The sequence below is a fragment of the Protopterus annectens genome, chromosome 9.part0 (assembly GCF_019279795.1).
Source record: "Protopterus annectens isolate FY-2018-M chromosome 9.part0, PAN1.0, whole genome shotgun sequence".
Taxonomy (NCBI): domain Eukaryota; kingdom Metazoa; phylum Chordata; order Ceratodontiformes; family Protopteridae; genus Protopterus; species Protopterus annectens.
The window spans coordinates 172,493,472-172,565,560 of NC_056743.1; positions in this window are offsets into that span (position 1 = coordinate 172,493,472).

Consider the following 72,089-nt stretch of genomic DNA (forward strand, 5'->3'; position numbering starts at 1 on the left):
TCTCCTTTGATAATCACATCGCCACAGTAGTCAGGACATCCTTCTATGTAGTGCACCTCATCACAAAAGGTTTCTCATCCAGGAAAAAAGAGATCATTGTTCCCCCTCTACTCATCACTCATTAGACCCATTATAGAGTACAATGCCCCTTTTGGTATGTACCCCACAAGACATCTACAACAACTGGAAAGGCCACAGAAATACCTCACAAAGAGGATCACCAGCCTCAAACAGATGCCCTACGCAGACCGTCTCAAAAAACTCCAGCTTTACTCTGTCACATATCTCCTACTCAGAGGCGATCTCTGCCTAACATGCAAAGCTATGTCAAACCCAGAGCTGTTGGACATGCTCCACGTAAAGAAATCCCAATCCCTCCGAGCTACATGCTCTAGGGACCTAAACCTTGTCACCACAATAAACAGAACATGCTGGAGGGATAGATTCCTGTCTCAGAGACTTCCCATACTCTGGAACAAACTACCTATCAAACAAAGCTCCTCATTAGCACTCTTCAAGAAAAATCTTGATGATTGGATGGGAGATAGGAAATTCACCCCGGGGATCACTTCTGTGGCTCTGCTTGACAGGGGCACAGGAAAATAATCTTCTTGGGTGGCAAAAGCCAGGGTACCGTTTGGCTAGACTTATATAGGCCCTAGGGCCAATAGCCTAGTACCTACCTATGAACCTATGAACCTATGTATGGCAAGTTGACTCAGCTGTCTGTAACTCTGCAAAGCCATGAACAAGTGTCTGCAACACTGCACAAGCATCTGCAGCAATGAACAAGTGTCTGTGCACAAGTATCTGCAGCCATGAACAAGTGACTATAACTGTGTACGTGTGTGTAACTGTGTACATACATCTGCATCACTGAAGAAGAGTTTATAACTGTGCACAAGTGTCTGCAACAGTGCACGTGTCTGTAAATGTACATTAAGTGTCTCACTCTGCTCAAGCATCTGCAACTGTGTTCAGCTGATGATCACTTTACACTCTATATGACTCAGTTTAGCATATAGCGATAATGTCAAAGTAGCACTCCTCTTAGGGATTTTTACTGCCTTATATAAACAAATAAAAAATTAAGAAGTAAAAGAAATGTATGTTCCATGTTACTGGGCATGCTGGAGTAAATTAAAAGTGAAATAAAGATGATGAATTAGAATTTAGAGAAGCAAAAATGACAAAGTTAAATGCAAGTGTTCACCTAGGATTGAATGGTTATAAATACATTCTTATGCACAACAGGAAGCACAAAAGATGTAAACAATTATTATTGGTCAGTAAGACTTCTCATATGACTATGGTGCATGTATATTAAGTTCTCTGAATGGCTTTAAATGCTGTCTGAAGAATAAATCTGTGAAGTTCAAAACTGCTTAATGGCTTTTTTATTAATTTTTATTCATTAAAAAGTTCAAAAGTATATTTGAGCTCCTGAAATTCCTCCGCCTTTTCATGAAGCTTTACTTGTTTATATTAAATACTTTTGTCTCGTTAGCATAAAAAAGTTTCAGTCTAGCTAGGTAAAGAATATACACTTTAATGTTGTTGTTTTCTTTTTTTTTTTTTTAAGAATTTTTATCATAGGCCAACTTGCTTTCTTGTATTTTAACTACAAGGATGGGAGGGGCCACTAGGCATCAGGAATTACATCAGAATAATTGTGCCTTAACGTCCCTTACCCAAGTATGGAAATCAGGGGGTGGGGAAACAGTAAACTCCAGGGATACCTGTTAATTGCATGTCTTTTAATAACAGTAGAAAAGTCATTTTTAAACCTGATGTACTGACTGGTTTGACAGGAGGATTACACTTTTATTGGTATAATTTCATTGTTAGAGGAAGAAATAAATGTTAAAGTTATGAATCTCAGAGGTGTTTCTGGTTTTGTAAGTTTCAAGAGAAACCTATGAACTCTATTCCAAAGGAGAATTAAGAGGTTTGTCATACTGCTGCCCTCTGATCTATAAATCAAGTCTTGTGCAAATTTAGTTTACAACTCCTCTTTTAATCTGTAATCTGTATCAGAAATAACAGTCTCTAAATTTTCAATCTGAACTTGTTGAATCTTGAATTTAAGGAATTTTGTTTCCTTGTTACAGCCTCCCTGAAAAAGTTTCAGTTTAATGGTAAACTACTATACATTAAAAGGTAACTACTATATGGAAGTAATTATCTGTTGTCCTATTTTTGAAGACGTTATTTGGAGAGGATCCAGGCATACTCATTTTCAAGATTTGACATAAACTAGTAAACTGAAGGAAGTTAATAGCCACTAATATACTATTCTAATAAAAATTCAGTGAAATAACAAATATTGTAAAACCTTTTAGTTATGTTTATGCAACTTTCTTGTATAGGGTCTCAATTATCTGCAGTATCTTATGCGAGCTGCAACTCAGCGACAGTCTTCTGTGGTATTCTTTTTCTTACATGACAGGAAAGTTAAAATAGTAACATTTATATTTGATATATGTAAATGCATACATATGTGTATATCTATGTATGTATAACATGTAAATTAAGGTGGTTTGTGAGAAACCAAACAGCCATTGAAGTCAGCTTTGTGACTAAAAAAGTCAAATTTATTGATAAATAAATGAAGTTCAGAAAAGAAATACAGTTCTTATCAAACAAGTCAGTCTGCAATCCAAAATAAATTCACATTTCTGGCAGGCTTTTCCACAGTAGAGCAAGCTTTTATACTTAAATGCAGTGTCCCTTTCTAAACAGGACTCTGGCAGAATAGATGGCAAAAACAAAACATTACTCACCGAGACTCTAGACACTACAATAGTTGTCTTCTCAATTCCAGCAACATGGAACAACAAAACAACTCCTTTCAAGGTTCAAGTCCCTTCCATCATAGGAAGACCCTCCAGATTGCTTTCCTTCTTCCATCTGGTTTATTTAACTCCAACAGTAGTTCTCCCTAGACTCACGTCAGACCCAAAGGGCATGAATCTGCTGTGTACTAGGGCACCATGTTTCAAATATCTCTTTGTGCAGTTGTCTCTCATTACCTCTGACATCCTTGCTTATTTCTGCTTAATCTCCTTATAGAGACCATCCATCCCTAGAATAAATAACCCTTCTAGGTTAGCATATTTAAACAGACCAGTGTCCACTAAGCTAGATCATGTTTGTACATATATGCTATGCATATTTCTTCTCTTCCGCTATTTTGTTGTATCTTAGAAAAACATTTTAATTAGCTAATATCAAATTAATAGAACTTGTTGTGACATTCGGCTTTTCCCGGTTAGGGGTCACCACAGCGGAACTCCGGTCCGTTAATGATTGGCAGTTGATTTTTACGTACCGAGTTGCCAGCCCTGATGCACAACCTTCAACAAAGGTATGCCCATTCATGCATGTCTCCACGCAGAAGATGCTCTAACTGAGAGTTGAACTGGACAGCGTCTTACTGTGAGGCGACAATGCTACCACAGCACCACCACCGCAGCTTATCAAATTAATAGAACATTATTCTTTAATCATAGTTGTAGCATTTGCCTTCACTGACAACACTTTTTCTATTAAAACCTGATGCATTATACATATCATATGTTCACAGACAACCCCAGGAATTCATTAAAAGCCCTAGCGCAAGCCACATGGCTCATTCTTCAAAGACTCTGCTACCATGATGCAGTATTTTGTGATTCAGAGGCATGTTAGTCTCAATGAGGAAAGACCTCATTATCTGCTAATTTTCATTTCTCTGAATCACAATTAACTACCACGAAGTGCAGATCAACACTTCCTACTGTAGCTAACTATGGCAGCAGCATTTTGTAGGTAATGACATCCCTCCCCTCTGTCACTCCTGACACACACACACACACACACACACACACACACACACACACACACAAGCACACATTCAAACATAAACACATAAAATACATACACTCAAACCAAAGTCCCCATACCTATCCCTGAGTTGTCTGCATGTCCCCAGTATGTCCTTTTCCAGCCCTAGGCCATCATGTCAGGTTGCAGTCCCATGTCACATGACATATCCCTGGTGTCTACTGTTCCCTAACCCCCATTTCCATTCTGGTTTAAGTGCCATTAAGGTACAAGAGTAGTATCCTAGTGTTTAGTCTCCCCCACCCGCCATATTCCCTGGTGTATAGTGGCCCCTAATATTCCTGTAGTACAGTTATCCCTGGTGGCTATTTGTCTGCCACCCAATACTGTATACTATATCTGTTAGTCTAGGGGTGTACACAGGTATGACAGCCACCCAATCCCCCCACATACACACACCTATGTCACCTCCTCACTACCCCAGTAAGCTATTTCCAGGCAGACACACACACTCACACATAGAGTCCTTACATAACTCAATAACACACCTTCTGACCCTACCTTACCACTAAAATTCCCAGTAGTTACCTAATCCATGATGGCTGAACAGAGACTTTTGACTTTATTCACTACTGCAGTGTGGGAGGAGCAGCCATGCTAACCTATGAATTGCTTGCTGCATAGATGCCTTAGTGGAGGCGGCTCTAGGGGATAGAAAGCACATGGCTAATTAGCATATTATTCTCCCTTGGACTGCCTTATTTGCATGTAGTATGGCCATGGTGACACCCTAAAGCAGTGCTCTTTGTGCTAGAGCACCATGTTCAGATTGTCTCTAAATTCCAAAAGGTTACCATAAGATGTCCACCTCACTGCAAACTTTATGAATTCTCCCCAATGTGTTTAAGAAAGTATCATAAACTTTGCCAAGAATTTACATGATTGCTTATGGTACATCAGTAGTCTATAACAGATCATTTGATCTCCAATGTTCATGTATTCAGTCATATATTCTGAATGTTTATCATGACAGAATATTATGTATTTATTTTCCATTTACCCTTTTAAATATATGCAGATGTAATTTCTGAAGGGCTGACTTATCTGGAGATTTGTCTATTACAATAACTTTTGCTAATCATTACAATAATACAACATATTCAAAATAATTACCTTAACCTAGTTTTAGTTGGGTTTAGTCATGGGGCATTTGTTTTAACACAAGCATCTGTTTTGTTAAATTCAATTTTGTAACAGGTTGTTTATAAGGAAGGTGGTGGGTTAATTTAGTTTTTCTGATTAGACTAGGATATTTTGTGTCCAGGTGTAAGCTATTTTTATGTTTTGCAGTGTATACAGTTTATACTGTGAAAGTAGGTTTAAAGTATTGTATGACATTTTATCTCTTCCATCCCATTCTAGTCCATGTCATAATATATTCAACTTGATGCATCTAACTTTGTTAATAATGTTTTAGAATATCATATTTTAGCATAGTTGTTTTTATGTTATGCAATTTTATTTTTTTAAATATTAATTGACTTAATACTTCCCAAAAGAGAGGCAAGCTAACTGAATTTCGCCAACTAAATAAATCTAATATTGCTTTATTGATCCAGTGGATTTTCTTATTAGAGCAATATGTTTGCCAAACAAAATACTTCAAAGTAATTTCTTGCCTCATATCTGATTGCAGTGTCATTACATGGAAAACAGTAAACAATAAAGAGCCATCATTTGGTATATTCTCTCTTTTGTGGTTACAATAAGAGAATTTAAACACTGATTAATTATAGACATTAATTATTTAATTTCTAATAATGATACTGGTGAGATTAATGTGAATACTTTTCAGGATGCGTTAAAATCATACCTTTACTAAGTTCACTTAGCAGCTCCTACTCTTGAGTAATCTGATCAGCTAAAATAGGAGTGAGCAGTTGCCACTGGTTGCCCATCCTGGGAAGAAAGAGGTGGTTCTTGTTCACCACTTGGGTGATACCTATAGGACAGCCCTAGGTATAGGACACCATGTAGCATGGGTATATGAGCATGTCCTGTTGTTTTGCATAATCATGTAGCCATGTATGCATGCAGAGATATGCTCCTTTCTGCAGGTAGCATGTAACAGATTGCACTACCATAAGGGAGGGAGTGCTGCACAGGGGAGGGACTAAGTACTCCACAGGAACATCAACCTGACCCACTCCGTACCAGCAGACTCTCACTGCTGAAAAATATATGGGCCAACTGGGCAATTTGGGAAAGAATGAATTCCATGGGGGTCTTGCCTTGCTTGGGGATGCCTGGCTCTTACCCCATGAAATGAATGGACTGACTGGGGCAAACAGATGAGACACTGGATTGATCCTGTGGAAGGGAAAAAAAGGAAAAACTCATACCGCTACATGGAGTTTCTGCTTGTTGCAAGAATAAATAAAAAGAAAAATGGAAAATCAATTAATGAAAATACAAGAATATATAAATCCAGCTAATCTGAAAGCTCAGAAAAGGTGAAAAATTTTTTTAGATATGGTTATGCCCTTAAATAAAAATTATCAACAGATATTAAACCATAAAGCTGTTGATTTGGAGAAATATGAAATTATTTCCTATTCCTTGACCCCCCTCAAGGTCTACATAGATTGACCAGATGATAAAAACCGAAGAATAAACTTAATCAGATAAATGCTATCTTATAATCGGAATAATAATAAAGACAAAAATGAACACAAAAGAATAGTTACTGGGATCAGAATGAAACAGCAGACAAAAGTTCATGGAACTTCATCAGATTACAAAACCATTAAAAGTTGACCAATAAATAGAAAAGTTCATCCAATCAATTTAAAAAGTGCCTTAATGAATAGAATAATAACATAATCACCAGCAATAAAAATTGAAACCAATAATCCATTCTCTATCAAGAATAAGAAATAAAAAATAAAATAAAAAAATAGAAAATAAAAATAATAAAAATAAAAATATACACCTTGTAGTTGATAACAACCAGTAACTATTCTTTTGTGTTCTTTACTGCTATCTAAGAAATGTACAACTTTTTTTCTCAAAAAGTGATTCTTTTATTACATAAAGCCTAAACAATATGCATTTCACTACACTGCTTCTTCCAGGAAATATACCTTAACAACACTAATTCTCAAACAAGATAATAATCCAAATGCATGTAGTGCCTACAAATCCATATTCTTATCAAATATTGATCATAAAATCTTTATCAGTCATTAAGTTTAGGTTAGATTGTGTTTCCTACACTAATAAATCAAGATCACAATGGGTTTATTATAAAGAGGAGAATTCAAGACAATATTAAGTTATATCACTGAATGATTATACTGATTATAATAGTAAAACATGACAGTTAATAGTTTAAATGCAGGAAAGGCTTTTGATTTAAGTTGGCAATATCTTTTTAAAGTGCTTAAAGGTTTTAGTTTCCCAGCAGCATTTATGATTTGATTAAATCTTTATATTATAAATCTCTTACCTGTATCAAAATTGGTGCTTATTTATCACAAGTTATACAAGTAAAAATGTCTACTAATACAGACTTTTTTATCAACATCTGCTTGGACTAATCTGGAATATCTAACTGATTAGACATAATGGTAATATTAAAGTTTTTTGACACTGTGGAAGTTTTAGAATTGAAACTTTCATTATTTGCTGATGATTTTTTATTAACCACTAAGACTCTATAACTCATTCAGATTTATTTATTTTTATTTATTTATTTGACATTTGTTAACAGGGTTGGTCTGGCTGGGCAGATGCCCTTTTTCAGCAGAGACCCAAGGAGAAAAACTCCATTGCAGCAAAGAATTTTTTACAATCGATAAAGTATTTACACTTACAATCAATACAGCCTTTAAACATATAATCAAGAGGAGGAACGTACAATCAAGAGGAGTAAATAAAACAGAATAAATATTACATAAGGAACAGACTATTACCACTCTGTTCCCCGAGTGCAAACATTAATTTTGCCCAGGAACTGAACAGAATAAATATTACATAAGGAATAGAATACTACCACTCTGTTTCCCCAAGTGCTAATATTAATTCTGTGCATAAAATGAATATCCAGAAGAAGTAACGACACACACAAGGTACAGAAAATAATGGATGAGAAGCACTGAAGTATATTAAAAAAAAGAAATGTTTGGAGATAGTGGACTATGAGGAGATACAAACATGACCGAAGTAAGGGAGAATGTACAAGCATCCGTCAGTCTCATTCGTCACTTGAGCCAACAGCTGTAAGGGGCAAGCACTTTGGGCTACAGATTGCAATGTATGCCTTGATGGTAGTTACCTTATTAGGACTAAAGTTTGCAGGGCGCAGAGCAGCTATGAGATAATACTTCTACATTATATTAAAGATAAAACAAGAACTGAATATATAATTAAGTAAATGTTATAGGAATTCCTAAGTATAACATTAGCATAGTAACATACAAGAAAAAAACAATTCTACCCAGAAAATAAAGGTCCAGAAAGGGTAGTAACACACAAGAGGCATATAAAATAACCTGTTGCTCAGCAAAGTGTTGGCAAGAAGATCTGAGGTACATAATACTATGTTTTACTGTATTGGGCAATGTGCAGATGCAAACCAGTCTGAAGTAAGGCAAGACGTAGAAACTTCTGTTAGTCTTGTTTCTTGCTTAGGCTGCATTCGACTGTCTTGTGTGGTCAGAGTGGGCAACAGCTGATTATGTATGCCTGGTTGGTAGTTACCTGAAAGTAAAGTTTGCAGGGCACAGAATAAGTGTAGATAGTAAGATGATCTCCAGAGTTACCGGATTAAGATTAAACATGAGTATAAAAGCTCAGGTATGCAGATGCCATGAAATATTTCACATAGTAAAAGCCTTAAATTCATACTGAGAGACAAGATAAGAAAAGTACATTTCAAATGCTCACATATGGTATACGTATATATTAGATAATACAGTCTTACCCGATACACAGTTTAAAACTACAAGTGATCTGCATCTGAAGACCAGAAAAGGGAACCTACATGATGTGTGTATAATGCAGCACTGCATACCAATGCCCAGAACATCTTGGAGATAATATTCCTAAATTACACTATATGAGTAAATAGGGCGGCCACAGTGGTGCAGTGGTTAGCATTGCTGCCTCACAGCAACAGGTTCTCCGGTTCGATCCTCGGCTGGGGTGCCTTCTGTGCGGAGTCTGCATGTCCTCCCTGTGGTCGCGTGGGTTTCCTCCGGGTGCTCCAGTTTCCTCCCACATCCCAAAGACATGCTGCAGGTGGATTGGACACTCTAAATTGGCCCTAGGTGTGCGTGTGAGTGTGCCTTCTGTGGAAGGTTGGGCGCCGGGCTGGCAACTCGACACCATAAAACTCCACTGCCATTCAATGTGCGGACAAGGTGATCCGCTGTGGCGACCCCTAACAGGGAAAAAGCCGAAAGAAGAAGAAGACACTATATGAGTAAATAAAACAAAATAAATATTACATAAAGAACATAGTATTACCACCTTGATGCCCAAAACCAAAGATGTGAGGTGTAGAAAACAGAAGAAGTGAAGTGTAGAAAATAAACTAAATATTTGTTTTGCTACACTGAGCATGTGCAGGGCGACACCTAGCAAAAACAAGATCAATCTCAAAAAGCATCTGTCAGTGACATTATGCATTTGGGTGAATCTTCAGCAATCCACTCATTAATACACTGTGAAATGTAATCTCTTCTTTCAAAAGCAGCAGTCTACATATGTGGAAACCATGCATTATCTCAAAATGTACAAGTTTCAAGTAATTATTTTTCTAATTAGGTCTTCTTTTCTTTTGTAGGAAAACTTACTCATCTACCTTACCTACAGATCTCATTAAAATATAAGAAATGTATATACCAAATGTTTAATGACTCTAAGACCAACTCTTTATTAACAAATTAAAATGTGATCTATTTCTGGAAATAAAATTTAAATATAGCTGGACCTATAATCACATAAATTATTTAGGAGTTATTTTATAATTTTTTTTTAAATTTTAATTTAACATTTGTTTACTGGGAAAGTCCAACTTGGAACAAAGCCAATTTTTAGTGGAAGCCCGGAGAGAAATGCTCAAGATGCATGTTTTTGTAACATGGAAGGAAACCAGAGCACCAGGAAGAAACCTACATGAATGCAGGGAGGGCATGCAGACTCTGCACAGAAGGCACCCCAGGCCAGAATTGAACCAGAGAACTTCTTGTTGTGAGGCAACAATGCAACTGCTGCACCACTGTGTTATCCGAGTAGAGATTCTATTATACAAATGAGCAATAACTTATAGATTATATTTGATAAAAATATCACCAATATTTTATATATAATACATCCTGCTTCTTTGCCACCAAGTAAATGCCAAATAAAATAAAAAATACAGCACTTATTTATTTTTTATGTTCACAGCAAATGCTTAGAAATGACTTGATAAATCAGGAAGATTTTTGAAAAAATCGGGTATCAGTTTATATGATGATGGAACATGTGTAGTAGCTGCCATTTTTAAGGTTATAGCACACTAATTTTATTTAACAAACACGACTATATGGAAATATTTTATGTAGCCTTTTGTAAGCTATATATTTAAGAGTTACAAATCAATGTTTAATTGTAACCACTCATAGAATATTAGTTATAACTAATTATTTACAATATTCTATTAGATGCCCTTTGAATTCTAGGTATTTGAATAATATTCTAAAACATTTTATATTTTTAAAGTGTACTATAACATTTCTCTTACATCTGTATTTTATGGATCATTTTATTTCTGGATATATTCCTAATGTTAAAGTAGCAGCAGTGGTTTGAAAGCAAAGCAAAGATTATGACTACTTTTTTTTTGTTAACGTTTTAGTTTTATTGTTGAAACAATTTTTCCTTATAGCCACATCCACAAAATGATGTCAAGCTATATATTGGCAATAATTTACATAACTATGCAAAGCATTCTGGGTAACCAGGAGCTCCACATTTATTTAGAGGATCAGCTACTTATTTGAAAGTATGGTTTTAATAACAGAGCATGAAATGTGTTAAAATTTCAAGAATGGGTGTTCCACCTCTGAGATATAGTTGAGAATTTGTTTTACTAGAATATAAGACTCTCTTAGTGCAGTATCTGGCAGGGGAAAATGGCAGCTTATTCACTGATGTAGGTTGTGAGGGACTGTACGTACACTCTTTCTTGATGTCATATGAGGCACTTTCATTTTCAAGAAAACGTTCAAGGGGCACTGCTTATGAATTAAATTAGTTGTGAAAATAACACACTAAATGCCACAAACATTTAGATATAGTATATGATAAGGAGATTACTCCTATTACTAAAGGGTTGGTTATTTGTATTTGTTAAGGAAGGTATGTCAATACACTTTAATTTACAAACAACTAGAGCTAAAATACCGGTTTCTCCCTTAATGTACTGTATTGTGGGAGCCAATTTTCATCAAATGTTAAAGTGGTAAAGAGAATTTTGGTTTATGCCTCAAAAAATTATCTCTATTGTCTTTTAATAACATTGTATCAATGTTTAGCCAAAATGTTGAAGACTTGTCAAATGTTCAAATTATATACAACTTTACTTCACAAAAATGGCAATACATTTGTAATATTAAATCTCAGAATCATCCTAATCTTTTGAAATATATTGCCTGAATTTTTGATGAATTGTTCAATATCTAGATCTAATTTATCTAATTTATTTATGTATTTATTTATTTATTTACATTTGTTGACCGGGTGTGTCCGATTGGATGCAGGTCCATTTTCAGTGGAGGCCCGTGGAGAAAAGCTCCACAGTTAAAATATACAGACAGTAGTTACACTGGATTTACATAGCGATTAACATAGCAATTAATTACAAACATAGTTACAGATGAAGAACATAGTACATGAGTAGACAACTAGAATCTTTATCTGTGAAGTACATAACAGACATTAACAATTGTTACAATAAGAAGTTCCTGCTGTATAATAAGTAGTAGGCTTATGAGCATCTGAGCTTGCTATAATCAAGGTAGTTAGTGGGGTGGAAAGAAAGGTAGTGGTTGAATTGGGTGGGTGATATTAGAGTGGGAGTTGCAAGGGCATAGCCAGCATGTTTTTAGGTGTGCTTTTAGTAAAGTTTTGAAGTGGGTGCATGATGGTACGGTGTGGGTTTAATTGTGGGTGGGAGGGAAGTCACCAGCAGAGTTATTGGCTTTAGTGATCTGCAAGTGATTTTTGTTGCTGGATCTTAGTGGTCTGGTGGTGCGATAGGGTTGGAGTAGATTCTGGAGGGATGGGACATTTAGTGGATGGTTTACAAGTTTGTGGGCAAGTGAGAGTTGATACCATTGAAGGAGGTGAGGGAGTTCAAGCCAGCCCAGTTCAGCAAGTGAGAGACAGTGGTAACTATGGTAGGATGCCCCTGTGGTGAATTTGGTGATTTTGTTGTAGCAGGTCTCTAGCTTGTTTAGATCGCATTGCCTTAGGTTGGTATATATTGGAGAGGCATAAAGTAGGGTGGAGATAAGGTGGGAATTTGCTACTGAAATCTTTGCTGCTTATTTCTGTATAACGCTCCTAGTTTTTGTGGACTTTTTTATGGTCATGTCAAATTTTAGTTTATTGTCTATTTCCACTCCTGGCAATTTGGTGTGTTCTGTTGGGTATATAGTGGTGTCTTTTGCTGTGATGTTAAAGTGAGAGTTGTTTTGAGTATGTTTGGTGGGTTGGAAGATGAATAGTTTAGTTTTGTTTGGGTTGAGTATTAATTGGGCACCGGATAACCAAGTTTCAACAAAGGAAAAGGCTGCCTGTGTGACTTTTTGCAGTTTGGGTAGGGACTGGGTTGAGCAGATGATGGTTGAGTCATCTGCATATTGCATGAGTGTGCCATGTTTGGTGGTAGAGGCTAGATTATTGGTGAAAACAGAGAAGAGTAGGGGTCCAAGGAAGGATCCTTGGGGAACCCCTATAGAGACAGATAGTTGGGGAGATGTGTCATTCCACCATACAATGGATTGTTGGCGGTCACACAGTGAACTCTGAAACCAGTTGGTGACTGATTGAGAGAAGGATAGGTTATTGAGGACAGAGATGAGTTGTTTGTGTGGGACCATGTCAAATGCTTCAGATGGTCTAGGAAAGTAGCAGAGGAGAGATAGCCATTGTTTTTATGCTGAAGGATAGTTTTAGTAAAGGAGAGTAAGGCAGTGGTGGTGCTATGGTTTAGTCAGAAACCGTGCTGAGTACTGGAAAGGAGGTTGTTAGTAAGGAGGTAGTCTGAGACCTGAGAGTGAATGCATCTCTCTAGTATTTTGGAGAGTGGAGAGAGAATAGCTCTGAGGTGGCAATTGGTTAGTTCTATGGAGGGGCAGCCTTTGTGGAGGGGAATTATATGTGATACTTTCCATAGTGTGGGAACGTAACTTTCTGACAGAGATCGGTTAATCAAGATGGATACTGGGTAGGCCAGAGCATCAGCTGCGATTTGTAGGTATTCACTTGGGAGGTTGTCTGCTGCTAATTTGGTGGGCTTAAGTTTAGTTAAGAGTTTTATTATGTTGGAGGTAGGTACAGGAGAAAAAGAGAAGGCAGTGGGGAGATTACTAGTTGAAGGTGTGGGTTGGAGGGGAGGGGTTGTGTTGTTTAGCTAGTGATAGTATGGTTTGTGTGAAGTGTGTGTTGAATAAGGTAGCAATATTTTCGGAGGAGTGAGGGATGTTAGGAGGAGGGGTACTGACTTTACCTGGGTGGAGGATGGAGTTTATGGAGGACCAGAATTGTTTGGGGCTGTGTTGGGAGGAGTCTAGGGCAGACTGGTAGTATTGGAATTTGTCCTGTTTTATTAGCTTTTTGACTCTATTGCGTAGTTCTTGGAATTTCTGTCTAGTTGAGGGGGTCTTGGTTTTGCACCAGTGCTCCCAGGCTTTATCCCTGCTTTTCATTTCTGACTTACTGGTTTTCTGTAGCCATAGGGAGGGTTGTGCTTTGGTTCTGGAAAGTCTTATGGGGGCATGGTAATTAAGGATGCTCAGGAAGGTAGTATTAAAAAATTCAACTGCGTCATCAAGACTGAGGTACTTTAGAGGATGCCAGTGAGGGATGAGATGAATGTGAGTGGGTTAAAGTTTAGTTTTTTAAGTATTTGATGGTAGATGACAGGTTTAGCTTGGTATAGATATTTTTTGAGTAGGAATGTTGGGGAGTGATCACTGAGGCTATCTGATAAGCAGCCTGTTATATATGACTGGGGGCTCTTACTGACTATTATCCACTCCAAGGTAGTGTGCTTGCTGGAGTTTTTATTTATCCTGGTTGGCAACTGGACTAGTTGGGTGAAGCCATGAAGGTTTATATGATGGGTTGGATGGCTGCCAGAACAGAATTGCCAGTCAATATTGAAATCACCTAAAATTATAGTTTCTTGGGGAAGATGGTGGGTAGACCAGCTGAGGAGGTCTTCTAGTGGAGGGATGTTTTGGCCAGGTGGGAAGTAGCATCCAATTATGTTGATGGTTTTGTTTTGGTTTATTTTGAGGTTGGTATATATTATTTCTTCATTGCCTATTTGTGGAGCTGATGATTTTAAGATCTGGATGTTTAGATGCTGTTTAAATATTATTGCTACACTGCCTCCTTTCTTGTTTAGTCAGTCTACTCTTAGTATGCCGTAACCGGTAGGGAGGATTTGCTCACTGGTAATGTGAGGTTTTAGTCAGGTTTCTGTCAGGATGACTATATCTGGGGAGTACAAGTCTATGGTGGCATGGAGTTCATGGACTTTGTTGGATATACTTCTAACATTTAGGCTTAGTAGAAGGAAGTTATTTGGCTTTCTATTGGCTGTGATATGGGAGAAGTTGTGGTTTCTAGTCTGATTATGAGGATTGGGGTTGGAAATGGTAGGGCCAGGGTTGGGGTGGATGTCTCCACTTAGGGCTAGTTTTGATATGCATGAGGTTATTAGTTTTCTCAGTTTTTTGAATGTGTTTGTTTATTAGGGAAACTTTATGATTGTACTCTGTGGGTAATAGGTATGGTGGGAGGGTTACTATGTTAAATTGTATAGATGCTTTATGTTTGAGTAATATAGTTGGTAGAATATGCGGGGGATGCATAGGGATGGTTCTTGAGTTGGTGGGAGGGGAGCTGAGTGAGGGTGAGACATGAGTGGTGGTGTGAGTAGTAGTACAGTGGTAGTGGTTGAGTGGGGGAATGATGGAGTTTTGGTAGGATGTAAGATATGCAAGGAGAGTGCATGCAGTGAGCATAGGTAAGGTATGCTTGTACATGTTAGCTGAGGAGGAGTGATAGTAGTGGGAAGATGGAGGAGGTAGTGCTGGGCTTAGTGCCGTGTTTGGCTACTGGAAAGATGGAAGGGGTTTGTGAGTGTAATAAAGGTAGGACCACTGGGGGCGGGAGGTAATAGGGGGCAGGGTGGGGAGTGAAGCGGGTAAAGACCCTGTTAGTTGCTCTTATGAGGGGGCTGGAAACAATCAGGTAACAGAGTAAATTGATAAATGAACATATGATAGTGAATGTGGAGACTCAGGTAGGTACCCTGTATTTCCACAAACTATCAGTTAGCTGTGCCCCAGTTCAGGCAGTTTTAATAAGTTCTATGCCAGAGCCGAGCATGAGGTGCTCAAAGGGTGGTTGTAGTTTTAAAAATGGTGCCTACCACAGGTAATATTTATTAACTTTGGGATTGGCTTAAGGTAATAAAAAGGGAAGGGGGAGGAGGAGAACAATGGTGTGAGCAGGCAGTTCTTTTGTACTGTTGCTAATGAGCCAAAGCAAAGACAAGTTTGTGTTTAAGAAACAATTAGAATTGACCAAGGACTGCTCTGAAACTGTAAGTCATTTCTTAACCATTTCTCAGGTGGAAAAACAGGATAACCTTGTATCAGTAGGCTACTGTGGTCTCAGTTTAAATTAACAAACACACAGTATTTATCAGTTATGGATACTATTTGCTAACAGAAGGGAATAAGAGAGAAAATGGAAGATGAGTGTGTGTGTGGGGGCTGCTTACAAGCCAAAGCAGAGTGCTCTCCAGGGGAAAATGAATATTGGCTCAAACAGGTAGACACATACTCAAAGTTAACTTTAGCTGTTTGCAGACAGTTCAGACCCGGACTGCGTTTTTCTTATAAGAATGATAAAGATGGTACCGCAGTTGAATACTTAAGAGTGGTGTTAGGTCTAGAAAAGAAGATTACATAGAGGAGTAAGCACTTTTGAGATGGTAAAGATATATTATAAAGATTACAAAAAACAAACTGAGCAAATAGCTACTGCATACAGGAAAATATGTCTTGAACCAACTACTAGTATATGCAGATACTGAGCCAATTGGAAAAAACATCAGTTAGAAGGGACCTCAGCTGACAGTTATGCAGTCACAGATAAAAATATAGTGAGAGCAGCACTCTGTCCTGGGTCTCTAATGTGATTCGATCCACCAGTAACAGCACAATTATATAGAAATAATTAGACACCAGTATGACTGTCTACACACAACAGATATACATAAATAACATTAGTGAACAAGGTGCAGCTATGCAAATAGACCATACTATTATACTAAAAGAAACTTGGTGCAGAAAAACAAAATGCTAGCATGCCATGGTAACTTCCAGTAATAAAGCATAAATAATATTAGATGTCTAACAAAATAAAAACATAAATAAGCACATACAGTTGTAAAACACTTACTGGAGAGACACTGAGCTCCTCATGGGGCCTATAGCAGAGTGGATTGTAGTTTTAAAAATGGTGCCTTCCACAGGTAATATTTATTAACTTTGGGATTGGCTTAAGGTAATAAACAGGGAAGGGGGAGGAGGAGAACAACGGTGTGAGCAGGCAGTTCTTTTATACCGCTGCTAATGAGCCAAAGCAAAGACAAGTTTGTGTTTAAGAAACAATCAGAATTGACCAAGGACTGCTCTGAAACTGTAAGATATTTCTTAACCATTTCTCAGGTGGAAAAACAGGATAATCTTGTATCAGTAGGCTACTGTGGTCTCAGTTTATATTAACAAGCACACAGTATTTATCAGTTATAGATACTATTTGCTAACAGAAGGGAATAAGAGAGAAAATGGAAGATGAGTGTGTGTGTGTGTGTGTGTGTGTGTGTGTGTGTGTGTGTGTGTGTGTGTGTGTGTGTGTGTGTGTGTGTGTGTGGCGGGGGGTGCTTACAAGCCAAAGCAGAGTGCTCTCCAGGGGGAAATCAATATTGGCTCAAACAGGTAGACACATACTCAAAGTTAACTTTAGCTGTTTGCAGACAGTTCAGACCCGGACTGCGCTTTTCTTATAAGAATGATAAAGGTGGTACCGCAGTTGAATACTTAAGAGTGGTGTTAGGTTCAAAGTTAACTTTAGCTGTTTGCAGACAGTTCAGACCCAGACTGCACAATTTACAAAAGATATTACTAACTTTAAAAAAGCATTACTCAAAGGCACATTTATGGGTACATGGTTCAAAGCAGTTTCCTAACTTTGTGGACAAAATCAATCTTTAGCTTTGAAGTCTTCAGCTAGGACTACCTCAGCTCTTGTTCTGAGAATTTTTACACAGAAATTAATTCATAAAGCACTTCACACTCCTTAAATAACTGAAAACAAAATAAAAAAGGAAATAAGTGCTGGAAATGTAAAAATCTGAAAGTAGATTGGCAACTTATGTTTTAACAAAGTATTTAAAGAAAGGGATTTTGTTTGAAGGCTCAATCATTTTGTACAAGCTGATGATTTCAGGACAATAAAACATGGTTTTACTTAATCCATCAATCTATTAATGTATTTAAATTAACCATTTACATATTTTATGGTATGTATTGGCAATTCTAATCACAATAATAATGAGAAACCTGAAAGCTGGCTCCCTTTTTTATTAGAATGTATTAATATAACAACTATGCATTGTGATTAGGAAATCAGTACCATTCACATGATATCTAATAGATTTTTAGATTTAGAATATTTATAAAAATTGGCCAAGACCAGTAACACTAATGTAGAAATACGATAACAACATTCTACATGATAATCCTTCTAATTGTATCAGTTTGTTAAATGGGGGATGTGTTTCACAAATAACATTCAGAATATCAAATTAGTGTTCATGTTTTCTTTCCTAAGATCATACAATTCAATTTTAAAAATTTCTGTAGTTTATTCTTTTCTTTTCCATTTCTTTTCTGTCTTGATTTATTATATGGATGAGTTTAATTTTAGAAATGAGTACTACTCAGCCTGTATACATTTTATGTTTTTATTAATTAAATTACATATTTCATGTTTATATCTTACTGCATTGTTTCTAATGTGTATCAGGATTGGTTACTTCTTTTACCTTCTTATATATGTCTCAGCTAAAAAATTGTAATAAAAATACATGGATACAGTGAGGGAGGTGCATACAGTACCAAAACAACATGGCTGGGCAAAATCTTCTATTTATTAAGTAAAATAGAAAGCAATAAAAGGTGAGCGCTTTTGCGGTAACACTATCGCTTCTTCAGACTAATAAACAAGTAGAAAGACATGAGTTTAAAAAGAAAGCAAAACCAATCAGCTATCATATGCAAATCTGATAAAATAATTAAAAGGTATACACACAAAAGCAAGGCAACAATTGTTATAAATACAAGGGGAACAATACAAATAAAATCTAAGTTTAAAAACAACATTAATGTTTAAGCAGGCATGCTTTCAAGAAAGGTTTAAGGATAGAAACACCATTTAAACCGGGCAGTTTCTCTGCATTCAAGAGCAAGATCCATTTCTGCTCAGCCCTTCCTGTTTTATTAGATGTATCACTCCCTCTAATACTAACATACAAAACCTTGAGTACAAAGAACTAAAACGTGTGTTCTTCTGAGCCATGCAACCCAATGTGTTGTGCTAAGGCATTTGTGTCTTTCTGATTCCTAATGTCCCTATAGTGTTCGAGAACCGTATCCTTCAGTGGTCTGTTAGTTTTGCCTATATAGAAGGGATGACAGACCTGGCAACTTGCAAAATAAACAATATTTGGAGTTCTGCAGTCAGCATAAAAATCAAGTTCGATTTTAAAGTTAACGTGAGGATGTATGTAGGTTGAGCCCGTAAGTATATACTTACAAGCTGAACATGATCTACAGGAAAAAGTCCCATGCCTGGTAGACTGAACATAAACAATAAGTCCTTGAAGAAATATTTCTGCTATAAATCACAACTCTGTATCAAAAGGTCTCAGTCTACAGTCTTGAATGCAGAAAAACTGTCTGGTTTAAATGGTGTTTCTAGCCTTAAACCTTTCTTGAAAGCATGCCCGCTTAAACATTAATGTTGTTTTTAAACTTAGATTTTATTGGTATTGTTTCCCTTGTATTTATAACAATTGTTGCATTGCTTTTGTGTGTATACCTTTTAATTATTTTATCAGATTTGCATATGATAGCTGACTGGTTTTGCTTTCTTTTTAAACTCATGTCTTTCTACTTGTTTATTAGTCTGAAGAAGCGATAGTGTTAACGCGAAAGCGCTCACTTTTTATTACTTTCTACGTTAAGATGAAAATAAATTCAAAGAAAACTCCATTTCTGGTGGACACTGGAGCTACTAGGTCAGTGCTAAAAATTACTTCAGATAATCAAATATCAGTATCAGAAAAGAAAGTAAAGGCAGTTGGAGTAACAAATAATATGGTTACGTATCCTGTTTCAGAACCCATCCCCATTTCTTTAGGTCTGATTGTAGAAAAGCATTCTTTTCTTCTGAGTACTACTGCACCAGTAAACCTACTAGGAAGAGATTTGTTATGTAAGCTGGGTTGTACTATTTACTGTACCCCAGATGAATCGGAGGGGGAAGTTTTGGCAGTGTTAGCAGAAGCTGAGGAACACCATGGTGGAAGCATACAGACAGATGGAGAGTTACTACAGCAGGTACCTGCCAACTTGTGGGCTAAGCATGCAAATGAAGTAGGTATACTGAAATCAGCAGAACCAGTAAAAATAAAATTAAATCCATCAAAACCTCTCCCCAGAGTTCCACAATATCCACTAAAGCCAGAAGCAGAGCAGGGAATCAAACCTGTAATTCAGTCTCTAATACATCAAGGAATAATAATACTAGCTAAAAGCCCTTGTAATACTTCTATTTTTCCAGTGAAAAGGCCAGGAAAGGATACTTATATATTTGTCCAAGACTTAAGGGCTGTAAATAATGCAGTGCTACCTACTTTTCCTGTTGTTCCAAATCCAGCAACAATACTGAGTACAGCTAGTTACTTTTCTGTGATAGATTTATGTTCAGCATTCTTTCCTATACCTATTCACCCTGACAGTCAGTTTCTGTTTGCTTTCACTTATCAGGGACAGCAATATACAAGGACATGGTTGCCACAAGGATATACTGAATCTCCTACATTATTTTCTCAAATTCTAAAAAAAAGATTTGGAGAATGTGACATTTCCAGGTGGGTCTGTGTTAGTACAAAATGTAGATGATTTACTAATAGCATCAAACTCCTTTCAGCAATGTCAGCAGGATACCTTGCATCTTCTGACTATCCTTGCAGAAAAGGGACACAAAGTGTCTACAGAAAAACTACAATTGTGGTCATCTCAGGTACGTTATCTTGGTCATTTAATTTCCCAGGGTAGCAGGCAAGTGTTACCATCTCATATTGATGCAATATCTAAGGCCCCACGTCCACCTACTCAGAGACAGCTTAGGTCTTTCCTAGGTATGACAGGATACTGTAGACAGTGGATCCCTAACTATGCAGAAATTGCCAAAGCTTTGACAAATCTTTTAAAGCAGGATACACCACAGCCTCTCCTTTGGAATAGTGAAGAGGAAATCTCATTTCAGAACTTGAAGCAAGCTTTAGCTACTGCCCCAGCTTTAGGGTTACCAGACTATGATAAGACTTTTATTTTATTTTGTCATGAAAGAAATGGATTCGCACAAGGAATACTTGCCCAAAAACATGGGGGCAGCTATCGTCCATTGGCTTATTACAGCACAGCACTTGATTCTGTTGCCATTCTAGTTAATCTGGCACAATTGTTGGTGCTTGGGAATGATCTCACAGTAGCTGTCCCTCATTCTGTATCATCTCTTTTGCTTAAAATGAAAACTCAGCCACTCTCGACTGCACGTCTAACTAGATATGAACTTACACTTCTTTCTGATCCATCTATTTCTCTGATCCGTTGTCCTGCTCTAAATCCTGCATCTCTGTTGCCTACTGCTGAGGATGGTGAAGAGCATGATTTTGTGTGTGTAACTAACTATTTGCTTTCTCCTAGGGAGGACATAAAGGGCACTCCTATACCCAATACTGACATGCATCTGTTTGTCGATGGTTTCCTGTGGAAGAGATGAAACAGGAAAGTTGATCTCAGGAATAGTAGTCTGCACCAAGGAAACAATATTGTTGTAACAAAGATTAGACGGTGTTCACTCTGCTCAAATAGCTGAGCTAGTGGCTTTACAAAAAGCCTGTGAGTTAGCCAAAGACAAGGTGACCAATATTTTTACAGACAGCCATTATGCTTTCGGGGTGGTACATGACTTTGGGCAACTTTGGAGAGAGAGAGGGTTTTTAACCTCCTTAGGAAATCAAATTAAAAATTCAGGGTACATAAAATCATTGTTAGATGCACTTTTGTTACCTAAAAAGCTGTCTATAATCAAATGTTGTGCACATCAAAAGGTGATAAATGTTGTTACAAAAGGTAACAATTTAGCAGACCAAGCTGCTAAACAAGCAGTAGTGAATTGTTGTAAACATCTGTATGTTGACAGCAACAAACTACAACAGTAAGGATGTGTTTGATTTTGCAAAATTGTCAGCCTTTCAAGCTGAAGCATCACAGGGAAAAGTTCTGAGGTGGCTCAAGGATGGATGTAGAAAATCCTCTGATGGCATATGGTGACATCCGAACGGCCAACTGGTGGTGCCTGCCTCTTTGCTACCTTACCTAGTAAGGGCATATCATCTACCAGCCCATACAGGCAAGACAGTTTTATTTAATCAAATTACCCAAAGTTGGTATGCCCCTCACGTCTCCTCTTTGACACTTCAGTATGTACAAAATTGTAGTATTTGTTTGGAATATAACATAAGCAAACATGCCAACAGCAAATCTGCATGTTTACCTCCACCCTGGGGACCTTTTGTTAATATACAGCTGGATTTCATCCAGATGCCTAAGACTAATAATTTACAATTTATTTTGGTGGTAGTGTGTATGTTCTCAGCATGGGTGGAAGCTTACCCATGTCGCAAAGCTGATGCAGTCACAGTTATTAAAAAATTGTTATCTGATTATATACCGAGATTCCGTATAACCTGCATTGTTAACAGTAACAGGGAACTCATTTTAATAATAATCTGTTTAAAGAGTTATGTAAAGTTTTTAATACTAAGTTGAGTCTTCACTGTCCCAACCATCCCCAGTCATCTGGATTAGTGGAATGGGTAAACAGGACCCTTAAAAATAAAATGTCAAAGATTTGTGCTGAAACCCACTTAAAGTGGCCCAAAGCCCTTCCCTTAGCATTGATGAGTATGAGGGCCTCATTGAATGTCACCAGAAAATTGGGTCCATATGAGATATTAATGGGGAGACCCATGGCCCTTCCAGCTACCTCTCCAGTGGGAAATGCTGATTTAACTTTGTCAGATAATGTTATGTTTTCTTATTGTAGGAGACTCCTCAACATTTTGCAGCAATATCATCGAACAGTAAGGGCAGTGTTACCAAAGCCTCCTGACCAACCCTGCCACCAACTACAACCAGGTGATTGGGTTTACATTAAAACTTTTCAGAGGAAAAACTGCCTGAGCCCGAGGTGGAAGGGGACTTTCCATGTCCTACTCACCACTGTAACCGCAGTTTGCTGTGCAGGACTACCAACTTGGACCCATTCTTCTCATTGTAAGAAGATCTGTCTTGTAGGGACCCCAGACGAATCATCGCAGCCAAAAGAGGGAGATCGAGGTGTGACAGATAAATCATCTGCCCAGTGAGAAGATCAACTTCAGTAGCAGTCCATAATGAATCCAGTGACAACAGGTACTTTTGCTTTGTTTCTGCTGCTGTTCCCCTTCTATAAACTGGCAAAGAGAAAACAGTTTTTTGCTGGTCCTTCAGCAATATGCCAAAAATCTAAACAAAACAAACTGCTGGATATGTTCGCATATACCTCATCATTCCAAGGCAGGGATTCTCATGATTCCCATCCCTGCATCACAGGTGTCATTTGAAAAGGACCTTAATGACATCAGCTTAACCTGGCATAATGTAACTGATTTTTCAAAGGTTGTGTCTCTTCAACTTGCAATCACACAACATGGAGACACATGTTATGCTAGAAATGGGACTGTACCAGTAGGGAAAAGCAAATGTAACGACACCAGGCATGAAAGTTTGTTAGACTCTTTGCACTTAAAAAGCTATGACTGGGGGCATGGCATGAGCATAATAACTGACCGTTACTACATCTGTGGTAATCGTGCCTACCCCTGGCTGCCTACAGACTGGTCTGGATGTTGCTTTATAGGCTATATTACTCCTGCTATTCAACATTTCGAACACCCAACAGCAGGTAGACTGAAAAATAAGCAAGCAATTCACTGCACTGAGCAAGTATTTTCAATTTTTAATCCTGGGTATGGAGTACAAAGGACAATGCTTGAAATCACCATACTTGCCCAAATTCTACAGAAGGTGGCCAACGAAACTTCACATCACATCAGGATGGCAAATCGAGAAATGACTGAAATGCGAACTGTGGTGTTACAAAATCAAATGGCACTTGATATAATGCTTGCTGCAAAAGGGGGGTCATGTGCCCTCATAGGGAGCCGTTGCTGTTCATATATTAGTGACTATCATGATGAACGGGAAAAACTGGCAAACTTCATGGAACAAAGGGCTAAAGAGTTGGGCAGCACATCCAAAAGTTGGACACTTTTTGGATGGCTGGGCAGTATTTTTGGCAACCTGGGAACTAGCATAATCCAGGGTATTGTCATTGTACTTTTTATTATATTTGTAATCATTTTAGCATTTTCTATTCTAAAGGCTGTGATTACAAGATGTTTAGCCTCACCTGCACATGAAATGCCACTGCATGCACAGATCAATGACAGTTCTGACAAAAAATGATGACGATTACTATGACGCTGAGACATATTTTATCAAGTTAAGAAAATAAAAATATAATGGCTTGCTGGGGGGGGGGGGTGTGCCCTCTTAGGGGGAGCCGTTGCTGTTCATATATTATGACACAGTGTCAGAGGGAGAAAACTGTTATGGGAGAAGACCAGTTTATTAAAATGTATATTAATTTCAGTTTATTAATGATGCTATAATATGATTGTTAAAAAGCAAATATAATTTGTATGCAGGGCTAGGAAAAATACAGCTTCACAAGCCCACAAGTTTTGCTGTTTTATTTTACTGCGTTCTTTTAGAGAATAGTACGTGTTGCATGAAGTGAAGCATGTAGTTATACAAAAAGGAATTTGTTAGTCTGACTCCTCCAGGCTAAGAGTGCGTTGTTGCTAAAGCAGGTTTGAAACATCCAAGGTCAGAAACAAGACCCTTTGGAAGCAGGTGAATCATGTATATGAAGGAGTTCAAGTGAAGTTTAAAGCGAAAATCTCGAGGAATGAGAACATTTGCAAAGTTTCCTATAGGACAAAGTCATTATGTTGTTGTGTCTTTCAGCTTTTCCCAGTTAGGGGTCGCCACAGCGGAACTCCGATTGGCAGTAGATTTTTACATGTCGAGTTGCCAGCCCTGACGCACAACCTTCAACGAAGGTACGGACATTCACGTTTGTCTCCACACAGAAGACGCTCTGAGAATCAAACCAGACAACGTCTTACTGTGAGACGACAACGCTACCGTAGCATAACGTCATGAAATTGCATGAGCAGTTTGATAAGAAAATGTATAAAATTACAGTTTTTGTACGTAAAGTGAGAATGCTTCATCAAGAATTATGAAGAATAACTCCCAGTGCTGTAAGAATAAAATTTCTGTTTGCACATCCTGAAGTGTTGTTCCTGACTAAAGGCATATAAGGTAAATTCTTAATGTTATTTATTTATGACTTTAACAGGAGTGCATATGCCTGACAGGGCAAGAATATCTAACAATATGCAAATATCAAATGGGATAAGCAGGAGTGTGGGAGATGGTATAGGGGAATTATATACAACAAAGAGAGTAGAAGCATGGCTTGTTTTGTCAAAGATGGATCATGAGCAGATCAAAAACTTGTGGAATATAAATATGACAGCTATATCTACTAGCAATAAAAAACACACGCATAAAAAGTTTATATATATAGAGCAGCCTTCACCTTACCAAACACCAAGTTAGCAAAACCTACAAATAAGACAATTAGCATGTATTTTTCTAAATGTGTTAGATGATATAGCTGATGGCAATATCATATTTGTGTAAAACAAATTCAGTGATATTTTCAGTAATTGTGCAGCATGAATATCTGCATCTATTATTATCTGGGGTATTTTGTATTCTCTGCACATCTACCCTTCTGCAGCATCAGGATTACATAATAATATAATAAGTAGTAGCAGTAAATACTGTGCATAGCATACATTTCTAAACACACACACACACACACACACACACACACACACACACACACACACACACACACACACACACACACACACACACACACACACACGTGCCAATTAAATAAAAAAATATAGATTAGCCTAGCCCTAGCCATTACCTTATTGCCTAATGACACCTCTCTACCTTATTATGAAACACTACGTTTCCTGTATTATTTATAAATAGGATGACAGGAATGTGTTGTTGGGGAGTGGCTGTGCTGTTATTAAACTTTTTGAACTGCACTTATTTTATTTATACCTTATAGAACAGAATACAAACAAATACATATATCTAATGTAATAAGCCCCTTAACCATAAGCTGAGCTAAAAGCAGTATTAACTTATTTATAAAACTACTGCAATTCAAAACAACTATATACAATATTAAAACTGCTCAGCAGATAACTCACATGGTATATTTACTTATCAGACCAAAGACTTGGTGGACTTTATATCTTATATTGCTGTCTGATCTTTTTTAAGACTCTATAGCATCAAATAAAGTTTCTATTCCTGAGGTAGAGTGATCTGTTGCTCGGCTCCTTTGAAGGTGTACACAATATATTGCACATTTTTTAATCATACTATCAACCAGTGAATGTGAAACATCCATCTTTGCCTTCTACAGTTTAGCCTACAATAGTTTAATTACACTAGCCAGTGTCCAGTACACTCTTAGCTTATTTAGTAATTTGGATTTCCCAATTAGAAATATTCCAAATATCTAAGACTTCCTATCTAAACAAAAGTCTACCATGTAGACAGCATTCAGCCACTGACACAGATACTGCCAATATCCCTGAGCCCGTCTAGGTTCATAGGTTACTAAGCTTACGGCCAAAAGAGACCATCAGGAAGTTCAGCCACATCACCCAGCACTGGTGGGAAACTAGCGTTGATCCCATTTAAACAGACTTTCTCTACATATTCGTGTTAAAAGTTTGCTATCACATATGCAGTCATCCAGGCTGGTTAGAAAAGTTTCTATGGAGAAGCAATTGCTTTACAGGTAAAGGTATGTATTCCACAAATGGGGTATACATTGGGTTAGGTATGGTCTTTTTTTTTTACTCAAATGAATATGATCTGGTCTTGTTGATGTGATTGTGTAGGTTTAGGTCTCTAGAATGGGTGTTAGCTTTACCACTTGTTCGATTTAGGTGAAGGAGTTCAAAAAGTGCTGGGTTGTTCTTAGCATAGAAAGCTTAGCACAGATTCCCTCAAGAGTCTGTATGACTCTGAATAGAGTAACAGAGCTTTTTATCAGAGTAACTATTGGTATTAAGACATGAAATCTTTTTGATGGGTAAATATTCAGGTGTCTCAAGCTGGTTGAGTTGCTTGGTAAGGTACATGCTGAAGGGTGTATTAAATTCAATGATGGGTCTAAAAAGGCATAAATACAGTGGGACTATAACTTCACTGGACTTGGAGGCGATGCCACAAAGGACAAACTGCAAGGTTAAAAGATTTTCTGATCACAACAGGGACATGATGGTCAAAGGAGTATCTGTTCTCAAAATATGTGCCAAAGTCCATGATGACTGTGTCAAATTTAAGTGGAATGTTATCTATATAGTAAGCAGTAGTGATTCTAGATTTACCAAACAAAATTATGCTGCATTTCTTGGTGTTAAAGGTAAGCCAACGATTAACTCCAAGTATTTGTTTGGTCCAGCCCTTGCTGGAGAATTTAAGTATCAGAATGATAACCACCCCAATTTGTAATAATTAGCAAACTTGGTTAGCCAAAATCCCTTGTTACCAGCTTTTATGTCACAGAAATATATATCAAAAAGGATGTGACCCTGGACAGACACTTGGGAGACACCACTAGCCACATTTTTCTGTATAGAGTGAATACCCCTAACCTTAAAGTTATGGATTTCTGCCAGTCTTGACAGATAGTTCACTTGACTGATAAATAGCTATGTATGGATTGATGTTGAGTTGGGAGAGGATGCCAATAATCTCACCATGGGTGACAGTGTCAGAGGCCTTGGCAAGGGCTAGATAAGCAGTATGGAATGTATACCCCCTATCTCTGCCCTCTGTAACACTTTCAAAGAACTCATCCAGGTTAAGTAAACATGATCTGTCTCTTAAAAAGTCAAACTGATGTGTATCCAGGGATAAAGGGTCACCTATATCAGTGGTTACTTATTCAGCTAAACTACATTCCAAAACCTTGCAAATAGTACTAGTCAGATTAACAGGCCTGTAATTTCCAGGATCGGTAGATGGACCACCTTTATGCAAGGGGACCACAACCTTCATTCTCCTCTCCTCACAGACATAATCAGAGGAGAGATTTAGGTTGAAAAGTCAATGGAGGGGTTTTGCTAAGTGGGAATTTACAAATCTCAGCAGGCATCCAGGGGTAATGTCAGGATGCATGGAAGTAGTGTTTTTAATTTTGTAAAGTACCAACATGACTTAGTTCAAACTGCTCTCAGAGAGGGGGTAGTGTGTGGAATGAAGTTGGAAGAGAATCTGTCCACAAAAATATTATCAATGCCCTTCAGGTCACAGAAAGAGCTACCATTTGAGATACATTCAGTACAGAATTGTAGTTTAGATGCCCAAATTATATGGGGATTGTCAACTTCCTGCTGGCCATACTTCCAGCATTGGCTATTATATCTCATACCTACAGCTAATTGTCTTGCTGGTGTGAAATACAATCTAGAGATCAATCACAGCTGTTGTTCTCTTTATCAAAGCCATTTTAGCCTACCCAGAGCTGTCCACACCTGTTCCTAATACCTTCTTGCATTTTCCATCCTTCTGATAATATCTTCTTGCATTTTTCATCTGCCCATCATATGTTTTTCCACATTATTACCTGCTCTGTATATCATGCCTACCCTACCACGTCTTACACTGTGCCACTTCCTCCATGCAAACACCTGTCCGATTTTTTTCTGCTTGGTATATATATTTCCCCCATGTTTGGTTGAGCTGTGTGTATGTCAGCCATTCTTGTTCTTTAGCCAAAGATCATTCTCTGATGGTATGGAAATCTAGTAAAAAAGCTTTTTGGTTATCAAACATCTCTTCCCAAGTCCAAACACCTTGCCTTGTCCCTTAGTCCCTGCTAGACATCTATATGCTATGCAAGATCACTGGGACCTCCTCTTCTCCACGTCCTGTCACCCAGCTCTGTACATTCTTTGTACATCTCCTATATCCACTCCTGGGCACACACAAAGACTTTTTTCCCCACATTTTCCCCTTACTTTCCTTTATTCCTAACCATCTCAGACCCTGATTTACTTTGAAAGCTATGGCATATCTTGAGATATGTGGCAATGTCTGTTTCCCATATACTTTCGGAACATATGCTCATGTAGCCGTCATTGTCTTGCCTGTCTCTCCTAGCATGTAGTTATTAATAAGATCTTGTAAGTGTATCAGGTTCACTTGTCTTACTTGATGTGGGAAGACATCATAATAGATACATTATATGGGTAAGATCATTTTCTGCACTGCCTGAATTTTCCCAAACAATAAATAGAATGCATTCAGCTTAGGAAGGACAACCTGTAACTTGATTTAGATTATCCTCTATTGCATTCTCAAACATGTTGTGCACCCTTAAATCTAGGTATTTTGTTTGTGTTTGCTGTGGAATCTCTCCACTCTCCAACTGGTAACCCTGCATCCCACATTGTAATATAATTGTTTTAGCAAAAGTGTATTTCAGTCCTAAGGCCTTCACAAATTGGCTGAAAATGTCAAGTACCCCATCCAGAATTGCAGGCAGATCTGAGCTCATTAGTTTACAGCCATCTGCAAACATCTGGAAGAAGCCTCTCAGTTCTACTTATCCTGTACAGAAGTTCTCAGCCAATACTCTGTTACTGGTAAGAATTCCCCTGGTGACAGAGGGCATCCCTCCCTGGTGCCTCTCTCTATCTGTCCTACTTCTGATAATCCTCCATTCACAAACATCCTAAACATTGGTATAGAATAAAGTCCTCTGATACAACTGTCTTCACTCTCTCCAGTACTCTAAAAAGAATGTCCCAGTTCAGCGAATCAAACTTTTTCTTGATGTCAAAAAAAACAAGCCTCATCTTCCTTTGTAACTGTCTATCATTATAAAGGAAATCAGATAAAGTCCATCAATTATCTGAAATGTCTCTGCCCCTTACATAGCCATTTTGTCTTCTTTGTATTAATGTAACTGTGCTTCTAATCTATATGCCGATATTTTAGCAAAGATTGTTATATCCACATTGATAAGAGAGATTGGCCTAAAGTCTCCCTGTGAGGGAATCCCATCTCTGATTTTTAGGATAACCATTATGATGGCTTAATTTAAGTCCAGTAATGAGCAGTTCACAAAGTCATCTGAGTTAAATAATATCATGTGAGTCTGTCATAATTACATTTTACCCATCTCAGTAGAACTCCAAAGGTAATCTATCAATTCCTGGAGCCTTGTTAGGTTTTTAAATAATACTGCCCTCATTACCTCAGAATATAAGATAGGTCTACTAAGAGTCTCTTGCCCTTCTGTTCCTATCACTCTTACTAAGACCACATCATATTTCCAACAGAGGGTTGCTTTACTGTGTGATATATAAAATAGTCAAGGTGATTAACTTAGCGTTCTTCTCATTATTAATAATATAACTATCATTAGAGGTGATCACGAGCATATAAACCCTGCTCTTCCATTGATTATAGAACCAGCCTCTGCTTTACTTATTTCCAACATACTCAATTCCCAGGCTAATCTTTATTCTAGTTACTGGAGACGTTTAAAATTATCCCCTCCTATTAATCTTCTGTTCTATTACTATCTGCTTTGTCTTCTTCTTAATTTCTTCTACCTTCATGAGGTCTTTCCTTATTGCCAACTTGCAACCCTAGTACCAAATTCTGCTCAAGGAGATGTCTTTTGGGTCATTTCTGTCATAAACTATTATCACATGATCCAATTCATACTTAGCCCTCCTTGAATTCCAACAGAAATGTGCACATCTCCAATTTCTGACATTGAGTGGATCTATCTAAATTAAGAATGTGACTGGTACATTCGCCAATACATTTATCTCTTGTATTTTTTGGGTATGTACCTTATATTGAAAATTCTTCGGAATGAGAATAAGAACAGCTCTACTGTTCTGCCTTGCTTGGATTCCAAGAGAAAGTCAGTGTGACAGTGTCTGGATGGGTTGCCCTCCAAATGTCAATTCATGGATAGGTCTCCATCCAACTCCTAAGAACTCCCTGATATCTTTGTTATACTCTATCTTTCCCATATAGCCTGTCTAGGAAATCATTTAACACTAGACTGAAATCTCCTACTAATATTCCAAATTGGTCATGTACTATTTATGTCTACCATCTACCCAGGAACTCTTCAAACAAGTCACTATCATCCACATTTAATGCATATATATTCCTTATAATCCATTTCTCTCTATTTATAGACCCTTTCTGTATCAGGCATCTGCAATGCCCACTAACCTGTACGTTATACATTGGCATGTCCAAGGATCTATGGAGAAGCACCCCTCCCCCACCTTTTGTCTCTTCCTGGCTTAGGATCCATATGTGTGGTTGAAAATTACTTCACTCAACAATTGGATCCTCCCTGTTTTTAAGTTTTGTCTTTTGGAGGCAGATTATGTGCAACCCCTACCTTTTTACTCTCTGATGGACCATGACTCTTCTAATAGGGTGGGGACTGCACCCCATGTTATATGACATAGGTTTTATATTTTGATTTGGTACCATTTTCAATAATCATTTGGTATCAGGAGCTTCTATATTTGAGCTATCCTGCTCAGCCCACCATTTGATTCCAGGGGCATCCCCTGTGCTGAGGTAAATAAACTCCTTTGGGTGCCTCAGGCATTTATTCCCAGGAAAGGAGCCCTTGGTGGCGGTCTGAAACTTTAGATTGACCTTTTGTAATTAACAACATCCTCCCCATGTGGGCATACCTCACTAAGCATAACTGTATCCCCTTGACCTTCAGTACTCACATTATATCTATAACATTATCTTTGAAACAGCAAAACCATAGGTAATAATACTGTAAATTTCACAAAACAGTTTTAAGATATCGACTTCTTGATGTTGATTTCTTTTGTTTAAAATGTCAACACTCACATAAACAGTACAGTTTATTATAACATGAGAGCTTACCTTGACTCCAAGTTGGTGGGTCCTCCGCGACTTCCCTCATGTATTATAACCCTGTATAAAGACAGTCATTCATCAATGTCCTGATATAGAGAAACTGAGACAGGGGAAAGACCCACCACCATCACTGAAATTATATCACAACTTATACATTTGCTACTTGCATATTACATCAACAGATAGGTATAGCATTCTTTGTAATGTACAGCAAATGTGAAAAGCATACACACACAGAGACTCACTCTCCTGTTAATCTAAATGCAAAAGATGTTCTTAATCATCAGCAATCTGGGGATATATAATAGAGCACTATATTATGTCTACTCTATTGCAGGCTCTGTATCTTTATCCAAAAATTGGTCATCCTCATGCAACAAAATCCAGAATGTTTAGGATTTTTGCCTGGAAGTGCTGGCACAGATACCCCAAGCAGACTCCAAAGAATTTTTCCTCAGGTAGATGACATGTTTTGGAGGTGTAGTTGGGAAGAAAGAGGTACCTCAGATTATATATTCTCATAGCATTATGAGTTGGCAGACTTTTAAAAATTCCCTACAGAGTACTCTGTCAGGAATACTGGGCAAGCAAATAAGGTAATTAAGGAAATCACTTTTTTGAGCTGGGAGACAGAATCTGAATTACCTAGACATAGTAAGGCTTTATTAAGTTTAATTTTGCTGGTTGCCTGAAGAGCAATCACTAAAACATGGAAATCAAAGTCTAAACCAACCATGTTTGAAGTAGTGAATGTTCAAACAAAATAAAAAGGACAGGAAGTGGGATCTTTAGAAAATGGTAGGAATAAATTACACAGAAGAAATGGAAATTGTGGCAACAATACATGCAAAAAATGTTTTGGAGAAGGAATAAGGTTTAAGAGAAGACAGGAACTGAACAATTTATGTAATGAAAGTTTGATTATATTGTATAGGACAATATATGTGATATATAATGTTTGTACATTTGAAGCTTGTTAATATGGTTTAATTACTTTTATATAAATGTAAATTTGTCTATGTCACTGTCACAAATAATTCAACAAAGGTGTTTAAAAAAATCAGGCAATCTTCGTCTCTTTGTCAACCAACAGTGTTCATCTGCTGACTTGAAAGATCCAGGGTGTCTCACCAGACTTGCTCAGCTTTTCTGGTGCTGTATCAAACTCCAGTTGTCTAGACCTCTTTTGCAGACCTTGCCTCCCCAGTGCTTGTACTCCTCCTGATCCTGTTTTCCTCCTGTCACTTCTTTGTCAACCCTTTCTTCTCCATCTCCTGCCCTGGTGTTCTCCCTGGAGTCACCTATCCCTCTTCCAGCAGCATAACTCATTGGGGGGGGGGGGTTCCATTACTTCTATTTTTACTTTTACTACTGCTATGTGACTCTTCCATTCACAGCTGTGAGGCTTTTTTATTTTGCCCTCTTAGCATCTGTGGCACTTACTTTGCACCATTTCTTAATCCATCTCTTTCTCCAACCATCTGTTCTCTTCTCTTTTCTCCTTCAAATCTAATGATTGCTTCTTAAGACTGTGCAGAAAACTACTGGCCACTATGACATCATGTAATAACACCCTCACCCACCATCAATGCTTGGTAAGTTATGGTTGCCCAATATTCATAATAAAGCAACTGTTTCTTGTAGCGTAGCAGAGGCTGTCACAGTTTGCGCAGTGTTTTTTTAAGTAATCGGCCACTAAATACATTAAGTTTTGCCAGGTAATTCCACTGTTCTTCCTACTATAATTCAATAACCAGTCTCTTGATCTTGAAAACTGCATTTCTATTAGAACATGTCTTTTGTCAAGTTACTCCTTGTTGTGTTTCCCAGCCATTTTAACTCTATGTCAATGTTTAGATATTTGAGCATGTTTATCATCTTGTTGAAGATGTGTTCAAAGAATAATAGGTCCTTGTCTGCTACACTACTTAGAGTGTTCTTCACTCTAATATTTATTGTCCTGGAATGATTCTCCAGGTCATTGAGCTGTGTCCCTGATCTAAAACTCTCTCTCATACTTCTCGGACCTTCTGCTTTGAGAAGTCTATTGCTTCCTGAAGATATTTTAATGTTGTTCCTGAATACCTCCAAGTTCCTTTCCATTAGCTCCACTTTGGTTTGTTCCTTTGTTGCCAGAGTATGGATGGTCTCCACCTCTGAGACCACCTTGGAGGGACACTCAAACAAGAAGAGTAGATGCTCATCCAGCAGGGCTTTTATGAATATGTCCAACAACTCTCCCTGGTTAGTATACATCATTACATCTTCTGTCTTCCTGATTTTGAATTTGAGGGATCAATTTAACTCACTTGGTGATGCACTAATCTGCAGGAGAAAAGGGATTACAGGTCTATCTTGTTTCAGGCCAGTAATACATCCACTGTTCTGAAACTTTTAACTCAGATGGTACATATTTTTTGTGCAGTGGTATGCTTCATGGATAACAACTACTAACACAAAACAGTACTAGTCACATGCTATGCTACTTTCTCAGTTAGCATACTACAGAAAGGTATATCCATAAAGGTTTAAGGCATTGAGACTGTATAGCACTTAACAGACAATGATGAATGTCACGGAAATAACAAAAGTATTACTTCTCATTCAGCTACACCCTTACCATTCCATTTGTGTAGTTTACAATGTTTAGTGTTTTTGAAAATATACAAGCTGGGTGGGGTCTTAATTCCTTTCTTTATAGTGGGTGATGTTTATAAGACAAAGAAAATGGAACATGTTGTGTACAGAAAGAACAGTACAGAGACATGTATCCTGAACAAGTTAGGAACAAAACTATAACTGTCATTAAACTGTGCTTGCTTTTTAACTCATTTCATTAGTTTCCTTCCCTTTCCATTAAACTCAGTATCTTGCCACACATCTCTGTATGTATCAGTTCAGCTTCAGAAGTTACAGAAGCCAAACAGCTACCACATAAGAATGTGTCCAGTATTGTACTCTGTTTGTTGACGTCCCTAAAAGATATTTGTATCTATGTGCAAAAAGAGCTGCAGTACATAAATAACATACCAGAGTCCTACCATGTAACATACACTGTGCTTTCAGTGAGGATTCTGGCACAACACTAATAAGGAATATGAGCCACATATGTTGTAATTAGAAAGCACGTTGCATTCCTCACAGTATGTGTATTTTTATGCATAGCATCATGTAATGTCTACTGCATGATTTATACACACTGTGTTATTGCATACATTTAGATTTGTAACTGAAGATCTGTTACATGACAGAGGAGTAGTGAAGTGTGTCAAGCATCTTACCTTACTAATTGATAACACCAAAAACATTCAATACATCAGTGTTTACTTTACCTGCCTTGTACCCATTCCGTTTAATATCAAGATAGGCTGCAGCTCTCTCTGACCCTCAACTATGAATAACGCAGATAAGCCATGTTATATAGTGTCTACAGTAATTTATATAAAACGTAAACAATGCAGAAACAATGTTAGATATATGGATGATGTGTTTTATTGTATTTTATTTATTTTTTATTTGTTTATGGGGGGGTAGATGCCCGATCTTAATGTACCAATTCCAGCTTTAGCCCAGAGATCATAACTTGAATGATATGCGCCTTCAAAGATATCACATGTACATTCATGTTATAAACATAATTTCAGAAAAGATAATACAGCATACCCTTCAAGATTTGTCCAGAAGTTTATCATGTGTCATTGTAGTGAAGTCTGCTATACTTCATGTGTACTAAACCACGTGTTTGTATAAGACTCCATGTCCTAAGGGCTGTCTGTAGTTGGTTTGACATTTGGGGATTATACACTTCTGCTGCCATCTCTCATGATTCTTTTTAAAACTTTGGAGGCCAACTTCTAATGAAATGAGCACCCTAGATGCCAGTTTGAATCTGGGGCTCTCTCCCCACTCTGCACATTTCTTTTTATCTGCCATGCCTGTGTACTTCTACAAACTTCCTGCAGTTGTCCCCAAATTTAGAAGTCTTCAAATGGAGAAAAATTATAGGAGATGGCAGAAATTAGTGTGCATATGCGACAGGGTGACTCCAGCCTATATCAGAGTACCAAGTGGTTGTCTCTCTTGATAAGGATAACAGTGGTGTGCCAGCTCTACATCCAGAATGATCTCTCTCTCTCCACAACTTTCTGGCATACTGAAAAAAAACTCTCTCATCTAATACAGTCCATAAATAAACCCCGGGAATTAGTTAAGGCCACCTTAAGTACACACTCTGATACCATTAATGGCCCTAAATCAAAAGCTGACTCTTACAAAATAAGAGTTTTGGAACTCACACAACACATTACTCTTAAAAGACAGATTTAAAAAATCATGAAAACAGAACAGAAAAAATAATAACAAATGCTTTTTAATACCAGACAATTCAAAGGTCTATGATTTCTTAAAATTCATGACTAATGTTTTACAGGAATAGAACTTAACTGAGGAGGCTGCAACACATTATATGTCCTTGCCCCCAACAAAAAATAAATAAATAAATAAAATCTCATGTCCCAGAGCTATCCTGATGAAATTAATAAATTAAAAAAGGGTCATTTTGAAATTCTGATTGGGCATCAATTAGAATTCTTGCCTGTAATGTATTCCAGCTCTAATGATTGCTGGTTTACTCAGCTGAGTAGACCCTCACTGATTTTTTTTCTTTTCATGTGGTACAAACCTTATCTATACTTAGCTTGCAGGAGGACATCCCCTGCAATCCATTCTTTAATATAACCAACCATTTTCCAGCAATAATGAAATTCCATTTGATCAAGCAGTGCAAAAAGAATAGTTATTCACAAAATGTTGCTAGTGGACTGGCCAAATAGCCAAACTTCAGAATTGTACACAACTGAAAGAAAAGTGAAAATGTTGATATGCAGTAACCTCTGTAAAAACACTGCTTTTCCTTCACTGAAGTTGTCATCCCTCAAGGGCTTCACATTCATTTGCATATTTTAATTTGTATTGGTGTGGGTTTTGGCTACATTAAATTGTCCTTATACATAATAGGATTTATTCGTGGTCTTGTGGCTTTGCTCATGGCAGGAAAATGTCTGAGAAGATCCAACTTTCTTACCCATCTAAAATAAATAAATAAAACATTGTGAAAAGATCTGAGAAGATCTACTTTAGTTATTGTGAAGTTTGACACCCTACAAACTTTTTACAATACCATTAACAAATATAACAATTTATTTGGTTAGTATGCATCTTGCTATATATATCTGTAGCTGTTTCAGGACATCTGTTTATTTCTAGCTGCTTCAGAGACCTAACAAATGAAAGAAAAGCTCCACTAGATTAAGATATGTCCGGTCAGAAAAAGTCCAATAAAACTCCAAAAAGAACATCTTATATCCCCACAGAAAATGTTTTTACTAACAAGCTTATGCAATAATGCTTCTTTAGGTTAAAAAACAAAAACAACTTCCATCTGGTTTATATAACCATCAAGACCACATGTCTTCAAACACATTTACTCATTGGTTACCATAATTTCATCTGCCTAAATTCCAAAACAGGTTGAATACTATTAAGCCCATACTACTGAGTACTATTAAGAGGGTTGGGTACATTGTTGTTCAAACAAAGAATGTAGTGCGCATGTAGATTAATAAACTAAGATCAGATTCAACCCATTTGAATGGGCTGATTTGAGCCAGTCATTTTGGTGTTTTGCTTCAGAGACCCCTTAGGCATTCTGTTTTGTGACAATATTATGTCCTTTTAAATGGATCTCACATGAAGAAGCCTGCTTAATGAAATCTGGTTTATGTTTTACAAAAATTAAGATGTTCTAAACTGAAACAGGTCTTTACTGCAAACTAAAAGGAAAACACATTTGCAAAAAAAAAAAAAAAAAAGATTAGTTAAAAGCTGGTTCTAATCTTTAGCAGTTGACATATGATTATATGTACTATTTTCATCTGGGTGGCAAAGCTCATCCACATATGCTTTCTAGGAGGATATCCTCTGCACCCCACTTGTCACCATAACAAACCATGAGATTGCTAAATCTTGAATTAAGTTGCAAAACTCCAGACATAATATACAAATATATGGATCAAGCCATTTAGTCAGAAAATATATCATTTAAAACATGTTATCCAGTGCAATTCTCTCCCCCCCCAGTATGTGCTTCTTTGAACCACATTAGCCACACCCAGAAAATGTATTACTTGCTGTGACACCCGTGCCCTGGCCCAGCAATCAAGGAGCCTCAATCCTCACCACTAACACCAGAGAGAGATATATGAGGAAAGGATAACAAATACATACAATAAAGTGCAATTTCCCTTAAGAGCACACAGAGATCACAGTCAGTCTGGGGCTGGCCGCTCCCTTGTTCTCCAGGTCCCCAATAAGACTCCCCACTGGCATAGCTATAGGGTCCAGATCTCAGCCTAGTGGAAAAGCTAAAACCTCTAACATCCTCCCTGTCCAATCAGTGCTTCATGTCCCTGCCCAAGTAGCTGTCTCACACACACATGCACTTTGAGATAAGAGTTTATACAACCACACAGACACTCCCGGAGAAGGCTGGCACAGGTTCTCCAACTGTGCCCCTTTCTCCCAGACTATACAGTAGTACCAGCTGCCACCACCCACTAATACTTATAAGCTACTCAAAGGCCCTTAAAAGGGTGTCCAATTATTATTGTGCAGTATTATTACCCAATTGGTTGTATAGCCCATGGTTAAAGTTATTAGAGTGGCTTTGTAGAGTTTTACCAAAGGCATGCAAGTACTCTTAACAGCTTAAATTATCTCTACACAAAACAACCACAGTTGAAAGGGTTTAAACTATTTAATAATAAATAATACAAACACAATACTTCTTACTACACATTGCTAGTCAAAAGTTCAGAGATCACACAGAAATACTTAAAATAAATCAGTAGTACAGTTCTGACATCACAGAAAACACTTAGTCTAATCTTTCTAGTTCCTAGCTATTTCTAAAAAAAACGCAATTCTAAGATAACTTACATAAGACAACAGGCAGTACTGTGAGTTAGATGGTCAAGGCAAAAATGCTTAATGCCTTCTGATTCTTTCTATTTAAATTGCTATTGCAGTTCTGATAAATATTACATCATTATTTTACACTTTCCTAGTGTTCACAGGCTGACAGATACTACATTCTTTTGTTATCTTGCAGCTGCAGGAAACTACATCAATTAAAGACATTCCATATGTAAGCTCTAGTAATTATTCCTTAAGTTAAAACAATAGAAAGAATGTGCTAGCCCAGACGGAATGACTCCGAATCTTTAACTTCAAAGGACAGCCACAAAGTAATTATAACTTCAAAGGACATACAAGAAATGCTTGACTTAGCTTTCTTTACAGTAGAGGGCAATGTTGCTACATTGTTTTAAGTTCAACATTTCACAGCATATTCTTGCATTTAAGAAAATAAGCCTGTATTTCAACATTCATATTTACAAATGATAGAATTATCTGCACAATTCTATCTAGCTAGGCTGACAGCCTTCACACTTGCCATTGGAAAAGTATTCAGGACAACACTGAATGAATGGATGGAAGTCATTTACCTTATCTAACATATAGAAATTTCTACAGAGATGCTATGAATGTAGAAAATAATGTGAAATGAGGTTAGAAGACACTGCCGCTCACATTGTAATTATCTGAACACAGACTGAAAATCATCTGTATTAAAAATGAAACACGAAATGTTGTCACCTTAAGTAATAGTTTACTTAAACAGTATCCACTATTAATAGTCAGCAAATATTCCACTGACAGCAAACAGGACAAGTCATATTCAACAAGGCAACCATGGACATTGCAACTGATGCCAATTAAAAAAAACAAAACATTTTTGCAAGAGAGAGGATACCTGTATCCATCATATGGGGAGATTTGTTCCATACACTCATGTAATATACATTAATTCCACTGTCACATGAAAGAAAAAAAAAAAGGAAAAGAGGGGTCAAAAAATCTTATGCAAGTACAGTCTCACAGTCCAGACATATAAAATAATTGCAGCTGTCTGGGGATGGGAATTAGGACATTAGATTTGCACAGCTACATTTCTTCAAAAAGTAGAAAATTCCTCTACACATTTTCTACAAAATTACTTTCCATTCCCATTTATTTTTTCTCTCACTGCATCTTTAACAACCAACTTAATACACATAAAATAATAACAACTATACATGTTATTGTTAAATCTAATTGTAATGGGAAAGAGCTACAGGTTTTAATACATGTAACATGGCTGTAAATATATGTACAACTAAGCCAGCAATATGAGGTTTGAATCCCACATATAACAATTAATATGCAAACAGCAAATTTTTTTAAGTGTGTACAATAAGAGTACTGATGTTTTGAGTAATATCCAAGGCCTATCACACTCAGTCTTTACACTATACAACTACAAATCAGAGTAATAAACACTGTCTCACAATGATTTCACAAACATCAGACACAGCCTAGCTGGTTTCAGTGCAAACTTATTAACAACAATTGAAATGTGATGAGAATTATTTTGGGCACACACTCCAATAACAGCTTCTGTGTGGAGTCTGCATGTCCTCCCCACGGTCAAGTGGCATTCGAAAGACATGCGTGAATGGGCATGCCTTCGTTGAAGGTTGGGTGTTGGGCTGGCACCTCGGCACCGTAAAAACCTACTGCCAATCATTAGCGGACCGGAGTTCCGCTGTGGCGACCCCTAACCAGGAAAAGCCAAAAGAAAAACAACAACAACTCCAATAACAGCAGCCTTTTTCCAAACCTTTAAGATATCACTATCACTAGTCAGTCAAAGCTGACAAAAAAAGAACACATTTTAATTTTTACCCTTGTTACAATGTGAGGTATTGCCTTCTGTGCCAGGGAGAATATGGCAGTGTATGTGTAACATTAGCTGGGGTTTTGTAAATAATTTTGTGTCATTTGACTATCACACTGACTTGTACAGATAATTGTGTTAAAATGTATCAACAGTGTTATTATAACTGATTAAATGTTTATGTTTAAACAAAGAATTCTGGAAGGGAAGAATAGAAGTTTTTGAAATTGTTCTATAATTTTCAAATACTGCAACAGATCTTAGAAAAGCTCTGAGTCTGTACTGTACCAGAGTCAGGTGATCAAATGTGATGTCATTCTATAACCAGCACTGAGATGATGGAACTCATACAGCAGTTTGTTTTATTTTCTTTGGAACAGGTTCCATATAAAAGAGCTATGACAATTATCATAGTCAATCAGTTGAGATCAATTCAGTAGTTAGAAGCTCATCACTTTGCCTAGTGGAAGTAAGCATCTCATCTTGCCTTGCTGAATTAAGTTAGTTATGGAACAGTTATTCTTTATATGGTTAGGAAATACAGTGAGATTAGTTAAGTAGTGTTTTTCTAAATCTGCTTGAATCTGTCCAACTGTATTATTTTTATTTCTCCTGTGATTGAAACTTTGATGTTTATTGTACTTAGATATTTAATATTTTCATGTTTTCTATTTTATTATTTCTTATTAAATATTTTTTATACTTTTCATTGTGGCTGGTCTTTTAGAGATCACTTTCAACATCTTGAGAGTACTTGTACTTATTCTGGCGATGCCTTGGTAACTCCAAAAAGCCTTGCTGCTTGGGCTACACTCTAACATCTATATTAGCATTGATTTTACTTAGTTTAATTGGATACCCTTGTAAGAGCCTTAGAGTAGTTGACTGGTGGCAGTGTGATTACCTTATAGTCTGGGCAGGAGGGGGCACAGCTGTGCCAGCACTACCCAGGAGAGTGTGAGCGCATGTGTGTGTGTGTGTGTGTGTGAAAATCAAATACCCAGGTATGTGTGCATCAGCTACTTCGAACTGGAACACTGTGCTCCAAAGTGAATCTTGTTTGAGATCTGGAGAGACAGAGAGTCTAGTTGAAGGTCTGGGGCATGTTCCCTGTGTGCTCTTGGGGGAAACTTTGCTTGATTCAGATGGCTGCATTTGAAAATACTGAGTACATTCATTCCTGTTTTTAGTGACTGTCCCTCACTGGTGTCAGTGGTGAGGACTGAGGCTCCTTGATTGCTGCCCATGAGGTAAAGAGGGCATGTCACACAGTGGTGGCAGTGGTGGGATATTAATTGAACTTCAGTAGCCTGTGGGTAGTTGTCACTGAAGGTGTGTATATTCTCAACAGCCACAAGGTAAACATTCAGAGTTTCATTTTCACAACAGTTTTATTTATTTTTGTTAGTTTAGTATAGTCAGGGGAAAGCAGGCAAAGATGTCAGCAGAGGATTATAGTAGGATGACAAAGAACCAGTTTACAATCTGGCTTGCTTGCTTTATTTATTTTAATTTATTTTTAATTTGTTAACAGAGATAGAGCACTGATCCCACTGGGCCTGTTTCAGTTTCAGCCCAGGAATCCGATTCCTTCCTTAATAACATCTTAACACTCATAGCCGGCTTTAGGCACCAGTGAACCCTGCTGTCACTGGGGGCACCAACCACAGCAAGTTATCTTATCCTGATGTTTTATAACATGTCTGTCAAACCAACAGACACTAGTACAGAATTCTTGTATACTTAATAAACCACATGGGTAATAACTCGTACTTGTATCCCCTTTGAAATCCAAAGATATTTCTGGTTGTATTAACAGTGTTTTGTCAACTAACAGGCTTCAGAATTCCATTAAATATTTTACCACTGACATAGTGCCCCTGGCTTAGTTAACCCCTGCTGTTGGACATTTTCTCCACTAAAACTAACTACATAGCCAGCCTTGGGTCCCTGCTATACATGTGGCTACAAGCCCCCCCCCTTAATCATCCTTGATTGTGTGTGGGCCCCACAAAAGCTGATGCTGGTTGGGGAAAAATGAGGAAGAAAAAAAATGAATTAATTTACTAATTAAGCTCTTTAACCTAAACAGGGCTGTGATATGACCTTGTTAGGATGAAGCTGATAATGAACAATGTAATGAACAGTGCAAGGTAAGCACTGAAGAGATCAGTGGCCCAGAGTGACTTATGTCAGTGCAAATTTTGGATTTTAAGAAGAGCTGATACTTCCGATCATCAAGGATGATTTTCTCTTTCAGGGAGTTTTATAAATACAAGCAGAATACCAGATACTATAACTCAATTTATTTGCTTAAGAATTCAGTGCGATACCAAAAATAATAGAATGAATGCTCAGAATCAAGACTATCTTTTAAGTATTACTCTAATTTGCTTAACAAAATAATCGAATAACACTTTTTGCATCAAGACATATTTTTGGACAATAATTATAAAACTCAGATGTCTGGATTGATTGACTGTTTGTAATCCTGAACGACTTACCATCAAATCAAACTTTTTACGAAGGAGAAAGCAAAAGTATAAACAAAATCAGGGAAGGTCTGTGAAATCAGAGACAGTAGGAGGTATGCATTACTCCTCAATGAGGGAAATAAATGACTTACTCTTGCTGCTGTTTGATGACTGCTAAACAGCACTTACTGATCTGGTGTGCCAGTACCAGTGTTGCACAATGTATTGCTATTTGCTGAAATAAGTACAAAACTAGTACCGCTATGGCTTATGCTTGTGAGTGCCTATGTGTGTATGTAAAAAATATCACTGATTTTTATATGTGCAAGAGCCCAATAATGCCAGGACACAGACATTATTATTCTGGGTATCAGTAAAAATGTACCCTACAAGTAATTATGTTTCAAAAGTAACCAACAGCAGAAAATATAACAAACAGATAAAAAAATATAGCTGTTGAAGGCACAAACCCCAAACGATGCTCTGTTGTTAAAGAATGTCTTTATTAAGTGCTTTTCATCCAGATAGTGCTTGAACTTCATCAGATACATTCTAACTCAAAATCCACTCTTTAAAATAGTTAATGGCTGTGTCATGTGATCATGCTGTGCAAATTTGCTTCCCCTTAAATTAATGTGATACACATAATAAAACTGCATTCAAGTACTAAATTTCTTCTAAAAAGTTTGACATTATCAAATTTCTTCATTCCTACTATATACAGTACACTCTATATTTCATCACAAATACTTAACACACATACTACAAGTATAAAATGTAAAATACAGATAAAATATAGAATTTATCTTTCTAGACTTTTAAGTTTAGGAACACAAAATCGAACACATCTCATTAATTCCAGGGTAATGGCATGCATCCAACCGGAGTTGCCATAATAATTTAAGCTTTCCGAGATTCAATGAGTGTGCCCCCCCCCCAATTGTCAGCTGTCACTTGATCAATGCATTTAAATTTAAACTGGTGGTTTTCATTTTCTATATTGTGTCTAGCTAAGGCGTTCTCCTGTTTCTGCCGATTAATGCTATACACATGTTCGTATATTCTGTCCTTTAGCCTACTATCGGTTTTTCCGATGTAAAATGCAGGACAGCTTTGGCAGGTAGCTAAGTACACCACCATTCTTGATGTGCAGTTGAATTTCTTTTCTAGGTAGTACTTTCTGTCCCTTATTTTAAATGTTGTACCTGTCTCCACATATTTGCAATAGTTGCACATGTTACATTTGGACATCCCTGGTTGCCTAACCTGTTGTGAACAAACTTTACTTAATATGTCTTTAATGTTCCTACCCCTTCTAAAAACAAACTGGGGGACTTCCATAAATTTATTTACCAAAGATGTATTATTTTTAATTACATTCCAGTTTTTACATATAATGCTTCTTATATACGTCATGTCTACACTATATGTTGTGATAAATCTGTATCTTACAAGGGATGCTCCAGTGGTCTTTTCTACACCTCTATTTTCTTCCAAGATTGCCAATTCTAAGTTGTTTCTAAACACTAACATAGGTGTAAATGCGCCATTAGATCTTTTAATTTTACTTCTTCAGTTAGTTGGCTAATCATCTGGTCGGGATACCCTCATTTAAGAAACATGTCCCTGAGCTTGTTACACTCTGTCATGAAGTCAGAATCCAATGTTGTCATCCAGGCAGCTCTTACCAGCTGTCCCTTAACCACTGAACATTTTTGGTAATATGTGTGACAACTGGAAAAGTGTAAAAAAGCATTTGAATATGTTTCCTTTTGGAAAATTGTAGCTGTATAACATTGTTGGTTCCTATCCTTTCTCAGATTTACATCTAAGTATGCTATTGAATCCTTATCAAAGTTGTATGTGAAGTTTAGGAAACTAGTTGTACTATTAAAGTACTGCATAAGCTCCATCACCTGCATGTTGCCCCCTTTAATAATCATAAAAATATCATCCAAAAACGTGGTGTAGAAATATATGGTATCCTTAATGTGTGGGTTTTTGTTAATAAATTCATATTCCCAGTGGGCCATAACTAAATTGGAAAAACTTGCACCACTGGGAAACCCATTGCTACACCTTTTTTTGTAAGTAAAATTAATTGTCAAAAGTAATATAATTGTTAGTAAGGATGATGTCTAGAAGCACTTCTACTAATGCAATTTCCTCACTTGTGGCTCCCTTTATTCTCAACATATGGGCTACCCATTCAATCCCTTCAATATGTGGGATCGAAGTGTAAAGGTCTCGTACATCTGTAGTCATAAAATTATAGCGTTCTTTATATTCTAACGTATTGATGTTACTTAAAAATGTCCATGAGTCCTTACACATTTGTCCCATGTTGCTAACATATTTTTTCAAAATTGTGTCTACCATCTTCGCACATGAATATGTAATAGAATTATGTGCGTCAACCAAAGGTCACATAGGGGGACTTTCTATACATTTATGTATTTTAGGAATCCAGAATAAAATGGGAATTCTAGGGGCTGGCATTGTAAAATAGTTCAACATGTCTATACTAATCCTTGATTCAATAAACATGTCATTTAAATACATTTTTACTTGAGCATAGGCTGCATGGAACTCGTTTCTTGACACTAACATGTATGTGTCACTCTGAAGGATTTCTTTCATCCTTCTGTTATAGTCGTCTATACTCATAATAGACAGCCCTCCCCCTTTATCTGGTTTTATAGTCCGCAGCGGCTAGTTTTCTAATTCACACAGTAAATCTCTCTCTGTTTTACTAATATTAAATTTGTGCACATTATTAAAATTCTTATTCAAACAATTCCTGATGTCCAGCTCACACATGGTTTCAAACATTGCAATAGCAGGATGTTGGGGGCGTTAAACGTACTATTAATATAAAACTCATTGTGTCTAAATTCATTTCCCCCAAACACAACATTTAAGTTTAGAGTCCTAATAAACAATTTTAAGTCAAGAAGTACTTTCCTCAAGTTCTGCTTTACTGTCCGGTACGAACATAAACTCCTTGGCCAGTAAATCAACAAGTTCTTTTTCTATTTCAAAAGGTGAATAGTTGTAAACTGTAAAGTCTTTAGCACTATTCAAAAGTGTTTTACAATTATTTACCTGAGGGGATTAGTTCCTACATGCATTACCACCTCCTTTGGTTCATTTTCTGTTTGGGTTTCCCCTGTTGTTGATACAGACCTCTGGAGTTGTGATTCTACCCTCTGTTCTAAAAATTCAAATATTCATTCAAAGAACTTGGTCCAGGGTTGTTATCACATTCATTTTCCACAATTTGTCTCATATTGCTGTTGTTAGCAATCCTTTCACTTCTCCTTACAGGTTCTAGTTAATTCACATCTCCCCTCTGGTGTTGTTGTGATGTCACTTCCTCCTGAGTGTTTTCTGTAACTACTTTTCTAGCTCTTTGATTGATAGGTGTTATGACCAGTAGAATTCCATAATTGTGAAGGGGCGGTTTTGGATATGCAGTTCCATTCTGGTAGTCAGTGACATCTCTATTAAGTGTTTTCATTTTAAATTCTCTTAGTTTATTCATGTGTTGATTTATACTTGTAAAAATTCTGATATAATCATATAAATAGCGATTAAAATTGCTGTCTGTTCTGATTTTTTCATCCACCTGTTTAATTTGATTTTCAGTTTGGTTTACCATAATTTGGTAATGCTTTACCATTACCTCTAACAGTTCTAAACTGTGTCTATCAGAGTTTCAACAGGTCTTGGTGAAATAATGAACCTGTCTCAAGCCCCGTTGGATATTGCCAAGCTCTAAAGCCCTTAGGGACTATGTTCTGATTTATACATTCACGGAAACATGAAATTTCTAGTTGCAGTTTTTTTGTGTTTGAGTAAATAGTAATCAAACGACTTTAAGTGTTCTGTAATTAATACTGTTCCTCCAGCCAGATGCCCTTGGTCAATTGTATCAGGTTGTAGTTGAAATATTGGTGTAGAATCCAAGTCGCTTAAATTAAGGACCCCAATAAGCCCTGAGGAACTTTCAGCATGAATTGATCTTGCTGGTTCACTGCTCAAGTTGTTTCTCCATGTTCTGGCTTCTGAATTGCCATCACAGTTTGTCAGCAAAGGAGTATTTTGTGTTGAACTAGTCAGGGAAGCAGCAACTGTAGAATAAGTTGCACCAAGTCGCTGGTTGTTCTCTTGACTGCCATAGCTTGCATTCTCTATCTGCTGATTGTTAGGTACAGAAACTAAATCAAGTATAGCGGTTAAATCTTCCAAACTTTGAGAGAGCATCATTATCATCATAGTTACATTTCCAATACTGTCATGTGAAGTATTTTGACTTTGGTTGGGGCTAATGTGTCCTTCACTAGCCATATCCAGACACTCCAAATCAACAGCAGAAAATATAACAAACAGATAAACAAAAAATAGCTGTTGAAGGTGCAAACCTCAAACGATGCTCTGTTGTTAAAGAATGTCTTTATTAAGCGCGTTTCGTCCAGATAGTGCTTGAACTTCATCAGATCCCACAGAATCTAGAAAAGCTTGAATTATTATGGCAACTCCGGTTGGATGCATGCCATTACCCTGGAATTAATGAGATGTGTTTGATTTTAAGTGTTCTTAAACTTAAAAGTCTGGAAAGATAAATTCTATATTTTATACTTGTAGTACGTGTAAAGTATTTGTGATGAAATATAGAGTGTATTGTATATAGTAGGAAAGAAGAAATCTGATAATGTCAAACATTTTAGAAGAAATTTAGTACCTGAATACAGTTTTATTATGTGTATCACTTTAATTTAAGGGGAAGCAAATTTGCACAGCATGATCACATGACACAGCCATTGACTATTTTAAAGAGTGGATTTTGAGTTATAATGTATCTGATGAAGTTCAAGCACTATCTGGATGAAAATCACTTAATTAAGACTTTCTTTAACAACAGAGCATTGTTTGGGGTTTGTGCCTTCAACAGCTATTTTTTTGTTTATATGTTTCAAAAGTAAGACATAAAATATATTACAGACATTCAGACACTTGGATCTTCTTAGAGTCTGGTGGCCCCCATTCACCAGACTGTATAAATGGATACTGGGGACTCCCTTAATCATCTTTGACTCTGTGGGGACCCCCACAAAAGCTGTTGCTTGTTGAAAAAAAATCAGGAGAAAAAATGTATCAATTTTCTGATTGAGCTGTTTAACTGAACAGTGCTGAGATATGACCATTTTAGGATAAAGCTGATAATAGCCTTTGGTTTCAACCACGTCCATTCTAAAACCAGTCCTGCTCAAATGTGTGTGTACAGAAAGCTGCTGTAGGTTACGGGGGGGCTGGGGATTATGTGTTTATTACAACCTTAATTTTCATCACAGTCAAACCTTAAAGGTATGCACACAAAGTCATTTCAGCTTGTGTTTGAGCTGAGGACAGTGTGATCGTTGTTTATTTACTTTACTCGCAGACCTCAGAAGTGTAAAAATAAGGTTACTAGAGCTTGTGTAGGGGTAGTATATTGTCTAGGACCAACAAATTAGAATATATTACTGAAATTGTTCTCACAATCACACATCAGGCACATATACATGGGGCTAACTTTGAAGGTTGGGGTGAGGAAGCATGCTATGTATATGTATATCAGTAGTCACTTGAAATATATGACTAAGGCAATTTAAAGAAAAAAATAAGACTGAAATTTTTTTCTTTTTCGTGATTTTTCTTTAGGCCACCATTGGAGTAAAATGTTGAGAATATGCTTTAAAATGTAGCCCAGATAATCTGTAACCCTATAGCTTCTTGGGCCCTTGCTTATTTGAGTTATTTCCTAAATTATTATTACTGTGCTGTCTTGGCCAGGAAAGGATGCAAGGAAACCTAAAGTTGAATAGCAACAGTGAATTTCTTTCCTTAATCATAATTTCTGTTCCAGCCATTACTGGATGAACATATTGTGTAAAAAGAAAAAAAAAACGTTAAAATCAGCTTCAGAGCATATAGAAAATGATGGCTTCCTGAAAAAGCTAAGAGTAAGGCAAAATGTGAGAAAAGGAAGAAAAAAGTAATGTGCATGGTATGGGGAGCCCAAAAGGGGGGGGGTCAAAGGAGAGGACTGGGGTGTTGAAATGGTAGGCCTAGTCATCAGTTCATTTAAGTCCAGACCTGTACATAGAGTTATTGCAATGTATCATTGTTGCAACTAAATGCCAGTAACTGTAAGTGTCCCTTTGTTAGACAGGTCAACATAGTGTGGTATATAGGCCTGTTGTAATGTAAAAGCTTGTAGCTTCAGGTCTGCCTGTGCATACTTCTCCTATAAATTTGCAGCACAAACTAAAAGGTTTCTTAGAAGAGGTGGCACTGACAGAATACTTATACTGGAAGTGCCTAGGGGCCTCCAACTTGACATTTGCTGGGGGGCCCCAAAATGCTAACACCGACCCTAACACTGCATCAAAGCTGTGTAGTCCCTTTTACATCTTTTTAATGCCTAGCTATTAAAAAGTTTACATAAACTCCCTTTTTGTATGATTTATTCTCATATGACTTGAAAAAAAATATGAGCTATGGATAGAACTATTTGATGACAGACCCTTGGATTTACTAATTCCTTGATCATTTCTCCCTCTGGCCCCCTCTTTATGAGGCTACATTCTGTACAACAAGATCTTTTATTCTCCATCTTGCACCTCTTTAGGAGTCCACTTTCTGCACAACCTCTTTCCATGGTATACATACTCCATGTGCCCTTAAGGAGTAGGATTCCCCTTAGCTTTTATCTCAAGTTCCGTAAACTAGGTTCTGAGAGCTACACCTGTCATAATCTCTCTTTGTAATCCTCCTTAATTCTCTCTTCAAGAGAAGGCTGACAGATTTTGACTTATTCCTATTAAGCATTTCTTCACATGAAGTAACTCCTAAAATAGATCCAGTGCCTTCTGACGGTTGTGGCTCTGGTTCAGGCTTGATCTCATCCCTGCTACCATTTCCACATGACTGCCTCCATGATTGGCTACATGCAACCAGTTGAACACAGGGTTCGTTATTATCAGAGTCATTACCCATCAGAATTTCTACTGGGATATTATCAAATAAAATAGTCACCCACTTATATCCATGCCCTCATTCAATGTCCAAGTGAATCCTGGTCAAAAGCAATAGAAAAGGTGGTAATTATGTGGTTCAAACTGGAGTAAGCTAGCCAGGCATGCAATGTTCCTCTCTATCAACTATAGGATTTGCAGCAATGATATCTGATTTATTATCGCTCTTAGTAATAGCTTCTTTACCATCTATCAGCGGATCCTTCTGATAATTTGCAGCAGCTACAGTTCCAAGACAAATTGACACTAGTGTGCTGCTACATTTAATAGCTCTTTTATGTGCCTTTTGTTCCCAGACCTGTTATTGTCTATGTCTGGACTACATATACTCCATCTGGTTACACTGGAAACATTTTATTCCAAGCTCTTGATCCACGTATTCCCATTTTATCTGTGCAGCCTGTTGTGCAAGATTACACTGCTGCAATGGATTCCATTATATCCATGTGTGGTGTTGGTTACCTCCCTCCTATACAGCTTTGTACTCTTGGCTAGATATAGGGTACCATTTTTTGTCAATTCCCCACCAGTGCTACACTTCTAATCTGCTATCCAGATCCTTATACCCCAAAGACAAAATATGGAGTGCATGCTCCTCTATCATAAGATCTTGCTAGCATTTCAAAATTAGTGGCTTCACATCCACTCATCCACCTAAAAGCAGCTGCTTATTTCTGTTATGTGCCTTTCTGGTGTGTACTTTGATTTTTTTTCTATAAGCTTCAAAAGTCAGTTTAAAACATTCAAACAAGTAGTCGTTAAATGTATTGTAATTCATCAGTCCACATTTGAAATTATAGACACATCATATATTGTTTTACCAATACACAGATGAGTTAAAAATCTCACTCATTTCCCTTGGTCACGTTAGTGTAGATTATATGCCTTTTTAAATGCCCAAATACATCTATAAAAGTCATCCCTTTTATAATAAGAAAAAGTTGGTAATGACATTGGCATGTGGAATAAGGTTTTCCTCATTCCTCAAGTGCCTTTTGAAGAACACCACCTCCCTCTGCTTTCTGTTGCTCTCACACCCACTCTCTGTGCTCAGTTTATTTACATCTCAAGTTGTTTCATTCTCTCAGCCATTTCTTCTATTTTTTTCAGTCCAGTTTGCGTTTTAATGTCATCCAGGAATTAAATAAATTCCCTTGCTGCATGCTGTGCACAAAATGCCACTACCAGGTAGCCTCCATTTTACTATACTAACTTGCTATTATCATGTCCTCCTTGGACATATGTGTATACAAAATTCCCCAATTTTTCAGTCTAGTGTCAGATGTGATACTGATATTTTTCCATACTCTGCAAAGCTTACTTTGCCTGTTTCCTAACTACCCTAACTAGAAAATAAAATAACATCTGTGCAGGATATCCTTCTGTATATTTGCCTTGGTTTTACTGATTATAAATTCCAATTTACAAGATATAATTAGCACTTACTAGTTAATATGCGATGGTCAGGTACTATAGGTAATAACTCCCATACCACTGTCTTACTTCTTTTTCTTTTGGCTGCTCCCATTAGAGGTCACAACAGTGGATCATCTGTTTCCATTTCTTTCTGTCCTCTGCATCTTGCTCTGCCACACCAACCACCTGCATGTCCTCTTTCACCACATCTATAAACCTTTTCTTAGGCCTTTTTATTTTCCTCTTATCTGGCAACTCCATCCTTAGCATCCTTCTCCCAATATGCCCAGCATCCCTCCTCAGCACATGTCCAAACCAATGCAATCTTGCCTCTCTGGCTGTGTCTCCAAATAATCCAACCTGCGCTGACCCTCTAATATACTAATTTCTAATTCTGTCCATCCTCGTCACAATCAGTGAAAATCTTAACATCTTTAACTCTGCCATCTCCAGCTCTGACTTCTGTCTTTTCATCAGTCCCACTGTCTCCATCCCATATAATGTAGCTGTTCACTACCATCTTGGAGATCTTCCCTTTCACTCCTACTGGCACCAGTCTGTCAAAAACTACTCCTAACACTCTTCTCTACTACTCCAACTTCCCTGCATTCTCTTCTTCATCTCTCTTCCATACACACCATTACTCTGAACTGTTGATCCCAAGTATTTAAACTCATCTACCTTCGCCAACTCTATCTGTCCTCCCCGTCATTCACACATATTTATTCTGTCTTAGTCCTGCTGACCTTTATTCCTCTCCTCTCTAGATTATATCTCCATCTCTCCAGGGTCTCCTCAATCTGTTCCCTACTCTCATTACAAATCACAATGTTGTCAGCAAACATCATAGTCCACGGAGACTCCTGTATGACCTCGTCTGTCAATCTGTCCATCACCATTGCAAATAAGAAAAGGCTCAGAGCTGATCATTGATGTAATCCCACCTGCACCTTGAACGCATCCACCACTCCTACTGCAGACCTCACCACTGTCACAATGCCCTCATACATATCCTGTACCACTCTTACATACTTCTTTACCACTCCCAGCTTCCTCATACAATACCACAACTCCTCTCTAGACATCCTGTCATATGCTTTCCTAAGTCCACAAAGACACAGTGCAACTCCTTCTGACCTTCTCTATACTTCTCCATCAACACCCTCAGAGCAAACATCGCATCTGTAGTGCTCCTTCCTGGCATGAAACCGTACTGCTGCTCACTAATCATCACTTCCCTTCTTAACCTAGCTTCCACTACTCTTTCCATAATGTCATGCTGTGGCTGATCAGTTTTATCCCTCTGTAGTTACTACATCTCTGCACATCACCCTTATTCTTAAAAATAGGTACTAATACACTTCTTTTCCACTCCTCATGCATCCTCTCACTTCCCAAGATTTTGTTAAACAATCTGGTTAAAACCCTTACTGCCATCTTCCCTAAACACTTCCATGCTTCTACAGGTATGTGATCTGGACCAATAGCCTCTCCATTCTTCATCCTCTTCATAGCTGTCCTTACTTCCTCCTTGCATATCTGTTGCACTTCCTGATTCACTTACACACATCATCTAACCTTCTCTCTCTCTCTCTCTCTCTCTCTCTCATTCTCTTCATTCATCAGCCCCTCAAAGAACTCTATCTGCTCAGCACACACTCCTCACTTGTGAGTACATTTCCCTCATTATCACACTAACCTGCTGCACATCTTTCCCAGCTCAGTCCCTCTGTCTAGCCAATTGGTATAGGTCATTTTCTTCCTCCTTAAGTGTCCAACCTTTCATACAACTCGCAATATACCTTGTCCTTGGCCTTCACCACCTCTCTCTTCACCATATGCCTCATTGTCTTGCACTCCTGTCTACTTTCTTCATCTCTGTGACAATTTCACTTCTTCTTTTCCACCCTCTTCCTCTGTATACTCTCCTGTACTTCCTCATTCCACCACAAGGTCTCCTTGTCCTCCTTCCTCTGCCCAGATGTCACACCAAGCACCTTTCCTAGCTGTCTACCTTACCACCTCTGCTGTGGGTGCCCAGCTATCTGGTAGCTCTTCACTGCCACCCAGTGCCTGTCTTAACTCTTCCCTGAACCCCACCTTACAGTGATCCTTTTTCAACGTCCGCCATTTGATCCTTGGCACTGCCCTCACTCTTCTCCTCTTCTTCTTGATCACCAGCATCATCCTACAGACCGCTATCCTATGCTGCCTAACTACGCTTTCCCCTGTCACCACTTTGCAGTCTCCAATCTCCTTCAGACTGGCTCTCCTGCATAAGATATTATCCATCTGTGTGCATCTTCCTCCACTCTTGTATGTCACCCTATGCTCCTCCCTCTTCTTAAAATATGTATTCACCAAAGCCATGTCCATCCTTTTCATAAAACCTACTATCACCTGACCTTCTGCAATCATCTCCTTAACACTATACCTACCCATCACCTCCTCATCCCCTGTGTTCCTCTTCATCAACAAGCCATTGAAATCTGGTCATCACCACTCTCTCACCCTTGGGTACACTCTTCACCACTTCATTCAACTCGCTCCAAAATGTTGCTTTCTCATCCACTGTACACCCAGTTTGCAGAGCATATGCAATAACAACATTTGTCATCACACTATCAATTTCCAGCTTCACAAATATCACCCTATCCAACACACTTTTCACCTCCAAAACACTCCTGACATACTGTTCCTTCAGGATAACCCCATACCCCATTTCTCCTCCCATCCACACCATGGTAGAATAATTTAAACCCACCTCTGATACACCTGGCCTCACTCCCCTTCCATCTGGTCTCTTACACACAATATAGTAACCTTCCTTCTCTCCATCATATCAGCTAGCTCTCTCCCTTTACCAGTCATACTGCCAACATTCCAAGTGTCTACCCTCACTTCCACACTCCTAACTTTCCTCCTCGCTTCTTGCCTCCGGGCATGCCTTCCCCCCTTCTTCTTCTTCTTCGGCCAACAGTAGCCCAATTTCCATCAGCACCCTGTTGGCTAACAGTACTGGAGGTGGTCGTTGTTAACCTGGGCCTCAACTAATCTGGTATGGAAATCCGTAATGTTGTCCACATATTTGATCTGGAGAAAATTTTACACCAGATGCCCTTCCTGACATAATCCTCCCCATTTATCTGAGCTTGGAACCATCACAAAGAAATGCACTGGTTTGTTCATTATACCAGTGCAAATAAACCAGCATGATGGGGTCTGAATCTCATCCACCAACGTACCAGTTTATATTCAAAGGGCAACTGGTCTTAAGGGCTTGTGGTAAATTTACACTTTTTCCTTGGGTACCAGCCAAGCCTTATCACAACCAAAGGAACTTTAAACTGTACAGCTACAAATCACAGTTATAATCATTCATTTTCCAGGATTTCAACCCCTCAGACTAATACCATTGCCTTCCTGTATTGCCTTAGCAGTTAACAGTAACTGAAAGTTTAACAGAATTATTTTGCACACACACACATATATGCAATGTTGTTCAGAATGGGATAAATGTTAATTCTCCAGCACCAATGCTCTCCTTCCCAAGCCTTAAGATACTGCTGCCACAAATTACTCAAAATTAACAACCAGGAACATAAATTATTACTGTTTACTCTTAAAATAAGCCAGCCTTTAAATATTTAAATGGTAGCAGATAGCTCTGACTGGTCGCCATTTAATGGCCACATATCACATAGCTGAAAGCACCAAAACATGCATCAACCCTCTAGTTAATGATTAAACAGCAACTGCAGACATTCAAAGTCAAATAATATAACACTAAATAACTAAGCTAAATAATTTCCTTTCAAAATAATCAAACAGTACAGAACTTGCACAAAGACTAAAAAATAAAACATTAAAAAAGATATTGTACAGAAAAAAATATCTGAACTACAAACTCTCTCTTCTGGCTAAAATATACACTGTGACCCTAATGTTTCTTGCTTTTAGGAGAAAATAGAATGTTCATCATCCTTGTAGGCAGTATAACTTTTAGTTATGTACTTACCATAACGATAGATGTATGCGATCCATCTCACCTACATTCGTAACAGATGGGCTTGGAGCCGAGAAACGGCTCCGACTCAGCCGATACACTAGTACTAAGTCTCTGATTGGCTAGGCCAACCCCTCTATCCCAGGATGCACCACACCTAAGCCCCCAGATCTTGTTTGCCCCACACAAACTCTCCCTCACATGCACCCAACTCACGGAGATACGAGATCCAGAGAGAAGAAATAAGACCTTCAGTGGAAACCCCACAAAGCATTTCCTCCAAATCCTGCAGGTAGGGGGCAGGAGGGGGGGTATATACGAATGTAGGCAACATGGATCGCATACATCTATCGTTATCGTAAATACATAACTAAAAGATGTAGTGCAATCCTATCTCGCCTACATTCATAACAGATGGGACCGCGTCCCTAGCATCTAAATCCTGGGAGGCTCACTGGAACACACTCCTGAGCACTGTGGAACCAAAAGACCTCTGGACGCCAAGTCTAATTTGTAATGAGAAACAAAGGTGTGTGGAGAAGACCAAGTGGCAGCAGCACAAATTTCATCCACAGACAGTCTGGCGTGGAAAGCTGTTGAAGTTGCCATGGCCCTAGTAGAATGAGCTCTAACTGGGAATGGAAGGGACTTTCCTGTTGATGAATAAATGAAGGACACACAATCCCTGATCCATCTGGTGATCGTGGCCTTAGTGACTGGTTTGCCAATTTTGTTATCTGCAAAGGCAACAAATAGTTGATCTGATTTTCTGTCCTGCTGCGTCCTATCTAGATAGAAACGTAATTGTCTATGCACATCCAACTGGTGAAATCTGTATTCTGCATCGTTGGAAAAATTGGGAAAGAAGACTGGAAGCTCAATCGATTGTTGAAGGTAAAGAGCAGAAGAAACCTTAGGAAGAAAAGATGGATTTAATCTCAGGGATACTCTGTCCTTATGGAAAATGAGATAAGGAGGCTTGGCAGAAAGGGCTTGAAGTTCTGAAACCCTTCTGGGCAAAGAAATAACTACTAAAAATGCGGTCTTCCATGACAAGAATTTTTTCTCACAAGTTGTTGCTGGTTCGAATGGAGGGGACGTCAAGGCACCAAGGACCACATTCAAATCCCATGGCAAAACTGGATGCGATATAGGGGGACGAAGCAACCATGCTCCTTTAAGAAAGGCCTTACACAATTTGTGACTCATGAGTGAAGGGTCAAAGTCAACATGGTAATTGGAAATTGCTGCTAACTGTACCTTCAGCGTAGAAACAGAAGAACCTTGGGTAAAAAGAAAAGCCAAAAAGTCCAGAACCGAGGAAACAGGGGCTGTCAGGGGATCAAGGTTATGCCGCTGGGCCCAAAGAGCAAATCTCTTCCATTTGCTAAAATAAATACTCTTGGTAGAGGGCTTATGCAAAGAGGACAATATTCGAACCACCTCAGGTGAAAAAGCATGTTGCCTGACTAAGGTTGGAAGCAGAGCAGCCAAGCCACCAGCTTGAGAGTTCGTAAGGACGGATGGGTCTGCCCCGACTGATGAGTCAGGAGGTCCGGAATCAGATCCAGGATCCAGGGACTGTCCACCGCATACTTCTGCAGGAATGGAAACCACACTTGACGGGGCCAGAATGGGACTATCAAGATTATGGTGCTCCCCAGACGGATCACCTTCTGAATCAGTCTGGACAGTAGAGGAAGTGGAAGGAAGGCGTAAAGCAAACCAAAGGGCCATTTGTGAACCAGCACATCCCTGGGTTCTTCCCCTTGAGCAGGGATCAAGGAGAAGTAGTTGTTGCACTTCGCATTCAGGGGACTGGTGAAAAGGTTGCAGCAAGGCAACCCCCACCGGGTGAAGATCCGATCTGCCACTTGATCGTTCAGGGACCATTCGTGGGGCATCAGGATGTCCCTGCTCAGCCTGTCTGCTATAACACTGGATTTCCCGGGAATGTGCATTGCCACTAGAAACCTCTGGGAAGCAATCGCCCATTCCCACACTCTCATGGATTCTCTGCAAAGGGGGTAAGACTTGGTTCCTCCCTGTTTGTTGAGGTACCAAACCACTGACATATTGTCTGACAGAATCGCAATCGTCCCCAGTGGGAGAGAGCCGTGTAGTGCCTGCAATGCTAGAAGCACCGCTCTCATTTCCAGGACATTGATATGTAGGCGAGTCTCGTGATCTTGCCAAGTGCCTTGGACAGTACTGCCCAGATAATGCCCCCCCCACCTATCTGGGAGGCATCCGTGGTCATTATGGCAACGGGAGAGGGAGGGTAGAAGGATTTGCCCACATTCAGGTTGGAGGAGAGAAGCCACCAGTGCAGATCCCGGCGACACGTGTCCGTGATAATAATCGGGTGAGAAAAGGGGAGTTCCTGGAAGGACCATTGGCTCGATAGGAGCCACTGTAGAATCCGCATGTGAAGTCTTGCCAGCAGAACTAATAGAATGGAGGCCGCCATGGATCCTAAGAGTTGCAGGACTAACCTGGCCGGAGCTTTCCGACGGGGCAATAGGTCCATGACTTGGTTCTGTAAAATCCTTATCCTTTCTGTTGGGAGGTAGGCTCGCATTTCTATAGAGTCTAGCTCTGCGCCTATAAAGGCAACACGCTGTGATGGCAGCAATACAGACTTTTCCCAGTTGAATGTTATGCCTAGCAAATGACCCAATTCGATGGTAGTAGTCACAGCCTGAGTGAGCAGATGTTTGGTGGGAGCAGTGAGGAGTCAGTCATCTAGATACGGAAACACCTGGAATCCAAGATGCCTAAGGTGATCCGTTACCACTGCCAGGAACTTGGTAAACACACTGGGGGCTGTGGTGAGACCAAAGGGCAGGGCTCGAAACTGGTAGTGACTGGTTCCCAGGCAGAAGCATAAATGAATCCTGGACGCCTTGTCTATCTTGATGTGATAATACGCGTCCTTGAGATCGATGGAGCACATCCAGACTCCCTCTTCCAGCAAAGGGAAGATGGATTGTAGCGTGACCATCTAAAACTTGGACTTCTTTACGAAGCGGTTGAGACGGCTGAGATCCAGAATAGGTCTCAAGTCCCCTGTTCTTTTTGGCACCAAAAATAATCTTGAGTAGGTCCCTAATCCGGCCTGGCCTTCAGGGACTGGCTAGATGACTCCTTTTTCCAGCAGCTTTACTACTTCTGTGGCTGCTTGAACCCTTTGACTGGGTGGAACATCCAGAATTTTCCTGGGAGGGGGAAGAGGATGAATAAAAGGGACTGTGTAACCTCTGGCGATGATCCGGAGCACCCACTGACCCTGAGTGATGGACTCCCAGGCTTTCAGGTGCTCCGAAAATCATCCTCCGACTGGCTCCGGAGACGCACAGTCAGGCCATCCCTCAGGGACATTGGAAGGATGAACTGCAAAAGGATTTGCGGTCTCCTGTGTTGCGGGGGGCCTCCGCCGCCTCTAGGGTGATGTCTTCCAGAATAATTCCCCCCTCCCCTGCCTCTGGAGGGGGGTTCACCTTGATGAGCAGGGAAAGACCTTTGCGATTTCTTGAACCACATCTTTCCTCCCCTCTGAGCCTTGGGATAAGGTTTTGTGGGAAGCGAAAAATGGGCCCCAACGGCAGACAAGGTCTTGCCTCCTGCTCGCATCTAGTGAGGGTGTCCTTCACCTTGGGTCCAAAGAGGGAGGACCCATCAAAGGGAGCATCTGTGAATGAAGACTTGAAAGCCTCCGCAAAGTGACACAAGCACATCCAAGCCTGCCTTCTTAGGGCTAAGCCCGAACTCGCTGCTCTACCCGCCCCCTCGGCCGCATATGAAATGAGCCTCATGGACGAGTTGATGACGGACGACAGGATTGACAGCTGGGTGTTGACAGACTGAGCCAATGCCTCAGGCACATTACCCGAAAGGTTATCTCCCAACTCCTTCATGAGATCCTTTTGTAGTCTTGTGAAATGGCACAAATAATTCAGTGACCGCAGAGTAAAGGTCGCTGAAGATAGGGTACGCTTCCTGTACCTATCCATGCTCCTAGATTCCTTGTTAGGCAGATGGATAGACGTCGGAGCCTCCACCACATCCTGCTGAGTGGCCGATGCCACCACCATAGCATCTACCAGAACTCCTTTAGTGAGGAAATTGCTTATTGGGGGGTGCAGACAAGAATTTATTGGGACGAGTGGGGACAGGCTCCACAGAATCAGGATGTTCCCACACCCTTCGACAAATAATGTCCAGTAACTCGTCGAAGGGTGGGGATACCCAGGAGGCCGAGGGCTGGGGTCCGAAGGCCTTGAGGAACACCAACTCTTCTGCGGAAGGGGTCTTAGAAGGCCAGTTGTCCCTTTGTCTCAAGATCTCTAGTATATCCGAGAATGAGACATTGTCAGAGGACGACTTAGGGGACCCTTCCGCATCATCCAGATCGGTGTCTGAGGTGATGGACTCATCTGGGGAGTCCACGTGCTTCCTCTTACACCTCTTTTTCCTAGGGGTCTCTTCAGGCAAGGACTCCGAAGGCTGTTTGGAAACTAGGGGACCACAGAAGGGGGTATCCTCAGGCCTGGGAGCCCCGCTGTCTGAGGACAGGGGTGCAACAGAGGCTCCAGTCGCCGTGTCCAGGGAAGGAGCTACAGATTCTGGAGAAGTAACTAGGGACTTGGCCAGCACACTCCTCCTAGCCTCAAAGGAGGGTCCACCAGATTCTGCTGAAAGACCCACCTCTGAGGCCCTGACCAGAGTCGGGGCTCCTCCCGCCGAAGCATCAAGAGGGAGACTCAAAGCCGAGACCAGAGGCCCTGATGACTCCCTGTCAGGCCCGACCAAAGAGCCACGAGTACCAGGACCTGTCGAAAGTATCGAGAAGGTCGGAGCAGAAGTCGGTGCCGATGGACTAGCAGTGGGTCTCAGAACCGACCCGACAACTTTTTCCCAGTTCCTGTAAACTCCGGCTCCAATGACCCTAAGGTTGTCGAAGGAGAAAGCAATGATACAGGCAAGGCTGGCTCCGGAGCCGACTGGGCTGGAGCCGACAGCAATTTGGAAAAGACAGGTGACTGTAGGAGCCTCTGGACAACCCTGTGCAGATCCGAATCAGAGAGCCTAGAGGATTTGGAGGAAACAGAGGGGGCTCAACAAACTGTCTCCATGGGCTCCAAAATCACCATAGGTGTTCGGCTCCGAATAGGCTCCAACAACATCGGAGCAGAGGCAGACTCTAGAAACACCAAAACCTCCCCCGGAGCCAATGAAGTAGGAACCGAAGAAAACAATCCCGGAGCTGACCCTCTCTCAATCAGCTCTGAAGCCATAGGAGCCGAGGGAGGAGATCCCAATTTCGAACCCCTTTCCATCAGCTCCGAAGCCCGTGGAACCGAGGAAGGGGAAGCAGAACTTGGTCTCTCATCTGTCAGCTCCAAGGGCAATGGCGCTGAAGATGAAGACATAGATTTTCCTCTTTTGGCCGGCGGATCCGACAGACTGGTCGGAGCCGACGACCTCTTCTTCTTAGCACGAGGCTCTGAAGGTAGAATAGCATCTTCAAAGGAAGGTCTGAGTAGCCCTTTTAAAATCAGTTTATTTTTTCTCTCCTGGAGGACCCTCGAGGAGAAGGCATGGCAAACACGGCAGGACTCTTGCAAGTGCTTTGCCCCTAAACAGTAAACACAGATGTCATGGCCATCTGTGATAGACATTTTGTATCCACATTTGGTACATTTCTTAAACCCAGAAGGCTTATGCTCTTTCCCAGACATACTCAGGAATGGAAAAGGGGTAGAGTTCTAACTTAAACACTTTAAAGGTAGGGCTAAGGCCTTCTAAGTTAAAATGGGCCTAGCCCACCAAACACCTGAAATTTACCACAGAAAACAAACTTTATCCTAAAACGACCAATACACAGTCAGACAACAAGATAGCTATGAAAATAGCTGTTTTTGGTCAACTCTTAAGAAAAAAAAGCACAAAAAGCCAAAAATTTGACTAAAAAAATAGTTACAACAGAAAACAAACTTTATCCTAAAATGACCAATACACAGTCAGACAACAAGATAGCTATGAAAATAGCTGTTTTTGGTCAATTCTTAAGAAAAAATCCACAAAAAGCCCAAAATGTGACTAAAAAATAGGGTACTTAGCCACAGCCAACTCGAGACCACGTCTTATCTTTAGAAGCAGCAAACGAGATCTGGGGGCTTAGGTGTGGTACATCCTGGGATAGAGGGGTTGGCCCAGCCAATCAGAGACTTAGTACTAGTGTATCAGCCGAGTCGGAGCCGTTTCTCGGCTCCGAGCCCATCTGTTACGAATGTAGGCGAGATAGGATCGCACTACATCATACCTTAAGCTCTGTTCTAAGTGTATGTAATAGCAAGCAGATTGTAGTAACTTCTGTAATATGCCATTCTGTTTCTAAGTTATGTGTTCCACAGGTGAGGCTTCAGCAAGCTAGTGTCTATACAAGTCATCATCATCATGTGACCTAACTCAGCATATCCAAGAATCATTAGGCTTGCACTACAGAGGTGTGAACAGTCCAGAAGCAGAGATGGGTTTATTATTCTATTTCTATAGCAGTTAATGCACATTTATTTTAATTATTACACAGTTACCAGCTTTCTTCATTCAACAGAACTTTGGTATGATTTCACTTTTTATGCATTTTTCTTTGGAAGAACCATAACATTGACTCAGTCTGTAAAGTTTTTCTCACACCAATTTACATTTGTTTTAGTTGCTTAAATATTCATAAGATGTGGAAGAATATGCAAGATTATAGCCACATGCCTTCATTTCTACGGAGATTAAACAACCTAGCATTTTCTTTGGTTCACACTAAGCTTAGAGTTGGAAATCCCTCAAGAAGATTAGTCATAACACCTACACAATGATAAGGATAGACTAGCTCCATCTGAATATGAGATCATTAGCATTAACACCAGGCATGAATTTATGATTATCAATCCAGTCATCAAGGGATAGTTTAAAAATTTGGGGGAAAATACTCTGCTTGATGTGTAGAGGAAGCCTATTCCAAAGGAGAGGGATGCTCTGAGTAAGAAGCTTATTCCACTAGCGAGTACTGTAGATCTTAAGGTTTACATGCTTGGAATAGGAGGTATTAGTTAAGCTGTTTAATATATGAAGGCAATGTAGGCTGAAAAGTAAAAGGTCTTTCATAGCACAAAATATTGGGCAAAATTAGACTCTCAGAAGCTTATAGGAGACTGACTACAGAGGAAAAATATCTAGTCTGTTGTAGTAACTTAAATTTAAACCAGAGGTTTTTCTACTTAGGAATCTGTGAAATCTTTCCAGTTATACAGACTGCTTAAGAGAGAAACAATCAAAAGAAGACATTGCATTCTTTGTGGGTCTGATGAAGGATGAGTAAAGTATGAGAAGGACATCTTTGGACCAAGAAGAGATGCTATGGCATAGAGGATGCGTGAGACAACATGGATGAAAGAGAGTTCATTATCAACATAGGCACCTACGTATCTACTAATGTGGCATGCTTTAAAAGGAATGTCAAGCATATGATAAGAGGAAGGGATGGGGGTCATTCCAAAGATAATTAGGCTACACTTCTTTATGATTAGGTTGAGCATGTGATTAGCATAACAAGTGTTGGTCTGATCTGTAATTTGTTAGAAAATTTGGGTGTCATGGTGGAGTCCAAGTTTCATTTTTCTGTAGACTTGGTAATCCATAGACCTTGGGTACTTGACTTTAGCTCTAAAGAGTAAATGCTAAACAGGACAGAACCCAAGACTGAACCCTATGGGATAGTGCCATCAGTGTTTCCATAGCTAAATGATATATCCCCTACTTGGACTACATGAGATCAGTCCATAATCCATTTAGCTATAAGGCAGGAAATGGTGTCTGGAGGTCACTTATGTCATTGTTAATTAGTTGAGTGATAATGTTTTCCACAGCTTTACAGATAATGGTAGTGGGACTGATAAGTCTATTGTTATGGGATCTTTTCTGGTGCCATCCTTTTGGAGGAAGACAACTGTAGCTGTTCTGTAAGTTTCAGGTACATAGCTTGTGAAGAGACTAAGTTTAAATAGTGTTAGGAGTAACTGAGTTCTGTGGTGTTTGATGCTTGCAAGCAAACATCTTGTAATATTGTCAGGACACATGGAGTAAATGTTTTTAGTTTAGAATGCATCAAAGCCAGTTGATCAAGAATTATAACAGATGGTACATACAGGGGGGGGGATTGTGGTGGGAGATGTGATATGTGGAATGTACGAAACTGAAGCTAAATTTATCAGCAAGGATATTAGTTATAGCTTGTGGGTTGGAATGGGACATACCACTGGAGGTGAGTTTGAATCAGGACTGGGTATTGCCTCTGTGTTTCTGAATGTACACAAACGCTGTATGTCTATCCTTGGTAATAGAAGCAAGTCAAAGTTCATAACTGGTTTTGCATTCTCTAACTGTATACATGAGGGTCTTGCGTAATACTTTTAGGTCACTTTTTATGGTGTAGGAATGATAAATTTTTTAGTGTTATGAGCTTTTTCTTCTTCCTATAGAATTAATTTATATGGGCATTCCATCATACTGGATTTTTTTTTTTTATTTAATACTGTTTTGTGTCAGATACCCGCAGTGGTGGTACTGCAGTAGCGTTGTCGCCTCTCAGTAAGATGCTGTCCAGTTCGATTCTCAGCTAGAGTGTCTTCTACGTGAAGACATGTGCGAATGGGCATACCTTCGTTGAAGGTTGTGCGTCAGGGCTGGTAACTCGGCACATAAAAATCAACTACCAATCATTAGCGGACCGGAGTTCCGCTGTGGCGACCCCTAACCGGGAAAAGTCGAAAGACAAAATAACTGTTTTGTGTCAGATGGAAGCAGCTGGTTCTATACATCTATTCACAACATACTATCTGAGGAGTGTGCCCTGGCAACAGGGGCATCAAAGATGAGATTTTTGGCAAGATATGACAGTTGTGCTTATCCAGGATATCAGTAAGTATTAATAAGTAGGGTTTAGAATAATCCCAATATTTTCTGGTGCTATTACAGTTGGAAAGGCTTGTACTAAGAAAGAAGGTAACAGCTTGGAAGTTAGATATCACCAGAAAGATAAAGACAAATGAGGTGGAACAGGAGGAAGAGCTGTAAAGGACACAGATGGCATAAAGGCTAAGGTCTACATCTCACAGATGAAAGGCATGTTGTTTGATCCTGAACTCTGGTCATTGTACTGTCTGGCAGAGGATTAAAGCTACAAGTTGTTTATGAAATGTTTCTTATAGTACATGGATCGAGTTCCATTGCCTTCATTTGCCTACTGTGTGATCCTGAGCATGTCATTTAACAAGATAGTGCTCTGAGACAATTGGACAACTGGCTCATCAATAGTCTCCTGGACCACATGCCTAGTAACTACCTATGAAGGGGACCTATAAGTTTGTAAGGGTAAGGTCAGGGAGGTAAACACCTCTGGTGAGGGCACACACAGTTTTTACTATAGAGTTATATTAACAAACTCAAAAATGTCTGGGTACATTAATTGGAGTTTAACTTGATAGTTGATTGAGGAGTAATTATATGTCCCCTTCCATGTGCCCTAGAAAGCATACTGATTACCTAAATCAACTCAGTAAGCTATCCATAAAGCCTAATAACAGCTTTAGGGAAAACACTCTCATACAAATTGTATTATGCTTGATGAGTAGTTTACTGAGTTGATTTAGGTAATCAGTATGCTTTGTAAGAAGCAAGAAAGGAGACCTATAATAAACAATGATGTGCTATGCAGTTTTGCTGACATATAATAAGACCTCTAAAAGTTCCAGGTTGGGATTATGTAATATTTGCACTGAGACAAGAGGGTGTCTAAATAATACAGATTCATCCCCAAACTTTCCAGCGATCCCAAGTCTGTGGTAGGTGAATTACAGTGCTAAGGCAAGACTGTTACCATTCATCTGAAGCCAAATCTCAGTAGCAAAACAAATATGGTTGTCTTCAAGGGTGAGGTACACCTGAGTTTATGGCATTGTGTTATTTTAACTTGTAGGACTGAACACAGCAACCCTGGTATTTATTGTTTGAACTGGAATATACTATGCTGGTGTGCTTATGAATTGAAAACTGTCTGACAAAGGTAATATGGAGGAAGCAAATATTCTAGCCAGCATGCAAAAACCCATGAGCTGAGCGATACAGGTTGTCCTGGCAAAGCATGAGAGTCCCCGGCAAAAGTACTCTGGATCCTTCTAAAATAACACCAGTTAACAAGCCAGTTATTATTATCAATTACTTTATCTTTTAATTTAGATATCATTCTTGAGGACAGAAGGAAGAATACTGCTTTACACTAGTGGTTCATTCTCATTAGAAACATAGAAAGGGAGATCAATTGTATCTTCTTTCCTCTCCCTTGGGTTAAGCCATCTAAGATTATTCACTGTCACATAGTGACAAAAGGTTGTACTCGTACAGGACAGTGAGGAATCCATATGGCCCACAACATCCCTGATCCGAGCACCAAAGAGGCCACTGACAGCAATTCCTTATCCAGGCTAGTAAGTGCTGTGTGAATATGTTATTACAATGGAATCATTTATAACTAGGACTTTAGAGTCAGGAGCAGGCCTGTAGTAAATTCAGCGTTGTAGTCACAGTGATCCCCTGCAGTAGTATACAAGGGTGAGGTATATATGCGCCTCTAGGTGGAAGATGTGTCCTATGTGGATGCTCGGGAGGCTTAGGCAAGGAATTCTTGAGTTCCTTAGCATAGGTAGGCAAAGTGGTATGAGAATATTTACTAACAATAGTGGGAGCAGAGAGATGTGCCTCCAAGTAAGTAGATGCATCTGTCTCAGGTACATCTGGAAGACTCTAGGAGTAGTGGGTTGTTAGTAAACATGAAGTAGTCCCTGTACTGCCTTAAAATGCCTAGTGCTGACAGACTGGTCAGATGAGAGGTTCCATGACGAGGGACATCGGGCAGATTTAAATGCAGGGATGGGTACAAGTACAAAGTTTATACAGCTACTAGTATGAGTTACAGAATCTGCATGGACTGTTCTTTGCAGATGTTAACTACAAAGAAATATGGGGTTAGAGGATTAGAGCTGAAAGTGGCAGTGATACAGATAGGTACTGAAGAGTTAAGGCTGGTATAATGACAGTTAATGAAAGGGGCTAAGTTAAAAGTAAGCATCACCAGTGGTAATGGTAGGATTTGATTTGTAAGGTACCATAACAAAAATATGGGACTGATTAAGGTTATAACTAACTAATGTCAAATGCAAGCAATCTAGAAACAGGTGTACTGCATTTGACAGCAATAACTTGAAAGCAGAGAATTAGCTGGATAAAAAAGTCAAAAATAGTTTGGTAGCAAGCAAATTCCAACAGAAAAAAAACAACAAAAAACACTCTAGTACTAACTAAGCAAAGCATCAAGCAATGGACTATTGGTAAAAGTAGAATGATAGCAAGAACAGTTTAGGAACAAACAGTATACTAACTGAACAATTCAACCAATCTGTGAATAGCAGTTAAGTAGCAAATAATGTAGCAAGAGCAGATAAGGGGCTAAAGAAAATAAATAAAAAGCAAAGTAGTGTATAGCAGAGAATTCTAGAAGTGCAAAGGACTAAGAACGACTATCCAGGCGCAGTGCAAAAACAAATCTGCTTGAAAGTGGGTAACAATATAATGACAGGGAACAGTTCAGTACAGATAATGTTAAGTAGCAACAATAATGTAATAACAGTAAATTCAGCACAATCAGTAAAAGTGCAAAAACAGTACAACACCAGGCAGTTCAGCAAGTGAAATAGCAGGCAACCAAGTAAGATCATTAAAAAGGGGGGACAAAACAGTACAAAGGTAAAGAATTACAGAAAACTAGACAACCCAGCAATGAGCAGTTTAAATACAATGAAAATAGTTATCCCAAACAAGGAAAAAAGTATCTTTCTTTCTAGCCAGTTCATTGACATGGAAGAGTCTTACATACCAGGTGGTACCTAACAGAGTAGAGGTAAAAATTATGTCTGGAAGGGCTACTCTAACAGACAGCAATAAGGCACACAAGGATTGACTCATTTAAAGACAAAAAGGGAGAGCTTGATCTTTTCTGTAAGAAACAAAGAATGTTCAGTTTATTGTGATAGCAGCATAAAACTAATAATGAATGTCTCACAACACCATGTTAAAAATACTAGTTAGGCCACATATGCCCGGCTTTGGCAAAGGAGGGGTGGCTGGTAATGAGGATAGAAAGTGCAGTTGTGTAAATTCTTACTATAACAGCAAATGTCCTTCTCACTGTTGCAGTATTCTTTACAGAAGGGATCTCCTGCCAAGGATAGTCAAGTCTCTGGCCAGTATATGAAAGCCTTTAGGTATTACAGGTGCCGTACATCACCCACATACTCCCCACATAAGGTGTAGGACATAAAGGTGATGTACAGACACAAACAGTCAGAACTGAAATGACCCAGGAGGAACAGAATATCCTCAGGGATAAAAGAGAAAATGTTCATCCAAAAGGGAAAAAAAGAGCTGAAGGAAAAGGAAACAAGGACTCCTAGGCCAGGAGGGCAACAAAAACATCCGACAAGAGAAAAAAAATGTGGGAAGGAGAGAGGGACCAACTACTGCAACAGTGAAAAGGACATTTACTGTTATGTTAAGATTTTACATAACTGTACTATGTCTTTCCATATGACTGTTGCAGTATTCTTTAATAAGGGACAGTATGAGAGCTTAAGAAAAAGCCTGGCAGGAAGAAGGCACATAACAGTCCTCTACAAACCCATGCTGAATAGCTCTGGCAAAACCTACCCTGGCCCTGGAAATAACATCCAGTTTGTAATGTTTAGTGAAAGTATGAAGAGAGGACCAAGCAGCAGCTTCAAGGATGGAATTGGTATCCAAACACTTGCAAAAAGAACCAGAGGAGGCAACCACCCTAATATAATGAGCCTTCTGATGAAAAAAAGATATTTACCATGTAAAGAATAAGAAAAGAAAATCGCCTTAAAATCCAGGAGGAGATGGTTTGCCTAGAAACAGTCAAACTCAAAGTCCTGAGATGAAAAGAAAGAAAAAGCTGCTCAGACTTGCAAAATGCTTTTTTTTTAATCTAAATAATACCGGAGCTGTATATGCAGATCCGAGATGTGAAGGAGCTGCTCACTGGCAGACTGCGAAGAAGGATTAAAAAAGAAGTAAGCTGGATAGACTGATTAAGAGACAACTCATTGGCCATCTTGGGTATAAAAGAAGGATTAGATCGAAGAGACATCCTGTCTCTGTGAAAAACTAAAAAAAAAAAAACAGGAATAGTCATAACAGCCTGAATCTCAGCCACTCTCTTGGCTGAAGTGAGAGCCAAAAGAACAGTTTTCCAAAGTACAATGTTGCAAGGAAGCTGAAAAAAAAAAGACTCAAACCCGGTCAGTTTTTCAAGTATAAAATTGAGGTCATAAGAAGGTAGAACAAGCTTTCAGGGAGATCTGATATGAATGGTACTCTTAAGAAATTATTTGACCTCAAACCAAGAGGCCAGAGGAGGATTTAAGGGCAGACAAGCAGAAACTGCTGACAGGTGAGCTTTAACTGAAGAATATGCCAACTCCGCTTAGAGCAAATCACACATATAAAGGAGAACCAGACAAACTTCCACACAGAGGGGATTCCTGATGGCAAGATAGGCACCAGACAAAAAATCATTTCCATTTGCACATATATGATTTTCTGGTAGTGATTTTCCTGGCCTGCTGCAGAACCCAATGCACATCTTCAGAAAAGAGGTGCCTAAAAGGAATCAAAACTCTATGACCCACAGTGTCATTTTAAGAGCAGACAGGTGAGGATGGCTAAGACATCCCTTTTCTTACATGAGAAGATCCATCTGGAGAGGTAACTTTTGATGATTGCCCCTGGCCAAGTTAGAAAGGGGAACCAATGCTGTCTGTCCAAAAGGGAGTCACTAGCAAGATTTTGGGAATCCTGTCTGATCTTGTGGGGAACCCATGGTAACAGAGGAAGGGGAGATGGCATAGAGAAACATTATTTTCCAAGTTAAAGGACTTGGGACTCTGGAAAAGAATACAAGAAATTTTCTGTTCAGATGGGAGACAAAAAGATCTAACCTGAGAAGTACTCTACTGATGGACTACATCCAGGTACACATCTCTGTGAAGCATCCTTTCATGAGCCTGTGTTTTGGACCCTCTCATACAGTCTGCCACTAGATTGTGCTCAGAGGGAATGTAAAAAGCCCAAAGATTCACTTGATACTTGATAGCTAGGTCCAGACCTGAAGAGCTAATCTGCAAGGAGATGGGGCCTCGTGCCCTCCTGCTTGTTGGTGTACCACATCATAGTGGTATTGTCTGAGAAGAGTTTAAGGGGACTGGGATGGTAAAGGAATGAAAAGCTTGCAAAGCCAGAAGCAGAGCTCTCATCTTTTTATGTTGATATGGTCTAATGTCTGATGAGGTGGGCCAGAGACCCTGGACTTGTAGGGGTCCACAAAAAGCTCCCACCCCAAGTCTGAGTCATCCCCGAACAGCTAATGAGAAGGAATCACAACCTGAAAGGGAAGCTTTGAATTGAGAGAGAGCTAATGAATCCACCACTGAATCTCAAGCTTGAGACAAGGAAGAAAAGGAACAGGAAACTCCAGGGGGTGGCAATGTTGGGGTCATACTGATTTGAGATACCAGTGAAATTTCCTCACAAGGAGCCTGGTGAGAGGGAGCATGGGAATAGTGCAGGCCATAAATCCCAGAACCCTGAGAAATTCTCTGGCTATGAGAGAGGACAGAGGAAGAAGAGACTGGATAAAGCTTGTGAGAAATAGAAACAGACCAGCATGGGAACTGTCTGAAGCCTGCACCCAAGGAAACCATGATCCTGGGAAGGCATCAGGACTGATTTCTTGAGGTTTATAATGAATGCCAGACTATGTAAAAGACAAATTGTAAACTGGAGATCCTGCAACTGACTGCTGGGAGAAGGAGACCGAATAAGCAGGTAGTCTAGATGGGACAAAAACTGTATCCCCCAAAGCCTGCAAAAAACAACAGAAGCAAAGCAGTTGGTGAATACCCTTGGGGCAGTAGAAAGGTCAAATGGCAAAGCAGACAACTAAAATTACAAGAAAGAAACAGAAATGTAAAATTCTCCTGAAGTGGGGGTGAATGAGAATGTGAAGGTATGCACATCATTAAGGTCTACAGAAACCAAAAGGCTTGGGGAAGAAGAAACAAGATCGGGAGAAACATTAAGAAAGAAGGAACCTTGAAAAAGATGTTGAGCAGAGAAATATCCAGAATTGGTTTCCAAGTACGCTCCTTCCAAGGAACCAAAAACATTGAGAAGTAAACCCCCTTCCCAACTGAGTGGGTGGAATGAGCTGAATGGTGCCCTGATCCAAAAGGAATCTTTCAGGAATGAGGAAGCTGTTCTTGAGGAGGTCGAGGAATGCCTGAAAAGGGAAGAAGGGATTTCCAAACCATGAAATACCTTTGATGAATAAGAGGCAGCACCTAAGAGTTTAAGGTGATCCAATGCAACTTTGAAAGAGATACAGAGAGGAGTACTGAGGAGAAGGGAAGGCCAAACATTAATTGGAGACAAGCTTGTCCTGAAAAGGAGGATTCTGAGAAGAATTCTGATTGGACTTAGCAGAAGGAATCCTTCTTGCCTTTAAGAGGAGGGCAAATCTGCCTACAAACAAATGCAACTTAGAAAATTATTTCCTCTGAAATTTGGGGTTGGGGGGGACAAATAAATCTGAGTTACTGCATGGCCTTACCCTTATCTTGGAGGGACTTAAACTAGTCAGCAGCAGCTGTCCCAAAAATATTTTTGTTATCCAGAGGGACATCCAAAATCTTGGCTTTAATATCTCCAGATAAAGCCTGAAGACATAGCCAAGAAGAATGCCTCATCATGGAACCAAAGCCAGCAGCCCTGGAAGAGTCGTTGGCTGCATCACACCTGCATTTTATAGAGTGACAGGTAACCTGGAAAATGGACCCAAACCAGGAAAGAGCAGAAGCCTTCCCATCAGAACAAGGTCAGACACCACCTTAGTTACCTGGGAAAGAAGAGCCAAAACATACCTGGTCATGTTGGTCTGGCAACTAATGTCCCTAAAAAACAGGCTGGTAGTAGTATATACTTTCTTGCCCGACCTTTTCATGGCTCAATAGTCCTTATCTGAAGGAAGAAGCTTAGTAGATGGCAACATCTTAGAAGGTTTATCAGAGGAAATTAAAACCACTGAAGGATTAGCAGAAGGACATTTATACAAACATTTGCAATCTGCAGGCCCCTTGTGGAACCTGTCAGATTTCTTGGGGGCTGGAAGGTGAGAATCAGGATCTACAGAGGAAGCAGTAAAGGTGTCCAAAAGTGCTGCCAGAACAGAAAGGACAGCAGATGGCTTGGAAGACTCTGTTTGTAAAAGCTCATAATACCTCTTTTTGGATGCCAGAGACCTGGCAGTAATCTCACTTAAAATACTCCATCATGCAAGTAATAGTATCCCCCAAAAGATAACTATTCCAAGTGGGAATCTGGACTCAAAGAAGTCTCTTC